Genomic DNA, 72,089 nt, shown 5'->3' with positions numbered 1-72,089 from the left:
ATGTGGATTATAATTAACTGACATTTTTTGTTGAGCTTGATTATTTTTTCATTAAGGCAAATCAAGTCTCTAATTTTAAAGTGGAAAATACAAACTTTACTTGTGACTCAAAAAAGAGTGACTTGGTCCCACCTCGGGCTTGAACCCTAATGCCCTCCCTCTTGTTTGCCAGGCAACTCCTTCCCCTGTAATATTTCCCTTCAGACCTGCCCAGGTGATTCATTCTGCCCTACCTCTGCCTCGCTGCACCATCTGAAAAAACACTGTTGCCTAGTAATACCACCATAATGGCTCCAAGATTCTTCTTAAATGGGTCCATGACTCACAGTGAGCTGAATAGCTATCGCTGCATGAGTTTAGAGAGAGCAAGAGCATGGCAAAACAACAACAGTTACACAAAGGCAGAGTCAAGACCTAGACCGGGAGGGGACGACAGGTCCGAGACCGAGTCAAGACTGAGACCAGAAAAATGAGAGTCCAATTCAATACCATGATTGTATATTTTGTCAAATCATCACCATAATTACAGTTCAAAATGTCCAGTATTTCTGTGTTCATATTTCAGAACAACATATGGATTCTTTAGACATTCAGAATAGTGAAAAATGAATGCTGGGGGAAAATAGAGCCACACATTATTATTAACCCAAACACAGTGGTGAACAATGAGGGCCTTCTACACCTTCAGAGAAGGGCTAAGGAATTCTAAAATAATATAAATAATAATAATGATATTAATATTTTCAATGATGTTCTGATTTAATCTCTTCAGTTTTTGTTAGAAAGGAAAAAGTTAACACAAGTGAAAAAAAGATCCAATCAGGATTTTTCTTTGGTGGTCTCTGGGAAGATAAATCTACCTAGCTAAGTCAGCCATTGGCTAGGTCATCAGAAGCTTGACAGAAGGCATCTGCCATTCAACTGCATTAGGGCAACATTTTGGAGTGACAGGGGAATCAACCATTCACATTGACCAACAGCTCGAAGGCCAACAGGTCACTGTGCAATAGCGAGCAGTAGTTTTCCCACGGTCTAGCTAGCTAGCTTTTGTTGTAGGCTAGTTTGCAGCTGCTGTAGCAGCAGGTGTTATTGAAGAGGATGTTGTTGCTAATTTGTTAGCTTCTCCCTTTTGAAGACTAACTTTCAACAAGAAGTTACGTTTAAAATTATCATCATCTGGTGAGTGGAACTGTGTTTTTTTTGCAGCTCGCATGCTGTTGTTAGCCATCTCTTTGAAAATAACTTCTGTGTGAAACATTGTTGCATTTAAACTTTAGATCAGCTGTGCTAAACGTGAAATGTTTTTTTTGAAATGGGAAGTAATAGTTGTACATTTTGTTTGGGAAATGCTTAGCCTAATGGTTGTGTTTTTGTATTCTTGTGATTGGGACCTACTGGCTTATTATGTGAATGGACTACTGTCTTTCCATCAGCCCTATGCAGTGGTGTAGCCGGGCCTGGAGAAGTGGGTCCTGTGTGAATAAAGGCGTCCTGTGTGAAAAAACACTATGATTTCCAAGAGATTTTTTAGATTTGAAATATTTTTTATTTAAAAAAATGGCAACAATGCTAAACCACATCAGTAGACATTTTTTTTTTTTTTTTTTTTTTTTGGGGGGGGGTCGTCGCCCTTAATTTTAGCAAAACAAATGCCCTCCCCATTGATACAAATCAGCATTATATCATTCTGTCAGGTAGGCCTACATTGCAGTCAACATTTAATCAGAAGTTTTTTGGTGGAACGCCTTTAGAAATGTTTATGCAAGCAGCGCATGATGACTGAATTGGACATTGCAAATAGCCAACTAACCAAGACCTAAGGACCACACTTTTTCAATACCTGGCTTGCATACTAATTGTTGCCTTAGTTAGTATTTACTGGTAGATATCATCTATTGAAACGTCTTTCCTACTTACCGGCTACCTACGTCATTCGTCTGAGCTGCTTCTTGTGACAACCAGTTGAGAGCTGAGCGCTGTCATGATGTTGGCCTGGGGGATAGGTTTATGACAGTCATAAATACCTCTTCCCCCCTTTTTCCTCTCTCTACCCTACGGAGGTTACATTTGCAAAACCCTTGGTTAACATAGAGATTCTGGGAACATCAGAAAGTGGGGGGAAATGAACTATATTCTGGTAATCCGACCAATGGAACATATGCGGTGGTACTTAATGAATATGTTGTCAGTTCGGTTGTCATCTGAGACATTCTCACCAATGATAAGATGACATAAACTCTACAGTGGAAAGTCTACACATCAGAGTTATCGGATTCACATGGAATTGTTGTTCAATTTAAATGATTGAATATTAAATTATTCTTGATGGGATGAAATGTAATTTTAGCTTCTAAAATGTGAGATTTGGGTTTTCATAAGACAGGGCTCTGCTCAATCAGTGGCCCGCCCCTGTGAAGGGACATGGGCTATAAAACCTTTCAAACACGCCCTCCTCTCCCTTCCTATATAATCCCTTGATGACAATATAACCTCCTGTTCCGAGGATGTAGGACAACGGTCCTATGTCAGAATGGTTCAGATAATAAATACAGAACGAAGCCAACATTAGCGTGAGCTTTGGTTGCGAATGGTATGAACTTTGAACTCTTATTCACTACAGGTGTGATACCTCCTAGCCATTGAGTTAGCAACAGCAGATGCAACGAGGGTTAGGAAGGAGCAGACAGAGTACCCCGTCTATCACCCAACGACGTTACTACAACGTATACAATTGACAACCAGAGACATTCTTCGAAGGACTCGTTTTGGCAACACGGCCTTCCATCTACCACCAACCTACCGAAGCGCAGCTCAGAGTAAATATTTATTGCATTTTCCTTTTCCAAATGGGCAGTAATTTAGAATGCATCAGATACTGTATTTACGATAGCACAGCTTCTCCCGGTGTCCCTCAGTCTTCCCTCTCTTTCACTCAAATCCAGCCCTTTTCCTTTGTGTAACAAGCTGTCATATCTGTTCCGCCCGCCAGGGACGTTTTCCATTATGACATAATTTGTAATCAAGTTATGATTTAATTATGTGTATGTGTAATTCTGTGTGATTAGTTAGGTATTTAGAAAAATAAATAATTAAACCCACTATTGTATTGCTGATTCACATTGTTAGCCAGGGTTCGTGCAGATAACCAAGACTTTACAATTTTCAGATGAGACTGAATTAGGATGAGGATTAATATTGACTGCTATTGATGTAAAATATTACTCGGTCTTTATGAGTTTATTCGGAAGATAACAGCTGGATAAATGTTTTTTTCGTGGTGCCCGACTCTCTAGGTAATTACATTTACATGATTAGCTCAATCAGGTGATATTAATTACGAAGAAATTATTTTATAGAATAGCATGTCTTATCACTTAATCCGGCATAGCCAAAGACATGACAGCGCTCTTACTGTCTGCAGATTAAATTCCGCTGAAACTAGGCTACAGGTATGTGTGCTGCACACATGTTAATATATTTTATGTGCTTTGCGATTGTGTAGGATACTTTGTGCATGATTTCTCTATTGTACTACATCATTAATAAATCGTATACCTCCACCATACTACTTTGATACACAACATATGGGATTATAGGCAATGCCCACTGAAAATAAAAGTGGGTATAAGGCTTGCGTATATACCTGCGTATAGCCTCCACTACACCACTGGCCCTTTGTGTTTTACAAAAAGTGCACTCTCCTACATGAGCGCGCTGGTATTGTGGTTGCTGTCCTTTCAGCATCACGAGCCTGTCACACACTGGAGGCCTAGGTCCAATAGGTTCGCCACTGTGCAAACATGTCTATAGATAGATAGATAGATATAAATAGATAGATATAGATAGATATGAAGACTGTTACAATTTCCCCGTTTCACCTTTACTACTAGCGAGCGGGCAACTTTCCAACATTTCCCCTACTCTTCCCTACCAGCGAGTCAAGGAAATTGGGACAAAGAAATTAGGAGTAAAAATGTATCTGGCACCAAGACAAGACCAAGACACTCAATATGTGGTCCCGGTCTGGAGTTCTACAATACTGCTTTATATTTTTCCTTTCGGTTCCTTTTAAACCTTTGAAAGATTTTTTTTTTTTTACATTTAGCTCAACAATAAACCACTTCAACAATCATTGTGGATTGAGGAGCTTGCTATATGGAACAGGCAAGCAATAGTTTGTTTACATGCATTGGACAGACAAGTGTAGGGCGTGAGATGCGACTGAAATTTTGCGGGAGAGAGTGAGAGCGGGTGGAGGCTTGGCTTGAAGTTCTGGGTATCTTGTTATGACATGAGTTAGCTACAGTATCTGAATTTCCCAAAATATTATTTGTTTAGGACAAATCGCTCTGTTTTGTTCATCACGTTTAGCTATGAAAAAAACCTGTATCAAGGAGTGTAATTATCCCGCAAGCTCATTAGCATAACACAACGTTAACTATTCATGAAAATCGCAAATGAAATATAAATATATTAGCTCTCAAGCTTAGCCTTTTGTTAACAACACTGTCATCTCAGATTTTCAAAATATGCTTTTCAACCATAGCAAAACAAGCATTTGTGTAACAGTATTGATAGCTAGCGTAGCATTTAGCGTTAGCATTCAGCGGGCAACATTTTCACAAAAACAAGAAAAGCATTCAAATAAAATCATTTACCTTTGAAGAACTTCGGATGTTTTCAATGAGGAGACTCTCAGTTAGATAGCAAATGTTCAGTTTGTCCTGAAAGATTCTTTGTGTAGGAGAAATCGCTCCGTTTTGTTCATCACGTTTGGCTACCAAAAAAAAAGAAAATTCAGTCATCAAAACGCCAAACTTTTTTCCAAATTAACTCCATAATATCGACTGAAACATGGTAAACGTTGTTTAGAATCAATCCTCAAGGTGTTTTTCACATATCTCTTCGATGATATATCGTTCGTGGAAGTCTCCTCTCTCCTCTGAATCACATGGATGAATGCGTGCAGCTGAAGATTACGCACCAATTTCGACAAAGGACACCGGGCGGACACCTGGTAAATGTAGTCTCTTATGGCCAATCTTCCAATGATATGCCTACAAACACGTCGCAATGCTGCAGACACCTTGGGGAAACGGCAGAACGTGTAGGCTCATCCAGGGCGCATTCACAGCCATATAAGGAGACAATGGAAAACAGCGCCTCAAAACTTTTGCTCATTTCCTGTTTGAAGTTTAATCTTGGTTTCGCCTGTAGCATCAGTTCTGTGGCACTCACAGATAATATCTTTGCAGTTTTGGAAACGTCAGAGTGTTTTCTTTCCAAAGCTGTCAATTATATGCATAGTCGAGCATCTTTTCGTGACAAAATATCTTGTTTAAAACGGGAACGTTTTTTCATCCAAAAATGAAATACTGCCCCTAGTGTTCCAAGAGGTTAATAAATCCAATGTGAAACACAATAACTATAGTATCCTTAACTAACATTGAAAGAGTTAATCCATTCTTCTGTAAATAAAAATCTCTCTCCCTGATTTCTGCATCATCCTTGTAATGCTTGTACCCACACACACTGGCAAAGATTTTCAGCTGGTAGGAAGCCACTGGAATAAGTTTCTGAGTGACAGAGTGAGGGCTTTGTATAGGCGCTTTGTTGCATTTTTTTTGTGGGATGGGAAAAAATGCCCAGAATGTAAAAGAACGTTATTAACCGGTTCCCATGCTTTTAAAATCATGGTTCTGTTCTGGAACAGTATAGATCACTTTCGTTCCCGGTTCTGATGCTGTTCCTTGAACATTTTTGTTATTTTCTGGTTTTCAGTTCTGTTCCCTGAACCGTTTCCAACCCCTGGTTTGAAACCAATTAGTATAAGATTGGCAGGTGCAGATCTTAGGTGAGATCAAATGGAAATGGACTGACGTGGAATGGACTGATGTGGAACTAAAAAACATCCATACAATGAACATAAAAAACCTACAGTTTTCATATAGTAGCTTAGTAATAGTATACTCATAAAGTAATATTCTGTTGATGATTTAAAAAGAGAGGGTAAGAAATGTCAGAGACATTTGTCAAGCAAGCTTTGAGTCTTTGTAACAACTAGAAATCTTCAGTGATTCAATAAAATAAGTGTCTATTTTAAAAGAACGGTATGATTCCAAGCTGTCCAAAAAGCAGAGAAATGTTGGTTCAAATCACGTTGTACCCGAGAATTTCAGTTTGTCATCTAATAACATGCTGAACAACATGCTGAACTCCATTGCTATGCCAGAACAAAGCAATCATTAAATTACTATGTTGTTACAAGATTAATTACAGTGTTACTAGACAGTTAAGCACAACATAATATACAATGCCATTTAGTTTTTACCTTGCTTTCAAATGTTGTCTGTAGGCTAACATTGTTTGTCAAATTTTCCAGGTTCTCTGCCAGTGGAGCTATGTTTTCATTACCAGGTGCATCACCTGCTTAACCTATGGTTGAACTGACTCAACTTAGCTCTGGGATGTTTAGATAAGGCAGTGTGTGTTTTCTTAGGTTTTCCATTAGCTGGAACTGTCTGCTGAATGGTGATGGATGAAAACTTCAGAAGGTTTATCTCGAATGAACTTTTGAACTGTTGGGAGAAATAATATTTTATAACCTATGACGTCATATTTTGTATATAAACTGTTGTTCGTGGTTACATGGCACCGCGCTCCGAGAATAAATAATATGATCTATTTTTGATAAGACTGGTCTCTGTCTATTTTATGCAAATAAGAATCTTACAAATTCTCATAAAATAGACTAGTGAATTCAATTAATGAAAACATATTGGAATAATGAAATTGCACTATCAGGCATCTGCTATGGTAGGCCGCATTAGTGGGTTCGTTGCATTGTGCAAACGGGATGATTCTTTCCCTGACTTTCTTAGTTATCACTGCGTAATACATCAGCAAGCTTTGTGCGGGAAGATGTTAAACATGAAAGGGGTGATGGATGTTGCAATGAAGATTGTGTGTTCTATTCGAGCAAGAAGCCTACAGTGGAGGCTATTTCACGCTCACTTAGAAGAGACTGAAGCGGAGCACACAGACCTGCTGCTGCACACAGATGTGCGGTGGCTGAGCCGAGGTACATTTTTAGGGAGATTCAGTGAGTTGTGCAGAATATGCACAGCTAGAGGACACACAGTGGCTCCTGGATTTAGCTTTTCTCACTGACCTAATTTACATGCTTAATGAATTGAATGTAGAGCTGCAAGGAAAAGGCAAACATGTCATCGACAAGATCAGCTCTGTGAACACTTTTAAATGCAAACTACAACTGCTCACAAGAAAGCTGCAATGTGAGGACCTGCACTTCTTTCAACACATGCATTCAGAACTTGAACGTCATGGCAAGGATACAGCACAGCTTGACAGTGCACGTTACATGGTGCAAGTCCAGAGCATCTTATCTGAGTTTGACAGTCGCTTTACTGCCTTTGCATCATTTGAGCCTATTGCCACTTATATGTTCTTTCCATTTGTCACAGACATAAATGTGGAAGTCATTGCCTCCAAAATGGGATCACTTTTTCAGTTGGACGCAACTATAGCAGAAACTGAAATTCTCACCCTTCAAATTGACATTCAGCTGAAATCCAGGGCAGCCACTGAGATGAAGGAAGAGTTCTGGGAGCTACTGCTAGAGGAGAAGTATACCAACATAAGAAGATGTGCTCTCAACTTATCAGCGCTTTGTGTATCAACCTACCTCGAGAGACTGGTAGATCTCATCAGGCTGGCAAAGTAGATCTCACGTCAAAGAAGCTTGAGCATACCTGGTTTAGAAGGAGTGCATATTTCCCTACTGGAAATATGCAAATATATGCTAAAATGAACCAATAGGATCTAGCAAGCTTGTGCTTGGCTCTGCCCAGCTCCTTGCTAGTTCTGCCCACTATCACTGTTGTTCCCAATTGAAACGACGGGCTGTGGTCTATCTTGGTTTAGCTATAAAAATGTTCAATAGTCCTGTGTCCGTGAGAATCAAGGCTACAGCTCAGTGCAAGGCATTACGATTTATGGTGTCCATAGATCGATTTATAAGCGAAAATGTCGGCCGGAACCGGTACCAGAACCACGCAGGTCCCCAAAACGTGAATTTACATCCAAGAGGTCTTCATCCTGCGGTAATAAAACAGCACAACACGTTACACACTTCCTGTTCCTCTGCATTCAACTTGAGACTAAAAAAAGATCTGAACATCAGGCAGGTGAAGGATTTAGTTTGAAGACAGAAAGTAAAACATTTGAGAGGCCGGTCATGTGCGGAGAGTGAATATTACCTATAAAAATACAATGTGATTCTTTCAAAGGCACAGTGTCAAATGCTAAGTTTTTCATTGAGTTTGTCCTGTGATGTGGAAATGGATAACCTTGGGCCTAAGGGCACTATCTAATCTGAAAAGAAAGTATGTTCCTCTACTCTGCATCCTTCTTGTTTGGACCCCAGGATAACCCTAGGAAGAGTAGCTGCTGCCTTGGCAACAGCTAATGGAAATCCTAATAAAATACTAAATAGTCTAGAGAGAGTGCTCAAAGAGCTGTATTCCAGATATTAACAAAGCTTTGTGATGTTGCGGACTGAACAACCTTTCCATCATCAACAGAGTTTGATTGCACTGCACTTAAATCATTTGCCTTGAAGAAATTACTTTGCCAGCATACTATACAATGCTTGTTGTGCCCCTTGACATTTCTATTCATTCATGTTATTGAAAGGACCTGAAGAACCTTACTTTTAGAAATGTGTTATTCCTTTTCAGCCAATACAATGACACTGCTTCCATCTGACAGGCTGGGAGGGAGATGTGTTGAACCATCCTGAATTCCAGTCATTTACTAACTTGGACACTTTCCTCCAATCTGAAATAATTAAAAGCATTTAGAAACTCAATATTTAATATTAAAAAAAAAAATGTTATGAATTTGAATTGAGAACTGTTGCTATTACATTTGACAATTCAAAGTAACATTCCATCCATTTAAAGGTCAATTGATTTATAAAAAATGAACCACCTTGAGTGATATCCTCTGTGATTTGCTTTCAACCTTTTAGCATGCTTAACATCTACCTCCTCAACAGACAGGGATATATACACAGCACACAATATCTGGGGATGTTACTGTGTCTACTGGTATTAGTCACAGTGACATACATGTAAGCTACACGTGGTGGTGTTTTAATGTCCCAGATGGTGGGTAATACTTTCTTTTCTTTTTCTGTCCCAGCCAGAGACTGTGGTCCGCTTTCGCAGCAGCTTCCTGTGTGAATGGGATTACCTGGCAGGCCATTACTCCAGGTGCGGCCGAGCATGGCCCGTATCCCAACGATGTGGACATCACAGAAATACATTTGTTATCCAGTTGTCCAATTTATTGAGCTGTCACAGGCAAGCGAGGATAGAAGGCCACAAATAGGGCCTGTAAGAGGGAGAGATGGAGAGGAGGCTCTGCGGGCCTCTGTCTCCTTCTCAGAGCGCATCCAAAGACAGGCAGTGAATTTCAATCAGAGCCAGACATGATAGATCAATGATGTGGCACAGGTGGCTCCTGGTGCACAGAGCCTGGTGTCTCTGTTGTTAATGATGTTATTATCGTAACAAATTCAGGTGTTTTTGTCCTACATAAATGCAGACTGTATCGATCTGACTTGTTAGAACAATGTTGGTGTGTCAAATCGATCCTCCACAAAATATGTTCTATTGAGAATCACACCTTTATGGCAATCATTTTGCTTTGACATCAGCCATTTAAATAATGGTTAGGGACGTTAATAAAATCACGCTTGATTAGAGCCACATGAACAAAGGGAAAAGAATGTCCAGACATGTTGATCAAGCCAGACACCATTGAGTGGGATCCAAGCAAAACCATAATACTGTCTGGAATGGTACTTTTAATCATTTTATTATCCTTCGCTCGCTGAATGCAGGAAAATGTCAGATCTCAAATTGCATTTGTATATCTAATTCCTGGTGGTTCAAAGCGCCTCAGAGGGAGAGCTGATATTAGTTTCCTTAAATCCAAAAGGTGATGACACAGCCTTGTAATTACCATCTGGCCATGGTAGGGAGGCGATAATAGATAGGAGAGCAGAGGGAGGGGTGACTCTGAAGGGCCCAACTTCATGGTCAATAACATGCTGAGGCCCCTATGATTGACCGGTGCCAGCATGCTGCTAGACTCCTCTCACAGTAATACTGTAGTGCTCTCAGTCAACCTTGATTTCTTCACTGAAATACAACCCTCAACAACAACATCAACGCACTTTGAATGTCTCTATCTTATATTCTTGTGAAGTTAACACTGAATGCTAGAGATTAAATTTAGTAGTTTAAACTAAAGCAAAGTGAAAACCCAGCCACTGTTTTGGTAAAAAGCTGAGAGATGGGGCTGGAGACATGTAATCCCTCTCAAATTCATAGACAGAGGTATGGATGTAAGGACTGACCATCCAGGATATCAAAATTATAGTTCTAACCATGTTTTGAGCCTATACAGTGTTTTCTTTACATTACATTTGAGATAAACACGTTTATATTTTGGGTTCTGATGGGATACGACAGTTAACCTAACTCATGAGGCATTTTCAAGTTATATTCTTCAAGAATCAATGGGTACATATCATTCATTTATGAGTCAAAAAATTGATGTAGCAACTGCTGATTGCCCCTTTAAAATTAAAAAAAAAATTCAGCAAAGAAAGGCTGTGCAGTTGAAAAGGACATTGTCTCTATTGTGTGCCGCCAACGGTAGCACTGACCACCACTGAGCCTCCTTAGAGAGAGGCACATTGAACGGCCCTATGACAGGAGGCCAGCTGCTTCCTTCCTGTGTGTGAAGACTTCCCCTGAAACCAAGCTGTCGTGTCCTTGTACCAAATCAAAGGGCATTAGTGCAATAAGAAGAAGACGAGGAAAGCAAGACACTCGAGCAGACACCTCTCTGCTGCATACTGAGAGATCAATCTAGTGAGCCCCAGTCAGTTATCTTCCACCCCCCAACCAGAGAGGTAGCATTCAGCTGATTATGGGTGCGTTCATAAAATCCCTCTGGTTATCTACTCTGATTTCAGAGCACTCTGTTTGTGTGACAGAGCGGAGAATAACTGATGAATTTACAAACGCTCAAAACCCCTTGAATATGGCTGGTGTCAGTAAATGTATGCAAAGAAGCGTAATTAAATTGTTGCCAGCAGCACAGTTACAGTCACCAACACTCTGGATAACATGAAAACAGCCTAACCCTCTCTCAGTAGCTAGCAAGCATTAGCCAGATAGCTTGGATGCTTCACGGCCGTTGTGAGGCCAGAATACTCGATTAACCCTACTCCTCGGCCAGATCGTCCAGTCTCTCCGAAAGAGAAAAACGCTTTGAATTTAAGAACTGACAATCTGACAATGGTCTGAATTTACAAACGCACAGAGCTCACTCTGAGCGCACTCTGGCACGCCAGAGTGAATTTACGAACACACCCTAGGTAACAGTGGAAAAACAGGGCAACACAGGGATCTGTGCACATAAAGTGTATGGACTGGTGTTCTGTCCTGTCCACACTGATGTATAAAATAGTGTATAATCTGATGTTGTTGACTGACACATTGATAACATGTGTTAAATAATGGTGCAACATTAGCATCCCAGGGAGGTAATACAGTACTATATCTGAATGTAAAAGCTTGGCCAATTAATATGGAGGGCCCTTCGTTATTGTTTTTTTGTTTTCTTGGGAAGTCGTCGAGGGAGAAGCAGATTAATGATAGTGAAGGAGATGCATCCTGTTTTCCTCAGTGTGTTCTGGGTAATCCCAGACCCAGGCAGGCATCCTCAGGTGTGCTCCAATTAGGACAGACAAGATGAAACAAGATAAAATGAGCTGTGTGCTTTTTGATAACAGTTAGGAGGCATTTACAGGTAAAATTAATGGATCTCGCAAAATCAGGTCCCAGACTAATTCTTGTTCATGATTTAGAATTATGTTTTTTAATAATTGGAATTGTGTTAAGATTCTTTGCCATCGCCAAGTAGCTAAAACATTTATCTGCTGTACCTTGAGAGACTTGTTGATTCAGTATCCGAGAAGTGTCCTCTCCCTAGAGGCTAATTCAGTCATTATGACTGTTAACACAACGGCTTTAAGTGAGCCTTAATATCTGATAAGCTATTCTAGGGGGCTGCAGCTGGGTGAGAGTGAGTAGGGAAGGGGAGATAGAGCATTTATCGTGGCATCTCTGCTTTCTCCGCATTAATCTGTTCAATTACTCAGCCTCATGGGTCCTGCTCATTCAGACTCTTCATATTTAAACAATCCCTTTCATTCTATTATCTGAATGGAATATATAGTGTATTTAATGACAAATGCATTTGCCCTGTGCATTTTTGTCACCTCTGAACATATTCAATGACACAGTCTGGAATTACTATTTTTATTCTGCACTTTTTGTCAAAACCTAGGAAAATGCATGAAAATGATACATGAAAAGTATGTACATATAGAATGACATGCCACCCACACATCCTGTGCTATTTATGTATGATCATAAATCCTAAAATATATTTATAATATTGTACTCCCCAAAAGGCACAGCTGGAAATATTAACAGGCACAGATTATCTGGAGTTGTGGGAGTCAACACAATAACTCAAGCACAGCCTGCAGACTCGCTGCTAGGATTAAGTTTAGTCTGAGAGCTCGTCTATTTCTGGAGGAATGCAGCTCTGAAATAGCAGCCAACGGCTGCAAGCAATCCACTGGAAAACCAGATAAGGGGACACATGGAGAGCGCAATTTTTATCAAGCACTGTGCAACTTTCCCCTTAGTCATATATCTACAAGGTGGAATAACCTAAACAAGCTATATCTGCTGAGATAAGAACTCTTGTTAATGAGTAGTCTGTATGCTATTTAATATGCTGCTGTGCTGACATGGTCTGAGATGTGGTGATTATTATATTACCATGCTGCGGTTGTGAGAAATTAATCTGACCTAATTCAGCATCCTGGGATCAGGTTATTATGTTTGCTTACTTAACAGAATCTGCTGAATCACATTAACCTGATTAAGGTCTTATCGGCATTGGAGGAGACAGAGGCTGCATCATAAACACACTGGCTCATTGCTATGGAGAGCGTGCGTTAGCAGTAATTAAAGCAGGATGGTGGTGAGAAGCGGAGACACTGAGGCGATACATCAGATGTCCCTAAGGACACACCACTCAGTCTGAGCTTTGGAAAAGAAGATCCAGATCCTCTGGATTGGAGTTCAGTGGCGTGTAGGCACATTCATGGATGCAAAGGGAAGTCAGGCTTCCCCAAATATTTGACCAATACATGTTTTTAAACGATAAAATCCTTTCTCATTCGTCTCTCTCTCTCTCTGTGTTTTCCTAATTTTCAGGAAATTCGCAAGTGGCTGAATCTCAACGGAGAAATCATTTGAGTGAGGGAAACAGCGCCCTTCTGTCTCAGTATGCGTCGCCCATGTATCTGATGTTGTCTGGACCAAAATAGCATGACATGTTGCCGCCGTAGCATTTGATTGATTGATGCCACCAAGCATTTGTCCTCCCTTGATAAATGTTTTTATAAGATAATTAGCTAATCAGCGTTGAGCTGAGCTCAACTGTTCTCAGGTGCCAATGTGCAGAGGTGAGGACGGAGTCAGGAGCAGGACACAGAACTGAGTAAAATAACGTACTTTACTCTAAAAATAAACAACCATAAATTCCATGCAGGGAAAACACACCATAACACAGAAGACTAACACTAAACAAGAAACAATCACGCACAAAACATCATGGGAACCAGAGGGTAAATAGGGAAAATAATTATAACGTAATGGGAACCAGGTGTCTACAATCAAGACAAAACAAATGGAAAAAGCAACGTAGATTGGTGGCAGCTAGAAAGCCGATGACGACGACCGCCAAAGGCCGCCCGAACAAGGAGAGGCACCAACTTTGGCGGAAGTCGTGACAACTGTGGTTTGTCCTGGTGCAGCAAAACGCACTCCAAAGGATGCCAGTTTGGATTTGGCTTCAGGCCAATCAAATCACTTCCTTAGAAAAGCATCATTTTCAGAAAGAGGTGTCTGTTTCTTGGTCTGCTTGTGTTGATGTCCTGCAGTAGCTAGCTAAATTGATAAATCGGCCCTTTCCTAAGCCATGGATGGAGATGGGGATTTGGACTTGTGGTTTTGACTTAGTTCTCTGTACAGGCCAATAATTATGATGGCAACTCTATTCTAACCATAAATGAATATGTTGTGCCACTGGCCTGAGACGATTGAAGATCAATATGTAGCCTAGATATAGCCTAGTAGGTGCACATTAACTAGCTAGCTAACTCAGCTGGTTCTGTGGTTCATTGTTGCCCATGCGAGGAAGTTAGTCTTGCAAGCATTTAAGCTAGGTAGCCTATGACAACAACAAAAAACTAAAAGTGTGACAGTATGACAGAGCCATAGACCGTTTTGCCAACATGAAAGACATGTGGATGGCATTCGCTTTCAACTAGTCTACAAGTAGGGTGAGTTTAAAAAAAACAAGTTTTATGCACACACACATACACACATACAGAAATTAGTACCATGGACAGCCACATGATATTTAGCAATATTGATTGGACTAAATTGTTTTTGGTATCTTTAATTTATTTTTTCAGTGTATTATGGTGCTGGAATAGCGGAGACAGTGCTCCTGTGACTTGCGGTAACTCTGTGGTTCTAAATCAGTTGTCGTTGTTTAGTAAACTGTAGAAAACATTAACTTGCTTGATCATGCTGCAGGTGATATAACTGTTTGTTACATGCAATATTTGCTTTGTGGACTTCACCCGACAGATGTTGCTCTTCGGTTTTGTGATTAGACAAACGCATGTGTAGTTGAATGTATTCTGCCACTGTATGACTGTTGTCTTTTTGTTGTCACGGCCTTATTGTATATCACAGTGGAGTATGAACACATGGGTTATAGAGCAAACAACTCAAATATCACAACATAGGTTGTAATATGGCTTTTTTTACTGGCTTGGCTTCCTCAGTGATTTTACAACGCAACTTGGGATCGGTTATTGAGTGTTGACAGGGGGGAAATGTATCCTTGAAATCAAGGGGGTTGAATGTAGAATGACTATCTCATGGCATTATTAAAACATTTATTGAGGTTTTTGCTAAGACTAGATTATTACATACCTGTTCTACAATGATATAATACTGTATATAACCAGCTCTTACTGTCAGAAAATTACATCAGTCACTGCATGAGTTTCAGTCCTATTTGTGTTACATTGCCTCTGATCAAATCAATCTGAATGGGAATCGTACATGTAATGGTGAGATAATGGAGCTGTCTCATCAGAGACGTGCTGTGGGTTTTGATGAAGAGACATGATGACAGTAAGGAAGTGCTGCTTCTCTCACCTGCACTATCTGGGTCTGGGGTTGCTCCTGCTGTTTTTTATTTGAGCAATTAAAACCTAATTAAAATTATCAGAAGGCATGGAGGAGATGGCTGCTTTCTATAATTCAAGAGAAGTTGTGTTAATGTGTTAGGTACATGTTATACTGCTGGTGGTTGGCTAAATCAGTGGGCTCATTTTTGGGAGGGTCCATCCCCATCCTCTCCTCCAAATCTCCTCTTCCAGGAGCCTGGCTCCTGCGCTCTCACAGGTCAATTCAGTTGAACCTGAAACAATCAACTTAAAAGGTATTTCTGAGGGGAACATGAATAATGTTTTTGGAACAACATCATCAAATGAATCAAATGGTGATTCTGCAACTACGGGCACTTCCATGTCCTCGGGTCAATTTTGGGGATTTTATAAAAAATTAAACAAATACTTGTATGTTAAGTTCACACTGGAATCACCCCATACTTTTTTAAACACCACTCTATCAAGTATTTTAGCTACTTTTCAGATGCATTTTATATCTCAATTTCTATATTTTGCACTTGACCCTGACCCTGACCCAGACTTTTAAGCTTTTACTATGTTCTTCTATGAGAAAACATTAATAATGACACATTATATAATGTTGTGTACTACAGAAAGAGGCAATTAAATCAAATCTATATCAATATTTATTGTGAGTATGCCCTTTATATTGTTTTTTTACACAAAATATACCTGTCCTTTGGGAGTGGTTGTCATTTCCACCACTGAGGACAAATTCCTCATTAATAAAGTTTTTTCACGAGAATGTAAATTTAGTTACCATGGAAACATATTGTGACACTGAAGCACTGTGGACAATTGTTCCAGATGTGATGTCCAGAAGTTGAAGAAATATCGAGGTAAATATTGCTCGTGTAGAGAATATTTAAATTGTCAGTCATTTCCAAACAGGCTATACTTTCTTTAATTTGTGGAAGAACTTTATATATATTTTTTTATATTTTATGTATTTAGTGTAAATGATATGCTAGCTGTAAAACTAATCAAAGCATGCTAAGCAGTCAGTCAATTTTCTCCAGAAACTGTAGAAATGTAATTTCCATCACAGTCATTTCCATTACAAACTTAAGTGTGGGGGAAATTACAGAAAGTGGTGGAAATGACACAAATCCATTATCTTATTTGTTTTTTATCTTTACTTAAAAAAAAACCGTTATGCTTATTTAGTCAGCTTTTAAATTAATTTAATCTAGAAAATGCTACAAGGTGTGCACAAGTTATGCCACATAAAACAGCACAGAGGTCAGAGACATATAGAAACAAAATAAAAAAAGTTTCCTATACGATACCAGGAACATCTGCAAAAAGACGGGGTGAGATACTGGAAGAAAAAAGAGAGGGGAGAAGTGAAATCTATCTCTGAGCTTACAAAGTGAGAACAAAGAAACAAGAGAAAGGCAATGGAAATGGAACCAATGGAATTGAAGACAGACTTTAAAAAGAACAGTTGAAATGGAAACCTACCTATCAGGCAACACAACACCTTAGTCACCAGATGACTTGCAGCCAGAACATTAGGCCAACATACCTGCCCCTAACATACCTGCCCCTGATGCACACCCTGGTACCCCTTCCTTCATCGTCTGCAACAGGAATGAGAAGTCGAATACTTGCTGGAAGGAAAAAGGTTGGAAGAGGTCGCTCAAAAGCATACAGAGATCTTAGTATGACAAATGTCAAACTTGATAATGCTTTAAGGAAAGCTGAGAAATACAAAAAAAGGTATGATTGACTGATGAACAAAATGAAGAGACAAGATTCCCCAAAGACAAAGACAAAACAGCAAATGAAGGGAACTCGGAAGAACTTGAGAAGGATTTTATTGTTTGAAAATGCCATCACTGCAGAGTTAAAACAAAAGTATAAAACAATATGCAGTGCCAAGGACAAACAAGTGGCTTAAAAAATGCTCAGAGGCAACATCCTGAGAAAGTATGGCCTGGTCAAAGCCGCAAACAGAGAATTTGGATTTTCAGCAAAAGCAATGAGGGCAAATGAAAACAGGCCATCAAGTCTTCATTACTCCAGGAAAAATCAGTGTAACAGAATTAGCACTGCACTAGAAGAGAAAATCACTAGATTCTAAGAACGTGATGACAACAGCAGAGCAACAACAGGGGAAAAGGACACACTAACGAGGAACAAGAAGAAAAAGCAAAAGCGCTTCTTGAATGGCACAATTCAGAACCTTTATCAGAAGTTTAGGAGGGAATATTCAGAAATTCAAATTTCCCACTGTGAATTCTGCAAAAGACGTCCTTTTTGGGTTGTCAAGCCAACAGTCCTGGATAGGGACACATGTCTCTGCAAAACCCACACCAACCTCCAGTTCATGGCGGACAAACTACAGTATCACAAAGTGATCAGCTGCAGCAACATTGAGAAAGATATTGAGTCTTTGTGCTGTGAGAACCTGAAGAAATAGTGCATGTACACAGAGTGCTCCCTTTGCCAAGCCAAAGAGCTTAAAACATCTGACTTTGATGCTGGTGAGCAGACATGGTGGTTTGAGTGGAAAAACAAAGCTGAAGAGAGAGAGAGAGAGAGAGAGAGAGATGAAAAACAAAGAGGGAAACATGGAGATGTTCTCTGTACATTTGACAGTAAAAGAGAAGGTGGACCAAGATGGAAAATTCAACTCATCTCAAAGCACCGTCCAGCACATTGAAGATCTAAGTGAAGCATTGATCGGAAAGTGGTGTGGAGTATGATCAGGACATTTACCCTGGTATCGTGCAAGACGTTCAAGCAGAGAGTGGTGCTTTTGTGAAAACCATGAGTGCGTTGGCCCCAACCATTATTTTTGGCCAATGAGAGACGACATCATATAGTACAGACCACAGCATGTGCTTGGACTTGTCCCTGAGCCCCATCCAGTGACTAAAAGGCACATGGAGCTGGATGCCTTGGTCTGGGAGGAACTTAGCTCTGTTTCTAAGCCTTAGATACACTTGGAAACTCACTATACAGTACATACAAAGCAGGGCATAAAATCATCCATTAAATAAAACATGTGTAGCTCTCAATTAATTCTTCCCTCTATATATGTGCTAAAATTTCTACTTGTAGCATCTGTAACACATTGTTCTCATGTTGTTCCAGTGTTTTGGAATCTTACATTGTCTTATATTAATCAAATGTTTAACAATGGTTGTTGTTCAAAATGTTTGCAATAAAATATTGTTTTCATAAGTGTTTTTCTTTTTTACATAGATGTCATTTCCACCACACCTTGCCATTTCCACCACACCTTGTCATTTCCACCACACCTTGTCATTTCCACCACACCTTGTCATTTCCACCACACCTTGTCATTTTCACCACACCTTGTCATTTTCACCACACCTTGTAATTTCCACCACACCTTGTCATTTCCACCACACCTTGTCATTTTCACCACACCTTGTCATTTCCACCACACCTTGTCATTTCCACCACACCTTGTCATTTTCACCACACCTTGTAATTTCCACCACACCTTGTCATTTCCACCACACCTTGTCATTTTCACCACACCTTGTCATTTTCACCACACCTTGTCATTTCCACCACACCTTGTCATTTCCACCACACCTTGTCATTTTCACCACACCTTGTCATTTTCACCACACCTTGTCATTTTCACCACACCTTGTGATTTCCATCACAACCCATATTTTTGAGGTAAATGAGTATATTATGTATAGTTGACATACATTTATTTATTTTAGATATGGAAATCATATGGTTATCATCTCACAAAAAGGTTGGGTGGAAACATCTTATTTTTCATGATAAAAAAGGTTTTCAGCAGTCAGCAAGGCAAGTTTATACATTCAGGCGTCGTGTGGAATTACTAATATTAGTAAAACCTTAAAAATCATCACTTAAAATAATATTTTAAAAAAATAACAGTGATATACAAAACAGTTGGTTGCAAAACACTTCAAAAGGACAAAGAGAGCATGAAAAAAACATTATCCTCAATACTATACTATCAAGGTTGCTATGTTCAGAAACCTCTCTCCTGACACGTGGACAGGACATGGTTATTATTAGTATAACAGCATGGAGCAGGTTAAGTGGAAAAATAATAGATGTCCTACAAACAGAGTTCTTGTCACTGATTACAGAGATCAAAGTGATCAAAGGCAGCGAGAGCCAGGTTTCCTGGAACGGGGAGTAGAGGGGAGTCGCTACACTATGTAAACAATACCTCCATTTATTGGCACTGTATTAAGCAGTGTTCAAGTGGTAGGGCGGTGTTTTAGTGGTAGGGCAGTGTTTTAGTGGTAGGGCGGTGTTTTAGTGGTAGGGCGGTGTTTTAGTGGTAGGGCAGTGTTTTAGTGGTAGGGCAGTGTTTTAGTGGTAGTACGGTGTTTTAGTGGTAGGGCAGTGTTTTAGTGGTAGGGCAGTGTTTTTGTGGTAGGGTGTTTTTTTCGTAGTAGGGCGGTATTTTAGTGGTAGGGCGGTGTTTTAGTGTTCGGGCGGTGTTTTAGTGGTAGTGCAGTGTTTTAGTGGTAGGGCGGTGTTTTAGTGGTAAGGGCGGTGTTTTAGTGGTAGGGCAGTGTTTTAGTGGTAGGGCGGTGTTTTAGTGGTAGGGCAGTGTTTTAGTGGTAGGGCGGTGTTTTAGTGGTAGGGCGGTGTTTTAGTGGTAGGGCGGTGTTTTAGTGGTAGGGCAGTGTTTTAGTGGTAGTACGGTGTTTTAGTGGTAGGGCAGTGTTTTAGTGGTAGGGCAGTGTTTTAGTGGTAGTACGGTGTTTTAGTGGTAGGGCAGTGTTTTAGTGGTAGGGCAGTGTTTTAGTGGTAGGGCAGTGTTTTTGTGGTAGGGTGTTTTTTTAGTAGTAGGGCGGTATTTTAGTGGTAGGGCGGTGTTTTAGTGTTCGGGCGGTGTTTTAGTGCTAGGGCAGTGTTTTAGTGGTAGGGCAGTGTTTTAGTGGTAGGGCGGTGTTTTTGTGGTAGGGCGGTTTTTACTGGTAGGGCGGTATTTTAGTGGTAGGGCGGTGTTTTAGTGGTAGGGCGGTGTTTTAGTGGTAGGGCAGTGTTTTAGTGGTAGGGCAGTGTTTTAGTGGTAGGGTGGTGTTTTTGTGGTAGGGCGTTTTTTTAGTGGTAGGGCGGTAATTTTAGTGGTAGGGCGGTGTTTTAGTGGTAGGGCGGTGTTTTAGTGGTAGGGCGGTGTTTTTGTGGTAGGGCGGTGTTTTAGTGGTAGGGCGTGTTTTAGTGGTAGTACGGTGTTTTAGTGGTAGGGCAGTGTTTTAGTGGTGTTTTAGTGGTAGGGCGGTGATTTAGTGGTAGGCAGTGTTTTAGTGGTAAGGCGGTATTTAGGTGGTAGGGCGGTGTTTTAGTGGTAGGCTGTGTTTTAGTGGTAAAGCGGTATTTAGGTGGTAGGGCTGTGTTTTAGTGGTGTTTTAGTGGTAGGGCGGTGATTTAGTGGTAGGCGGTGTTTTAGTGGTAAGGCGGTATTTAGGTGGTAGGGCGGTGTTTTAGTGGTATGGCGGTATTTAGGTGGTAGGGCGGTGTTTTAGTGGTGTTTTAGTGGTAGGGCGGTGATTTAGTGGTAGGCGGTGTTTTAGTGGTAGGGCGTGTTTTTAGTGGTGTTTTAGTGGTAGGGCGGTTTTAGTGTGGCAGTGTTTTAGGGCGGTGTTTTAGTGGTAGGGCGGTGTTTCAGTGGTAGGGCGGTGTTTTAGTGGTAGTACGGTGTTTTAGTGGTAGGGCAGTGTTTTAGTGGTAGGGCGGTGTTTTAGTGGTAGGGCGGTGTTTTAGTGGTAGGGCAGTGTTTTAGTGGTAGGGCAGTGTTTTAGTGGTAGGATGGTGTTTTTGTGGTAGGGTGGTTTTTTAGTGGTAGGGCAGTAATTTTTGTGGTAGGGCGGTGTTTTAGTGGTAGGGCGGTGTTTTAGTGGTAGGGCAGTGTTTTAGTGGTAGGGCAGTGTTTTAGTGGTAGGGCGGTGTTTTTGTGGTAGGGCGGTGTTTTAGTGGTAGGGCGGTGTTTTAGTGGTAGGGCGGTGTTTTAGTGGTAGGGCTGTGCTTTAGTGATAGGGCAGTATTTTAGTGGTAGGGCGGTGTTTTAGTGGTAGGGCGGTGTTTTAGTGGTAGGGCAGTGTTTTAGTGGTAGGGCGGTGTTTTTGGGGTAGGGCGGTGTTTTAGTGGTAGGGCGTGTTTTTGTGGTAGTACGGTGTTTTAGTGGTAGGGCAGTGTTTTAGTGGTGTTTTAGTGGTAGGGCGGTGATTTAGTGGTAGGCGGTGTTTTAGTGGTAAGGCGGTATTTAGGTGGTAGGGCGGTGTTTTAGTGGTAGGCAGTGTTTTAGTGGTAAGGCGGTATTTAGGTAGTAGGGCTGTGTTTTAGTGGTGTTTTAGTGGTAGGGCGGTGATTTAGTGGTAGGCGGTGTTTTAGTGGTAAGGCGGTATTTAGGTGGTAGGGCGGTGTTTTAGTGGTAGGGCGGTATTTAGGTGGTAGGGCGGTGTTTTAGTGGTAGCGCGGAATAGAAACACCCATTCCGTCTTAAAAAGCAAATGTTCTGTCTATTAATAAATCAGTGCTTCTAACCGGACTTATACTCTATTCTCCTCTGAAACCTTTGGGAAGAGAAGATGGATATGTATGAGTCATTATATGATACACTATAACTTTCATAACATGCAGCATTGGCTGACCTTTAGCAATAAAGGACATAAATGGAGACTCCAAGCTCTCTATTTTCATCCATGTGAGAGAGTCTGGTAAAGTTAATTCGAGTTGCCGTGTTAAAGAATGGTAGCCTGGGAAAAAACAAGAGACTGATTTAAGCACCTCTTTTGCAGCCACTTTTACCTGGCACACATGAAAAACACTGGTCATGTTTTTCTCCTTGAGTAATTATTCAGTTGAAATAGCATATATTTTCTTCTGGCGGAGGCAGGTTATTCTGAATGGAGGTTGCAGCAGCACAATGGTCCTCAGATGGCTGTTTCCCTGGCAACGTGGGGAGGGCGTGTCGAGAGAGAGGTATAAAATGCCAGCAGCTCCTCACTGAGGCTCACTCTGAGGTAAATACACACACTGTCAACACAAACAGGGTCAGGATTCACTATCTCTTCCTATCTCAGAACACAGTCTGAGGCTCATTTACTGTTAAGTATGATGAGACCTAAGGATCTGCGCCAGGGCTCTGGCACAAAGACCTTCCTGGATGCCATGCATGGTGGCAAAGTGCACCTAGCACGCTTTGTCCTGGACGCGCTGGACAACCGCATCATCAACTCCAAGACAGAGAACGGCCGCACCCCTCTGATGTTCGCCGTTTGCCTGCAGGACCCCATGGCCAGGGCCACGTTTACCCGTCTACTGCTGGAGAAAGAGGCTGACGTGAACTGCCAGGACGATTACGGGCGCACGTCCTTGAGCTTGGCCTGTGAGCTGGGCCAACTGGACGTGGTCAAACTTCTGGTGCAGTTCAACGCAAACCCTGATGTGTCTGACACCTGGGGGAACAGCGCACTGATGTACGCAGCCTACACCGGCCACAGCCACGTGCTGGAGTTCCTGGTCAGGTCTTTCAAAAGAATGGGCATGAGGCTGGACCGTACCAACCACGCTGGCCACTCTGCCATCCAGGTGGCCAACTTCTTTGGGCACGACCAGTGTGTCCAGGCCCTAAACTCTGGGAGGAGGGGGTTGGTGTCAGATGACCAACTAGGTGAGGTCGGGATCGGGAAAGAGGCAGGGACCGAGCGGAGGCAACCAAACAAACTCCCCAGGCAGGTTCTGGAGAGGTTCTCTAAACCGTTCCACAGCACGGATGAAGCCCAGCTACCTAAGGTGTTCCAGAGACAGCTGAGGGTCGGGGACAGCCACGAGCTGTGGGCGCGCATCAAATGCCAGAATAAGTCCCTTGAGAGAAAAGGCAATTGCCTAGAGAGGGGCCAGTCAGAAGAAGAACAGGATGACATATTCCCAGCCAAACAGATACAGTCACAGAACTGTAAGTTAAGGCACATAAGGGGGGTTAAAACAATGAACCATTGCCCAGAGCCAAGCCAGAAAGATGTCAGCAGAAATGGACGAATGAAACAGGAGGAGCCAGATAGTATTTCAGTCTGGGGCAAAGCAAAGTCATTTAACCTGGACCTGCTGAGCAGCAGAAAGCAGTCCTATCATGGGGATGTGCGTGACATGAGTCTATCAGCCAGGAAATTAAAGAGAGCCTCACTGCAGGATGAAAGATCCCTGATAGTCAAGACTGAATGTCAAGAGAGCAACTGTGAGATGACAAACGATGCTGACAAAACTGTGACTGCGCAAAAAGCACTTTTAAACGGCAAAAGTCAATCTCCGAGAGCGCCTGAGGATTCCACCAGGGCGCCAAAAGATGAAAATAATGACATCGCTCAATCAAGCAGGAGGGGGAGTCAGAAGTGCGGCGGCCTCCCTCCGAACGGACGACTCAACAAACTCCTCTTTTACAGAGAAGAGATGGAGCCGGAGAAGATTCCTGTCCGTCCACCGGGGTTCACCGGGTTGGGAACCAGATTACTTCGGAGATTCACCGCCCCTGAGTTCATGAGACTGGTAATTAACTCTTCCTCCGATTCCTCACAGGGCAGAGGGAGGATGTCCCGGTCTGAGACTTTCCCCTTTTCTCACACTCACCAGAGAGTTAACAGTCAGCCAAGTGTGGACAGCATTAGCGGGGTGAAGTGTGAATTTGAGAGCAGTTCCTGCAGTGTCTCCTTCGAGTAAAATGGAAATCAACTGTTCAATTTGGAGAATTAGTGGCAGTTGATTTAATAAAGCATTTTTACATTCCTTTATTCTTAGATTGGCAATGAAAAATGATCATATAGCTAAGCTAAGCTTGTGTTTCTTGAGTGTAACGAGTACAGACCATTGCTCTGTCTGTAGATTCACTTTTATTTGACACAATATTATATTACACTACTAATTAAATGTGTAGCGTATATTCTATTTATCATGTATAATTTTTTATAATGAATCGCGCACAGGCCATGCTATATGAATTGTAATATATTTCTTAAAATGTTTTCAAATGTGACAGTATTCTAATTTCTGCATTTGATACAATGTATGTGTGAGAGAGGGGGACGAGAGAAAGAAAGAGAGAGATGGATCTGTGTGAAAGGGGACGATAAACATCAAACTGAATAGGAACAAAATAGTGGCTAGTTTGTAAAGATCAAGAGTCAATATGCCTTTTTTTTTTACAAAAAGATTATAATGTATCATTTTTTTTTTTTAAACCTAGAAATACTAATATATTAAATATATTGTATCACTGATAAGAATACAAATACAATGTGCAATGTGTTCTCAGCTGGTGCACACATTTTCTGTAGCAACACACACATCCTTTAGTTTAAAAAGTCGGTCGCAACAGAGTGGAAGGGATGGTTGAGGCAAACACTTTATGCATCCAGGCATAAACACACACACTTAATTAAGTTAAATTCATACCATATAAGTACAGTGGCTCTGCAATTAAGTCATATAATCTTACAAGTAAGTCCTGTACTTACATGATTTGTTCATCTGCTACATTTCAAGTTGATCATCTAAGGTTAAAACGTATTTGCAATTTCACATTGCAAACCGTTCACAAAACTTTTCGGGAAAAAGAAAAATAGAATAAATATTAAAAGGAACATGATTCCTTGAGCACAATGAAAACAAACAGCCATCCCCTCATCTACAAATTTGTCATGGTGATACTGGCGGCAGGTCTCTCATAGTAGCATGTTTTAAACATTCTGATCAGGCCAGGTCTGCCTTCATTTGGCCATGCAAATTGTTTACTGACAAGGTGAACTTCAGTCCCATATGGTTGTAGATGTATGTAACATCAAGCTTCTCTCCAAATCATGAGCTGTACATGATAAAATTGTTTTTAATTTCAGCACTTTTCAGGAGGAATGAACCATTATTTCAATGAGCTGTAAGGGTACCAACAAATTTGAGCACGTCTGTAAGTGGTACTCACTCAGATGTTCTTAACACTTAATGTTTTTGAGTACTGTTAACAAAACAAATATTAGGTTATAGAGTAAATCTAACTTTATTTGTCTTTGTTCTGCTGATCTAAATGAATGAGTTTTTACAAGTTATGATTGTTTAATATTTGACTGTCAATCTAACATTTATTAAATCGGTTGTTCTTGCTTGATTGTATTGTTTTACATCTTTACATTGATATCTGAGTAAAAAACACTTGATTTATCTGTGTTGTGATGATATCAAATTATTATGTTTTTTTCTAGTTATGAATACTTAGTAGTGCCACGTGGCTCTGTTTTTAGAGTATTGCGGGTAATTCAAAATGTTTAGACTTTATGATACTTTTACACAATGTTGTATGCATGTTCGAAGAAAGAAAAGTATATTTCTACAATAGTATTAAGCAGTTTGCTGTGCTATGAGGTGTAATTGATCATGGTGAACGGGTATCAAAACCGTCAAGCAAATTGATGTTCAATAATGAGACAAGCCATTCCCACCAACAACAAAGTCATTAGCACCACTCTTAATGACAGAGGCTAATGCAGCATCCTGTAATGCTTATAGCTTACTGGAATGAGCACTGTGCTAAAGAGTATCTGCTAAGGTGGATTCAAATGACAAATCGTCAAATACGTAAAACAAAGTTAAACATTTAGACATGGCCATTGAAAACTATTTACACTTGACACAAATGAGTAATGAAGGTAAATAAATGAAGTAGAAGGGACACTAAATGTTTATGTTCACTGACAAAAATATTCATGTTCAAGTAACTTCAGTCTTTATAGTTCACAATACATCATTCCTATTTCGAACTTAAAAAGATAACTATATGGGTGGTGATGTTATTACTTTAAGTATTAAACACAGCATTCTTTGAGTTGGGTGTCTCGAATGGTTTTAAGCAGTGGGATTCAACAGAAAGATATGTAGTTAGCAGAACTAATTACTTTTTTACAGTAAATACATTAATTTTTCATTATTTATTATGATAACCTAAAACAGTATTAAAATCTTTTTTCTTGTATTTAAGGAAGGGGAAGAGTGGACCCGAAGGTCCCTAGTTTGAATCCAGCAGCGGCCAGAAATACCATTTCTAAACTACAGTCTCCAAAAGTGTTATTATATTTCACATTGGTGAATTTAAGATCACCTGAGTTAATGGAACAATTATGGTACTAAGGCACGACATCTCAGTGTTTGAGGCGTCACTACAGACACCCTGGTTCAATTCCAAGCTGTATCACAACTGGCCAGTGTAGGCCGTCATTGTAAATAAGAATTTGTTCTTAACTGACTTGCCTAGTTAAATAAAGTGTTGAATTTAACATTTCAATAACATAATCATAACATATAGCAAATCAGTTGTAATGAGGTTGGTTTGTTGTACACTGAGTGTACAAAATATTAGAACACCTTCCTAATGAGTTGCACCCTCTTTTGCCCTCAGAACAGCCTCAATTCGTCGTGGCATGGACACCAACGTGTCAAAAACATTCCACAGGGATGCTGGCTCATGTCGACTCCAATGCTCCCACAGCTGTCAAGTTGGCTGGATGTCCATTGGGTCCTTTGGGACCGTTCATAATACACACAGGAAACTGTAGAGGGTGAAAAACCCAGCAGCGTTGCAGTTCTTGACACACTCAAACCAGTGTGCCTGGCACCTACTACCATACCCTGTTCAAAAGCACTTAAATCTTATGTCTTACCCATTCACCCTCTGAGACCCATGTCTCAATTGTCTCAAGGCTTAAAATAATGATTTAACCTGTCTCCTCCCTTTCATCTACACTGATTGACAGATTTAGCAGGTAACGTCGATAATGGATCATAGCTTTCACCTGGATTCACATGGTCAGTCTATGTCATGGAAAGAGCAGTTCCTAATGTTTTGTAAACTCGGTGTATATCATATTAACCAAGCAGGCTTCCTAGGCAGATTATGCTGTAACCGAACAGGCTTCCTAGGCACATTATGATGAAATGATAAAGGAAATAAAGAAAATAATGTAGGCGAATACTGACAATAGGGTCACGTGATGCTTAAAACATGACACACAAATGTAGTTTGCTGAAGTTCAATCAGGAAGTATGGTCTGAATGCTCATTTAACTTTAATCAAGTAAGTATAAGCTGACAAGGTACAAATCTGTCGTTCTGCCCCTGAACAAGGCAGTTAACCCACTGTTCCTAGGCCGTCATTGAAAATAAGAATTTGTTCTTAACTGACTTGCCTAGTTAAATAAAGGTTAAATAAAATAATAATAATAACATAATTCACTTTGTTTCCTATTATACGGGCATAGTGGGAATGAATACAAATGTATCATCCTCATCAGCATAGTGTCCTCATAGCTTCTTCTCTTCCTTCCTATTAGCCACGTGCGGAACTCCATTCATCTATTTACCTTATAGGTTATAAGCATCGCACAATAATGCACATTCCTCATGCTTGCTGTTCAACCTATGGGCTGAATTATCACCTTCATCTCTCTAAACCAATGGGTGTAAATCTTGGGATGTATTTATACTTCAATTTACCGATGTTCTCTCGCTGTTTTTCAGCAACAGTTGTTGAACAACGGTGTCTGCCTTTTGTGTTGTTTAAATGATGTCACATGCCAAAAGCTCCCCTGGGAAAAGGATACTTACCCTTTTTTTGTTGTTGATTTTTTGTTGTTGTTGATTGAACCTTTATTTAACTACACATTAAAGAAAAGGGGTGTAAAAATAACAGTTTTTACTTATTTTAATCCAGGATGAGTAATTTCTACACTATGAGGAGTCAATGAGCACTAGAGTCGGAATTAAATCGGAGTGTAAAATTATGCAGTCATTGCAGTGTAAATTCAACTCAATTCAGTGAAATTTTATCACCATTTTGGTAAATTTAGGGTAAATTTAACACTATATAGACCAGGACCAAATGTTATCTGAAACAGTGTTGAATTCAAATCTATAGGAGTTAAATTAACACTTTTATTTTTACTGTGTAGGAAAGTCAGTTAAGAACAAATTCTTATATACAGTGACGGCCTACTCTGACCAAACCCCGACAACGCTGGGCCAATTGTGCGCCACCCTATGGGACTCCCAATCACAGACAGATGTGATACAGCCTGGATTTCCAGCTACCGATCTATACCCACTCCCAGGCGATTCCTCGGGACTAGGATTTCCCCGAGAATAAGTTAGAGAATGAACAGCAATTATGTAAGTGTGCCATGAAAAATATGGGTTGTTTATGAATTCTAAGGACCAATAAAAAGGGATAAAAAAATTAGGTGCTAGATTTTAGGTCGTTAGTAACCACCACGGGGTGTCCGTTCAGAACACGAGGAAGCAGTAGTTCCAGTTCAAGGGATTGATGAAGATTCTCACACACATACAACACCACTCTCTCTGATACTAATTGTGGTTCTGTAAAGAAAAGAGAACTTAGACTATAGCACAGTATTGCAAAAAAATATGCCTATTTGCATGTCAACAACTAAACAGGCTATGTGGACCCAAACACATGCTAGATGCACAAAGAATAATAGACTAATGTAGAAATAGCTACACATTATAAAACATAATAAGCATGAGCGATCTACAACCGAAAATAGGCTAGCAGCACAGACAAATGCTAACAAACTGGCAGGTCGGGTATTATTATTATTAATGCTGCTGATTGGCTAATAAACGTATGATGATTGGCGTGACCTTATTCCAATAGGAAAACCAAAATAAAGTTGGGGTCTTGGAAATGAGATGAGCTGGCTGTTTTAACAGGCCCATTTTTCAAGACGCTAGCATATGGGTTTGCCCAACCAGGCTGGTCCTCCCTCCACTCCCTTTGCCGCGCTGTGGCCACCTTCACCGCCACCACCTGGCCCCTCTCGCTGTTGCGGTGACCAAGACCCGGTGCTGTCGGCTATCCAGCTGTCTTTAAACCTCTGAACTCAGGCTACAGCGTGTATTTCAGACATCAGATCTGGTCGGATTTATCGTAAATGTTCTTTAAAAAAAGCGTATAGTCTCTCGAGGCTATTCATGGGGAACACTCAACCATATGATATTTATTTCCATCCGGGATTCTCATTCACAATCATGAATGTAATGTTTAGCTGGTAAAATAATCACAATAGATTATTACTCAGAACTTTATTAAAACTGATGAAGAATACATGTGCTTCCCGTACACTTATATACCAAGATGGCATAGCAGTCAGACATCCTTTGTCCTCGTCTTGTCGTGTCCCGTGTATATATATATTTACATCTTTCTTCACATATCTTTTATATATTTTCTTTTCCAAAAACTCAACTTCAAAACACTCTCCTCTAACCTGCCTCACCAATTTAAAAAAGTATTATTTACCTCAAATCTGAAATCCACAATAGAAGCTAGCCAGAAGCTAACCAGAATCTAGCCAGAAGCTAACCAGAAGCTAGCCAGAAGCTAGCCAGAAGCTAACCAGAAGCTAGCCAGAAGCTAACCAGAAGCTAACCAGAAGCTAGCCAGTTTACTGGCTAACGTTAGTATTCAGCTAACCACGGTTTGTGATCATCAGCTATCCTTTAGCTAGAAAAGCTATCGCTAGTTTTGTACAATGCGACTCAGACCAGAATATACCGGACCTATTTTTCTCTCCATATCCCCGGATTTCAACCGCAAGCTCTGGACATTTACACCTGGATCTCGCAGCTAGCTATCTGCTATCCGTGTGACTATTGGCTTACGTCGATCCCGGAAGCAAACATAAATTATTCCGGAGCTAGTCAGTTGAAGAGTTCAATCAGCCACTCCTGGGCTGCAATCACCTATCCGGACCCGTTTTACTGCCGATGCGGAGACCCACCGGGCCTTCACGACTGGACTACCAACGTTATCTGCCCGAAGGAGTTATCCAACTGGCCCCTCTGTTGCGACGTTACCTGAACGCCCATCAGCGGCCCGCTAATCGTTAGCTGTCTTATCGGCTGATATCTGAAAAGGTCTATCAGACGATTTTTCTTGGGTCACTATAACTATATCTATTTTGCCAATTGGATTGATCCCCTCTACCACACTGAACCCCACTAATCTACCGACGGAAACGCACGAGGGGGCTAAAAACAGACCTCCATCCTATGCTACCGATGGCCCGGCTAGCTGTCTGAATTGCCGTTAGCCCAATCAACCTCACTGTTCACTGGACCCTTATGATCACTCGACTAAGCATGCCTCTCCTTAATGTCAATATGCCTTGTCCATTGCTATTCTGGTTAGTGTTTATTGGCTTATTTCACTGTTGAGCCTCTAGCCCTGCTCATTATACCTTATCCAACCTTTCAGTTCCACCACCCACACATGGGATGACATCACCTGGTTTCAATGATGTTTCTAGAGACAATATCTCTCTCATCATCAATACCTAGATTTACCTCCACTGTATTCACATCCTACCATACCTTTGTCTGTACATTATACATTGAAGCTATTTTATCGCCCCCAGAAACCTCCTTTTACTCTCTGTTCCGAACGTTCTAGACGGCCAATTCTCATAGCTTTTAGCCGTACCCTTATCCTACTCCTCCTCTGTTCCTCTGGTGATGTAGAGGGGAATCCAGGCCCTGCAGTGCTTAGCTCCACTCCTATTCCCCAGACGCTCTCTTTTGATGACTTCTGTAAGCGTAATAGCCTTGGTTTCATGCATGTTACATTTACATTTACATTTAAGTCATTTAGCAGACGCTCTTATCCAGAGCGACTTACAAATTGGTGCATACACCTTATGACATCCAGTGGAACAGCCACTTGCATCTAAATCTTTTTAGGGGGGGGGGGGGGGGGAGAGAGAAGGATTACTTACCCTTACTTACCCTATCCTAGGTATTCCTTGAAGAGGTGGGGTTTCAGGTGTCTCCGGAAGGTGGTGATTGACTCCGCTGTCCTGGCGTCGTGAGGGAGTTTGTTCCACCATTGGGGGGCCAGAGCAGCGAACAGTTTTGACTGGGCTGAGCGGGAACTGTACTTCCTCAGTGGTAGGGAGGCGAGCAGGCCAGAGGTGGATGAACGCAGTGCCCTTGTTTGGGTGTAGGGCCTGATCATAGCCTGGAGGTACTGAGGTGCCGTTCCCCTCACAGCTCCGTAGGCAAGCACCATGGTCTTGTAGCGGATGCGAGCTTCAACTGGAAGCCAGTGGAGAGAGCGGAGGAGCGGGGTGACGTGAGAGAACTTGGGAAGGTTGAACACCAGACGGGCTGCAGCGTTCTGGATGAGTTGTAGGGGTTTAATGGCACAGGCAGGGAGCCCAGCCAACAGCGAGTTGCAGTAATCAAGACGGGAGATGACAAGTGCCTGGATTAGGACCTGCGCCGCTTCCTGTGTGAGGCAGGGTCGTACTCTGCGGATGTTGTAGAGCATGAACCTACAGGAACGGGACACCGCCTTGATGTTAGTTGAGAACGACAGGGTGTTGTCCAGGATCACGCCAAGGTTCTTAGCGCTCTGGGAGGAGGACACAATGGAGTTGTCAACCGTGATGGCGAGATCATGGAACGGGCAGTCCTTCCCCGGGAGGAAGAGGAGCTCCGTCTTGCTGAGGTTCAGCTTGAGGTGGTGATCCGTCATCCACACTGATATGTCTGCCAGACATGCAGAGATGCGATTCGCCACCTGGTCATCAGAAGGGGGAAAGGAGAAGATTAATTGTGTGTCGTCTGCATAGCAATTATAGGAGAGACCATGTGAGGTTATGACAGAGCCAAGTGACTTGGTGTATAGCGAGAATAAGAGAGGGCCTAGAACAGAGCCCTGGGGGACACCAGTGGTGAGAGCGCGTGGTGAGGAGACAGATTCTCGCCACGCCACCTGGTAGGAGCGACCTGTCAGGTAGGACGCAATCCAAGCGTGGGCCGCGCCGGAGATGCCCAACTCGGAGAGGGTGGAGAGGAGGATCTGATGGTTCACAGTATCGAAGGCAGCCGATAGGTCTAGAAGGATGAGAGCAGAGGAGAGAGAGTTAGCTTTAGCAGTGCGGAGCGCCTCCGTGATACAGAGAAGAGCAGTCTCAGTTGAATGACTAGTCTTGAAACCTGACTGATGACATTAGAAGCTTCCTCCCTAAGTTTGTTTTATTCACTGCTTTAGCACACTCTGCCAACCCGGATGTTCTAGTCGTGTCTGAATGCTGGCATAGGAAGACCACCAAAAATTCTGAAATCTCCATCCCTAACTACAACATTTTCAGACAAGATAGAATGGCCAAAGGGGGCAGTGTTGCAATCTACTGCAAAGATAGCCTGCAGAGTTCTATCCTACTATCCAGGTCTGTACCCAAACAATTTGAACTTCTACTTTTAAAAATCCACCTCCCTAAAAACAAGTCTCTCAACGTTGCCGCCTGCTATAGACCACCCTCTGCCCCCAGCTGTGCTCTGGACACCATATGTGAACTGATTGCCCCCCATCTATCTTCAGCGCTCGTGCTGCTAGGTAACCTAAACTGGAACATGCTTAGCACCCCAGCCATCCTACAATCTAAGCTTGATGCCCTCAATCTCACACAAATTATGAATGAACCTACCAGGTATCACCCCAAAGCCTTAAACATGGGCACCCACATAGATATCATCCTAACCAACTTGCCCTCTAAATACAAACAACTACCTCTCCCCCTACTATATTTATTTATTTTGCTCCTTTGCACCCCATTATTTATCTTTACTTTGCGCATTCTTCCACTGCAAATCTACTATTCCAGTGTTTTACTTGCTATATTGTATTTACTTCGCCACCATGGCCTTTTTTTGCCTTTACCTCCCTTATCTCACCTCATTTGCTCACATTGTATATAGACTTATATTTCTACTGTATTATTGACTGTATGTTTGTTTTACTCCATGTGTAACTCTGTGTTGTTGTATGTGTCGAACTGCTTTGCTTTATCTTGGCCAGGTCGCAATTGTAAATGAGAACTTGTTTTCAACTTGCCTACCTGGTTAAATTAAGGTGAAATAAAAAATTAAAAATAAATAAACACTCAATGCCTGAAGTAAATGCCATTATCAGTGTGCCCTCTGCTGTGAAGCAGACAAAACTAACATTACAATTAATATTTGATTATGGCATGTTGCCTTTGGTCATATTCTTTCTTCCGCAGGAAGTGCAAGAGGTATTTCCAAATATAGCTATCCTCTGCAGGGACAAGGGCGCATATATGCTGCTGGTAGTGTCTCACACATATAATTCATGATGGACCTATTTAACTGACGATCATCGTCACTCATTGTCACTTCATCAAGTTCTGCACGCAATGCATATGCATAGTCATTATAATATGTCCTTCATTGTAGTGCCTATCGTGCCTGTGTAACAGTACTCTTCTTGCGTTGTGTACAATCAATCATCGTTATGAACTCCAGCTTTTAGCACCAGTCATGGAGATGTATTCTGATAGAAACAACACAAAATTTCACGTCATGCAATGCACGTCTCACCATCCAACTCTGCACTCACGCATGCTGGTTTGGTGCTTGTTCACTGGGCAACGTAGCTACCAAAATAATACAATAATTACTATAAAACATAATATTAACAATGTACTTGATAGAAACAGCACACAATTGCCCGTCGTGCAATGCATGGCTCACTATCAACTCTGCACTCACACACTGTACAAAATATACCGTAACGACCCTGGGTTTGTACGCGCGGATGTCGCTTGAGCATGATTTTGGGGCGGATGTCGCTTGAGCATGATTTCGGGGCACAGTCGATAGCGCGCTGACTTCAGGCTAGAAGGTCGAGGGTTTGAGGCATGCTCCCTGCTTGTTTCATTACAATATGAATGTAATGAAACAGACACAACAAGTTGCTAGCTAGCTTTAGATGAAATTCTCGACAACAACTATGTACAAAAAAACTGCATCTTGTGTATGATGTTCTAATAACATTTACAAAATTGTACGTTCAAACCATCACTTGGGAGTATAAAAATCACTTTTGAGGTACAGTGCTAACTGAAACATCCTCCCTCGTAAGTAAGCCACGCAAACCAGCCAATAAGATGCCATGTTGAGTTGGTGAAGGCAAGACAAAACTAAAACCAAAAACCCATAGGCTTAACAATAACGTGGCAACATAACCCTCTAACACTTGCACAAATCAATATAATAACATGTTATTATCATTTGTACAGGATAAACGTGGTGTAGGCTTCACAGTTCAATTAAATTCTTAGGCAATTTTATTCACTCATCGGGCTATGTCAATTTTATCATGTCATGGTGATCTACGCTCTCCCATAGGATAACCCTTTGGTTCCAGGTAGAACCCTCTGTGGAAAGGGTTCTACTTGGAACTTAAAGGGCTCTATCTGGAACCAAAAATATTTCTTCAAAGGGTTCTTCTATGGGGCCAGCCGAAGAACAATTTTAGGTTAATCTAGATGGCACTTGATCTAGTCTAGTGCATGTGATGTAAGGCATTGTGCAATGACAGTCACGACAGATTTCTCTCCATGTTTTAATTATAGCTATATCCCCACCAAACCGTTTGACCTTATATAAATACATGAGCAAAAAATACAAAAATTGTAGAAATGAATAAGATATACGACCTCATCAGTTCTACCAGCTAATGTGAGATTTTTAGATGACAACATTTGAGGACACAATTTAACCTCTTGAAACTAGGGGGCACTATTTTTTGGGGGGGAAAAATAACGTTCCCAAAGTAAACCGCCTATTTCTCAGGACCATATGCTAGAATATGCATATAATTGACAGCTTAGGATAGACAACACTCTAAAGTTTCCAAAACTGTAAAAAAATTGTCTGTGAGTATAACAGAACTGATATTGCAGGCGAAATCCTGAGAAAAATCCAATCGGGAAGTGACTCTTATTTTGAAACCCCTGTCTTTCTATGTATCCCTATTGCCCATTGAAAGGGATATCAACCAGATTCCTTTTTCTGTGGCTTCCCTAATGTGTCTACAGCCTTTAGACGTAGTTTCAGGCCTTTATTTTGAAGAATGAGTGCAAACGACTACATTGCGTAAGTGGCCAGCTGAGGGCTCTCAGAGTGATTCTTACGTAAAAGACAGGTAGTCATTTTTCCTCTCGCTCCTACTGAAAAGCCAATTGTCCCGGTTGATATATTATCGAATAGATATTTGAAAAACACCTTGAGGATTGATTATTAAAAACGTTTGCCATGTTTCTGTCGATATTATGGACATAATTTTGAATTTTGTTTCGGCGTTGTCATGACCGGATTTCTCAACATAAGGTGACCAACAAAAGGAGGTATTTTGGGTATAAAAATAATCTTTATGGAACAAAAGGAACATTTGCTGTCTAACTGGGAGTCTCGTCAGTGAAAACATCCGAAGATCATCAAAGGTAAACGGTTAATTTGATTGCTTTTCTGATTTTCTTGACCAAGCTTCCTGCTGCTAGCTGGACATAATGCTATGCTAGGCTATCGATAAACTTACACAAATGCTTGTCTTGCTTTGGCTGTAAATCATAATTTCAAAATCTGAGATGACAGGGTGATTAACAAAAGGCTAAGCTGTGTTTCACTATATTTCACTTGTGATTTCATGAATATGAATATTTTCTAGTATTTTTTTTTTACCGTTGCGCTATGCTAATTAGTGTAGTTGATGACAATTCTCCCAGATCCGGGATGGATAGTTCCAAGTTAAGGGCCTATGTATTTTTTTTTTTACAATATTCACCTACAATCTAACCACAAAGCTGGCCATCTTTTCCCCTTTATTTCTGGCTGCCCTGGCATTTCACATTGACATTTTAGTAATTTAGTAGACGCTCTTATCCAGTGACTTACAGTTAGCGCATTAATCTTAAAATCGCTAGCTGGGACAACTACATATCAGTCATAGTAAGTGCATTTTCCTCAAAGTAGCTATCAGCAGTCAGTGACAGTAAGGTGGATAAAAAAAGTTAAAGTTTGTTTATGTCATGTACACATTTTTTTAATTATTTTTTAAATTTTTTATTTCACCTTTATTTAACCAGGTAGGCTAGTTGAGAACAAGTTCTCATTTACAACTGCGACCTGGCCACGATAAAACATAGCAGTGTGAGCAGACAACAACACAGAGTTACACATGGAGTAAACAATAAACAAGTCAATAGCACAGTAGCAAAATAAAAAAAGAGTTTATATACATTGTGTGCAAAAGGCATGAGGAGGTTGGCAAATAATTACAATTTAGCAGATTAACACCGGAGTGAAATGATCAAATGGTCATGTGCAGGTAGAGATACCGGTGTGCAAAAGAGCAGAAAAGTAAATAAATATAAACAGTATGGGGATGAGGTAGGTAAATTGGGTGGGCTATTTACCGATGGACTATGTACAGCTGCAGCGATCGGTTAGCTGCTCAGATAGCAGATGTTTAAAGTTGGCGAGGGAGATAAAAGTCTCCAACTTCAGCGATTTTTGCAATTTGTTCCAGTCACAGGCAGCAGAGAACTGGAAGGAAAGGCGGCCAAATTAGGTGTTGGCTTTCGGGATGGTCAGTGAGATACACCTGCTGGAGCGCGTGCTACGGGTGGGTGTTGCCATTGTGACCAGTGAACTGAGATAAGGCGGAGCTTTACCTAGCATGGACTTGTAGATGACCTGGAGCCAGTGGGTCTGGCGACGAATATGTAGTGAGGACCAGCCAACTAGAGCATACAGGTCGCAGTGGTGGGTGGTATAAGGTGCTTTAGTAACAAAACGGATGGCACTGTGATAAACTGCATCCAGTTTGCTGAGTAGAGTATTGGAAGTTATTTTGTAGATGACATCGCCGATGTCGCCGAGGATCGGTAGGATAGTCAGTTTTACTAGGGTAAGTTTGGCGGCGTGAGTGAAGGAGGCTTTGTTGCGGAATAGAAAGCCGACTCTCGATTTGATTTTAGATTGGAGATGTTTGATATGTTTGATATGAGTCTGGAAGGAGAGTTTACAGTCTAGCCAGACACCTAGCTACTTATAGATGTCCACATATTCGAGGTCGGCACCATCCAGGGTGGTGATGCTAGTCGGGCGTGCGGGTGCAGGCAGCGAAAGGTTGAAAAGCATGCATTTGGTTTTACTAACGTTTAAGAGCAGTTGGAGGCCACGGAAGGAGTGTTGTATGGCATTGAAGCTCGTTTGGAGGTTAGATAGCACAGTGTCCAAGGAAGGGCCAGAAGTATACAGAATGGTGTCGTCTGCGTAGAGGTGGATCAGGGAATCGCCCGCAGCAAGAGCAACATCATTGATATATACAGAGAAAAGAGTCGACCCGGGAATTGAACCCTGTGGCACCACCATGGAGACTGCCAGAGGACCGGACAACATGCCCTCCAATTTGACACACTGAACTCTGTCTGCAAAGTAGTAGGTGAACCAGGCAAGGCAGTCTGAGCGTGGCTCAGGTGCACCCGTGACCAGCTCGGAAACCAGATTGCACAGCGGAGAAGGTACGGTGGGATTCGAGATGGTCAATGATCTGTTTGTTGACTAGGCTTTCGAAGACCTTAGATAGGCATGGCAGGATGGATATACAGTGCCTTGCGAAAGTATTCGGCCCCCTTGAACTTTGCGACCTTTTGCCACATTTCAGGCTTCAAACATAAAGATATAAAACTGTATTTTTTTGTGAAGAATCAACAAGTGGGACACAATCATGAAGTGGAATGACATTTATTGGATATTTCAAACTTTTTTACCAAATCAAAAACTGAAAAATTGGGCGTGCAAAATTATTCAGCCCCTTTACTTTCAATGCAGCAAACTCTCTCCAGAAGTTCAGTGAGGATCTCTGAATGATCCAATGTTGACCTAAATGACTAATGATGATAAATACAATCCACCTGTGTGTAATCAAGTCTCCGTATAAATGCACCTGCACTGTGATAGTCTCAGAGGTCTGTTAAAAGCGCAGAGAGCATCATGAAGAACAAGGAACACGCCAGGCAGGTCCGAGATACTGTTGTGAAGAAGTTTAAAGCCGGATTTGGATACAAAAAGATTTCCCAAGCTTTAAACATCCCAAGGAGCACTGTGCAAGTGATAATATTGAAATGGAAGGAGTATCAGACCACTGCAAATCTACCAAGACCTGGCCGTCCCTCTAAACTTTCAGCTCATACAAGGAGAAGACTGATCAGAGATGCAGCCAAGAGGCCCATGATCACTCTGGATGAACTGCAGAGATCTACAGCTGAGGTGGGAGACTCTCTCCATAGGACAACAATCAGTCGTATATTGCACAAATCTGGCCTTTATGGAAGAGTGGCAAGAAGAAAGCCATTTCTTAAAGATATCCATAAAAAGTGTTGATTAAAGTTTGCCACAAGCCACCTGGGAGACACACCAAACATGTGGAAGAAGGTGCTCTGGTCAGATGAAACCAAAATTGAACTTTTTGGCAAAAATGCAAAACGTTATGTTTGGCGTAAAAGCAACACAGTTCATCACCTTGAACACACCATCCCCACTGTCAAACATGGTGGTGGCAGCATCATGGTTTGGGCCTGCTTTTCTTCAGCAGGGACAGGGAAGATGGTTAAAATTGATGGGAAGATGGATGGAGCCAAATACAGGACCATTCTGGAAGAAAACCTGATGGAGTCTGCAAAAGACCTGAGACTGGGACGGAGATTTGTCTTCCAACAAGACAATGATCCAAAACATTAAGAAAAATCTACAATGGAATGGTTAAAAAATAAACATATCCAGGTGTTAGAATGGCCAAGTCAAAGTCCAGACCTGAATCCAATCGAGAATCTGTGGAAAGAACTGAAAACTGCTGTTCACAAATGCTCTCCATCCAACCTCACTGAGCTCGAGCTGTTTTGCAAGGAGGAATGGGAAAAAAATTCAGTCTCTCGATGTGCAAAACTGATAGAGACATACCCCAAGCGACGTACAGCTGTAATCGCAGCAAAAGGTGGCGCTACAAAGTATTAACTTAAGGGGGCTGAATAATTTTGCACACCCAATTTTTCAGTTTTCCATTTGTTAAAAAAGTTTGAAATATCCAATAAATGTCTTTCCACTTCATGATTGTGTCTCACTTGTTGTTTCTTCACAAAAAATACAGTTTTATATCTTTATGTTTGAAGCCTGAAATGTGGCAAAAGGTCGCAAAGTTCAAGGGGGCCGAAGACTTTCGCAAGGCACTGTAGGTCTGTAGCAGTTTGGGTCCAGGGTGTCTCCCCCTTTGAAGAGGGGGATGCCCGCGGCAGCTTTGCAATCCTTGGGGATCTCAGACGATATGAAAGAGAGGTTGAACAGGCTGGTAATAGGGGTTGCGAATGGCGGCGGATAGTTTCAGAAATAGAGGGTCCAGATTGTCAAGACCAGCTGATTTGTACAGGTCCAGGTTTTGCAGCTCTTTCAGAACTTCTGCTATCTGGATTTGGGTAAAGGAGAAGCTGGGGAGGCTTGGGCGAGTAGCTGCGGGAGGGGGGGTGGAGCTGTTGGTGAGGTAGGAGGAGCCAGGAGGAAGGCATGACCAGCCATTGAGAAATGCTTGTTGAAGTTATCGATTATCATGGATTTATCAGTGGTGACCGTGTTACCTAGCCTCAGTGCAGTGGGCAGCTGGGAGGAGGTGCTCTTGTTCTCCATGGACTTTACAGTGTCTCAGAACTTTTTTGAGTTAGAGCTACAGGATGCAAATTTCTGCTTGAAAAAGCTGGCCTTTGCTTTCCTGACTGGCTGGCTGCGTGTATTGGTTCCTGTTTTCCCTGAACAGTTGCATATCGCAGGGACTATTCGACGCTATTGCAGTCCGCCATGGAGTAAATGGAGTAAACAGTGCAATGAAATACTAACTTGCAGGTTATCCTCTTGACAGCGCAACAACGATAGAAAAACTAAGTAGGTAAGTGAATAAATACAGCCCAATGAAATAAATTCACTTTTATTTTTTTAACAAATAGTTACATAGTCTATATGGAAATAACAGACATGAGCCAAGCATGTTAACCTGTAGAACGGAATAGGTTATAATAAGTCTACGATTAATTTCATTTGGTCAGTTCTACCACCTCAACATTGCTCATTTTAAACAGGGTTAAATATAATATTGTAAAGTTCAGCTTCCGTCCAAAACGGGACACTGCGTTACTGTCAAAAGATGTGGTTCAGTCAGAAAAACAATTTCTTTCTGGAACAAATAGCCCCGGAAATCTAGGCCTAAAGGTGCCACTCATAATTCCATTTTTAAATCTTTCCTCTGTCACGTTTGTGTGGTTGTTCTTTAGTATTGCTAGCAATAGTGGATCATATTATGCTGACGTATTATATGTTGTGCAATAATTAAGGGCATGTAGCCTATTTGAATCGTTATGGAACGCAGACCATACCTAGCAGTATAAAACCTGGAGTCTGGCGCACGGTTCACGACTACTGGACTGTTGTCATCTGTAATTAGTGACGATTATTAGGGTAGATTTATAGGACTCCTTGTTCAACCCCTGTTGTACACTTTTCTCACCTTCCAATATTTAATGGACTGACCAATTGAATATGTCAACTTTCAGGATGAATCAAACCACCGTATTTTTGATTCACCAATATAATTCTCTGATTTTTTTATTCATAAATTCTTTCCGAACCCGAAATAATATACAAGATCAGAGTATTTTTTAATTAGTGCTGAAGTGAGACGAATGTGTGTATTTAAATTACTTTCTTTCATTGATCTCTAAAATTCTGAACATTCTCTCCATATATTCTAGTGAGCCTGTTGAGAAAAATCGACATGCTTTTCAGCAAATTTAAAGGGATGTCTTTAGAAATAAATGTACTGAAAACTTATTTGAATGAAACTCCACCGGAAAATTTGTTTGCCAGGAAGTATGAGGGTTTGCAGTGGTTGAATTACATTTCTTCAGCATGTGCAAGGGAACCACACCTGCAAAGCACATTGTATAATGTATTGCAAACAGATGCATGCACATCCACTCAGAAGAACAATTATGCATGTGACAAAATAATTTTTCAAACATACTTTCAAAATAGAGGTCTATTGTATAATGGAAACATGTTTTTTTAGTTGTCACCATACCCAGCCCTTTGACACACCAAACACAGAACAGGTGTTTGGTGTGTCAAAGGGCTGGGTATGGTGACAACTAAAAAAACATGTTTCCATTATACAATAGACCTCTATTTTGAAAGTATGTTTGAAAAATTATTTTGTCACATGCATAATTGTTCTTCTGAGTGGATGTGCATGCATCTGTTTGCAATACATGTTGAGTGGGTATATACCAGTATGTGTTTTGGCAACACCAAAAGGGGGTTTACATATGCACTCATAAATAACACCATTATGAAATCATTCAAATCAAAATCAAATCAAGTGTTATTTGTCACATGCACCAAATACAACAGGTGTGGGTAGACCTTACAGTAAAATGCTTACTTACAAGCCCTTAAAAAATAAATCTAAGAAGTTTTTAACCAAGAAAACAGTGTTGAGAAAATATTTACTGTAAACTCAGACCCTGAGGAAGGCACAATGATGCCGAAATGTTGGTAAATACCCATTAAATTGCTGGGGGTTTATACATGGAGAGTGCAACTTTATTTTGATAGTTTATTCGTCATTAGTCAGCACCTCCACACAAACTATTACTCTGCACATGCTCATGTTTTTTTATCGAGAAAATATTTGCTAAAATAAACTCAAATCTGAAATAAAAATGATATTTTGAGCTTTATTTTAACTAGGCAAGTCAGTTAAGAACAAATTCTTATTTTCAATGACGGCCTAGGAACAGTGGTTTAACTGCCTGTTCAGGGGCAGAACGACAGATTTGTACCTTGTCAGCTTGGGGGTTTGAACTTGCAATCTTCCAATGAGAAAATGACTTAAATGTAAATGTAAATAATTAAGGAGCAACAAAAAAAAACATTCATAACATCAACAGTTTATGTAAAGGGCCCTCTTCTCATCCTCCCTCTTTACTCTCCTCCCTCCTTTTTAGACGTCCTGATTCTTGAGAACAGCCATCCCGCCGCTCCACCAACTGCTGTTTTAACACGACCCACAGCTGCTGTAGCCTCTCCTGAAAGCCCTGCAGCACCTAGATGAAGACCACACACATCGCGGTTCCACATTCGAGATACAAATATCCTTACATTACCAATTAAAATTATAAATGACTCCTCACACACCTTCTGCAGCTGCTGTAGTCGTTCCTGAAAGCTCTCTCTCCTCGACTCCTCCCTCCCCTTCAGACGCTCCAAACTCTACTGCTCTAACACCTCCCACAGCCTTTGTAGCCTCTCCTGAGGCACCTAGAGGAAGACCTAGAGGAAGACCACACACATTGCTGTTCCACATACGAGATACAAACATCCTCACTGCTCTTATCCCAATTACCTTCTGGCCACGCCCCCTCCCTGCAACTCACCACACCTGATCAAGCCTTTACCTTACCTACTAAAAGTACCTTGTCTTTTCATGTATGCAATAAAGTGACAAATATTTCTTGCACTTTGACTACTGCCCCATAGTGGTAGCTTACCTACATGAACCAGCCTTAGCCTATACAGTCCTTAGCTCTAGAGGCCAAATATTAATTTGACTTACAAGACCAATTTATCAATGATAAATTAATCTGATAAACCTCCTGCAGCAGCTGCTGTAGTTGCTTCTGTCTCTTTTCCTTCCTCCTTTTCAGGTGTCCAAGTCCTTGAAGCCAGCCATCCTGCTGTTCCCCCAACTGCTGCTCCAACACCTCCCGCGGCTGCTGTAGCCGTTGCAGAGAGCCCTGCAGCACCTAGAGAAGACCACACACGTCACTATCCCATATATGAGAAACAAACTTGCTTACATTACACTGCCACTCACACACCTGCCGTAGCTGCTGTAGTAGCTGCTGCCGCTCCTGAGAGCCCTGCTCCTGCGGCCACCCATCCCAAGGCTCCAGTAATCGCAGCTCCAGCACCTCCCACCGCCGCTGTAGCCGCTCCTGAAAGCCCTGCAGCACCTAGGTTGACCACATACACATCTGTCACTGTCCCACATAAAAATAAATCCAAACAGCAATGATAAACGACATCAAGTCATGTGATTTAGTAATTTATGACATCACAAGAACCACCATTGTCCATCTTTATTTCATTCGAAAGACTGTAGCTTTCTTCGTATTTACCTGCTGACTGTAGAGCAGCAACAAGACCCCCTGCTGCTACCCCACCTCCATTTACCACGGCCGCTGCAGACATCATGCTTGCTGCATATGATCCAGCAGCAATCCCACCAGCAGTGAATCCTATCGCTCCTAGGACAACTGGTGCCATTGCCACTGCCGCAACTATGAAGGCCCAGCAGAAACACTTGAGCAAGCAACCAAAAACCATACCTGGCCTCATGTTATAGGAGGTTGACAATAGTACCACTGTCATGTGAATGTTTGGCCTAAACAACAAAACAAAGTAGCAATACTGTACATCTATACAACTTATTTGAAGCTGGTAATTGATCATTTGAATTCATGCTGACTAAATAAATAATCTTACCTGCTCCCACTGTTGCTGTTGCTGCTGCAGCAATTGTACCCGTTCCTAAATGGTAAAGAAAATATTGCTTATTTTATGATAAAAGTAGGTTATGGCACCTCAACTTGTAATTCACCCAATCCATCACAGTAACCTCGGTTGTTGATTGTAAACTAGGTGCTCACCATTTTGGATTCAAAAGGTTAAAAGGACTTTTACTCAAGAAAAATGTTCTAGCCCGTCAGTCCACCCTTCATATTGTCCCAAAATGTAATTATATACACTGCATACGAAAGCCTCATAGCTGTCCTAATAGAAAGCCTCATAGCTGTCCTAATAGAAAGCCTCATAGCTGTCCTAATAGAAAGCCTCATAGCTGTCCTAATAGAAAGCCTCATAGCTGTCCTAATAGAAAGCCTCATAGCTGTCCTAATAGAAAGCCTCATAGCTATCCTAATAGAAAGCCTCATAGCTATCCTAATAGAAAGCCTCATAGCTATCCTAATAGAAAGCCTCATAGCTGTCCTAATAGTAAGCCTCATAGCTGTCCTAATAGAAAGCCTCATAGCTATCCTAATAGAAAGCCTCATAGCTATCCTAATAGAAAGCCTCATAGCTATCCTAATAGAAAGCCTCATAGCTATCCTAATAGAAAGCCTCATAGCTATCCTAATAGAAAGCCTCATAGCTGTCCTAATAGTAAGCCTCATAGCTGTCCTAATAGAAAGCCTCATAGCTATCCTAATAGAAAGCCTCATAGCTGTCCTAATAGAAAGCCTCATAGCTGTCCTAATAGAAAGCCTGCATTTACTTCCTGGGAAAACATCTATAATTATGCTTTTTGACACAAAACACATTATCATAGATATTTTCCAGGACTTCTGGTCATGCTGAATACCACTTGAAACCTATGAGTGTCATGGAGGTGACTTTGGGACTTTAGTGGGTTTTGGCTCAGTGGGGTAATAGTTTCAAAGAACATGGGTTACCCAAAATGGATACACACAGGATACACATCCTTACATTATAAGAGCAAAGAAGAAAACGACTAAGTCAATCATCAATGATAAATTCTACTCAATAAGTCATATGATCTAAACAGTATAATCACAAACACTACCATTGGCTTCCTTTATTCCATCATGCCATTAAAGCTTTGATTTTACCTATTGCGGCGCCCCCTGCAGTTGCTCCAGCAGCAACCCCAACAGTAGTCAAACCTGCCACTCCCAGGGCTACTGGTGCCCCCACCACTGCTGCAGCTGTGAAGGCCCAGTAGACAAGAGCATGCAATGAGCAAACAACCAAAAACATACATGGCTCCCTGTTATAGGAGGTTTGACAATGGTATCACTATAATGTGAATGACTTAGGCCTAAATGACAAAAGACAGTCGGAACACAACTGTGAAATTATTTGAAGGTAACACCTAGAAAGGGCTTAACCAATAATGTTCAGAGCATAGACTAGAGATTCCTTATCTTATACTGACAATCATTGTGCCATTTATATTGTGTTTCTTATTCTGGCAATTATTGTTCCATTTACATTGTTTGAACTTATGTCTACAATGGATTTTGACCACAGTGGGGTTTTTTTAATAGCAAAAATCAACAAATATAATACAGATCAATCAGATTAGTAGAGTTATTGGATCAAATATAATATTCATGCTGACTAAATACATTATCTTACTTGCTCCCACGGTTGCTGCTGCTCCTGTAATGATCATCCTTTTTCCTAAATAGAAAAAAAATATTGCTCTTTTATGATATGCTGCTTGTTGACAAAGCAGGTATTTGTTAGCCAGCAAGTCACCTCGTAATTCACCTAATCCACAACAGTAGCCTAACCTATTGTATTGTGTTGAAAGTAAACTAGCTATTCACTATTTGGGATTTGAAAGGTTAAAAGGGTGCATTTTACTCAAAAACCATCCTCTAACCCACGGGGGGCAAAGTATGTATATTTCGTGGTATCCAATTGGTAGTATTGAGAATTTTCCAGAACATGTGTGGCCATTATACATTTCAGTCCACACAGCTATCCTACATTTTACTACCTTTAAAATATCCATGACACAAAACACATCATCATGGATATTTTCCAGGATTGCTAGTCATACTTAATATCACTTGACAACAGGAAACCTTGGAGTGTCATTGAGTTGGCTTTGTGAGTTTGGTGGGCTTTAGCTCAGTGGGCTAATACTTAAGAGGAATACAGATGACCCAAGATGGATGCAGACATGTGACCTGTATTGCTGTGACCTGGAATCAACACATTATGTTCTGTTATTAAATATATGTTTGTTTTGGTAAATTCTAAACGTGTTTTGTACTTAACACTCTCTGGCCAACTATTAAATGTTTTCATAAGTATTTATGAACATTAAACATTATGGGTGCATGTTGCTATTTGTACAAATGTTGAATATGGTGCTCCCATTTTGATGATCAGAATTGTGATAGTTTTGGGATGTTCTGTTCGACTCACTGTTCTGTTTGATTCTTTGTGAATCATCTGGGTCCTGAGGCTCCTGACAGTCCTGAGGCTCCTGACAGTCCCGAGGATCCTGACAGTCCCGAGGATCCTGACAGTCCCGAGGATCCTGACAGTCCCGAGGATCCTGACAGTCCCGAGGATCCTGAGCATTGCTGAAGTAAACAGTGAGGGCATCAATCATTGCTGCACATGTTTCAGTCATTGTCAGGGTATTTAAGATGCACAGTCCCTCATTGCCAAGGCAAGCGCATAACAATGTTATCTTCTCTTCGTCTGGCAAGCCTATTATGTCTGCCCTGTGTAATGTACAGTTCAAAATATTCTATCCAGTCATTCCAAGGCTCCTGCAGCTCACCGGGTACCGGCAGAGATATGGTCGGTGCACTACACAAAATATTGTGTCCCTTTTACTTTAAGAAAATGTAGGTAACTATTTGCATCAGCTTTTTAAGTAAATCGAACAAGGAGGATATTTTAAGTATAATATGCTTCACTTTTAGTGTATTACAAACTCAAATATATTAAGTGCAAACAACTGGATCTCAAAATTTCCTTTCATCCAACTTCATTTTATCAGGTTCAGTTAGCCTGCTTAAGTCCTTCAAGTCCCAGAACTAATGTTATAAGTTATATATACTTAATTTAATTAGTTACCAAACTACTATTGTAAGATTAATTTGCTGAATTTTCTCAGTATCGTAATTGATATTCTATGTTTAATCTACAAATGTAGTAACTTATTGTATTCAGGTTAGTAAAATGTATTTAAATTGGGTTCCTACTACTCAAATATATACTCACAACTATACTTAAAAAGCTGATGTAAATAGTTGCCTCAACATACTTTAATAATAATAATTTACTAAAAATGGTTATTTCTATACAAGGGAATAAGCAAAAAGAAACAGTGTTCAACTTCAACATCTTTATTTTTATAAAATAAATGTTATAATTTCTTCAAACTCAAATTGCCCCTTAAACCCTACTCCTTAGGCATTTGTGGAGAGCTCATTATTTTGTCATCTGTAAGCATTCTGGGTATAACTACACCTTGCCTCCTTAGGTAAAGTTACCTGTACATCCAGAAAGCTTGCACCTGACTACAAATTATTTCAGATGTTCACAACTGCATAAGGTTTAGGCAAAGCACAATATGAACTTTAGCTCAAATACCTCATTCAAACCGTTTTAGAGTAATTAAAACATGGTTTTTCAAAACATACATTGCACATATTGTTACAAAATACAGTGGCAAGAAAAAGTATGTGAACCCTTTGGAATTTCCTGGATTTCTGCATCAATTAGTCATAACATTTGTTCTGATCTTCATCTTAGTCACAACAATAGACAAACACAATGTGCTTAAACTAATAACACACACGATTGTGTTTTTCTATATTGAATACATAATTTAAACATTCACAGTGTAGGTTGGAAAAAGTATGTGAACCCCTATAGGTTAATGGCTTTTCCAAAAGCTAATTGTAGTCAGGAGTCAGCTAACCTGGAGTCCAATCAATGAGACGAGATAGGAGATGATTGTTAGAGCTGCCCTGCCCTATAAAAAACAGTTACAGAATTTGAGTTTGCTATTCACAAGAAGCATTGCCTGATGTGAACCATGCCTCGAACAAAAGAGATCTCAGAAGACCTACATTAAGATTCATTGTTGACTTGCATAAAGCTGGAAAGGGTCTCTAAAAGCCTTGATGTTCATCAGTCCACGGTCAGAGAAATTGCCTAAAATGGAGAAAGTTCAGCACTGTTGCCACTCTCCCTAGGAGTGGCTGTCCTGCAAAGATGACAGCAAGAGCACAGTGCAGAATGCTCAATGAGGTTAAGGTGAATCCTTGAGTGTCAGCTAAAGACTTACAGAAATCTCTGGAAGATGCTAACATCTCTGTTGACGAGTCTACGATACATAAAACACTAAACAAGAAGCCACTGCTGTCCAAAAAAAAACATTGCTGCAATTCTGAAGTTCACAAAAGAGCACCTGGAGGTTCCACAGCGCTTCTTGCAAAATATTCTGTGGACAGATTAAACTAAAGTTGAGTTGTTCCTGGAGAAAAAAAGGCACAGCACACCAACATCAAAACCTCATCACAACTGTAAATTATGGTAGAGAGAGCATCAGGATTTGGGGCTGCTTTGCTGCCTCAGGGCCTGGACAGCTTGCTATCATCGACGGAAAAATGAATTCCCATGTTTATCAAGACATCTTGCAGGAGAATGTAAGGCTATCTGTCCGCCAACTGAAGCTCAACAGAAGTTGGGTGATGCAACAGGATAATGACCCAAATCATCAGAACTAAATAAACTACAGACTGGCTTCAACAGAAGAAAATACACCTTCTGTAGTGGTCCAGTCAGAGTCCTGACCTCAATCCGATTTAAAATGTTGAGGCATGACCTCGCGAGCGGTTCACACCATACACCCTAAGAATATTGCTGAACTGAAACAGTTTTGTAAAGAGGAAGGGTCAAATTCCTCCTGGCCGTCGTGCAGGTCTGATCCGCAACTACAGAAACCCTTTGGTTGAGTTGCTGCCAAAGGAGGGTCAACCAGTTATTAAATCCAAGGGTTCACATACTTTTCCCACCCTACACTGTGAATGTTTACACAGTGTGTTCAATAAAGACATGAAAATGTGTAATTGTTTGTGTGTTATTAGTTTAAGCAGACTGTCTATCAAATTTTATGACCAATTTATGCAGAAATCCAGGGGGGGGGGGATCTTCTGAACAGATAAGGACAAAAGATGATCTGAGAGCCATAATGCTATTGGGAAACCCCTCCCAAAGCATGTGCAGAGTGAGAATGTTCAGACCAATCTTGACTAATCTTTAATGCATATTTCATTGTAGATTAGAATATTAGGTCAAGACGAAAAAATATTTTGATCAATATACATTTTCTACCTACATTGACTATTTTCATTCAGCTGTATGTTGTACCCGAGTGAGCTCAAACAGGGCTGGGCATCTTTCTTCTAAGTCTTTCAAAGGAAGGGCCTGAATGACATTTTGGCACTCACAATGTTGTAGTTGTCACATATTTGTACTTCTCCCAGTAGCTCCACTCACTCCCTCTCCAGGGTCTCATCTGTTTCTCCAGCAGGGTGGGGTGGGAGGTAATTTACCTATGTGTGTTGAGGGTCAGCGAATTGTGTTGAGGGTCAGCGAATGTGTGTTGAGGGTCAGCGAATTGGAGATGCTGTTTCCTACCTTCACCAACTGGGGGCAGCCCGTCAAAGTCCAGGACCCAATTGTACAGGGTGGGGTTGAGACCCAGGTCCTCCAGCTTGATGATGAGCTTGGAGGGTACTATGGTGTTGAATGCTGAGCTGTAGTCAATGAACAGCATTCTTACATAGGTATTTATTTTGTCCAGATGGGATAGGGCAGTGTGGTGGCGATTGCATCGTCTGTGGACCTGTTGGGGCGGTATGTAAACTGAAGTGGGTCTAGGGTGGCCGGTAAGGTGGAGGTGATATGATCCTTGACTAGTCTCTCAAAGCACTTTATGATGACAGAAGTGAGTGCTATGGGGCGGTAGTCATTTAGTTCAATTGTCTTTTCCTTTTGGGTACAGGAACAATGCTAGCCATCTTGAAGCATGTGGGGACAACAGACTGGGATAGGGAGCGACTGAATATGTCCGTAAACACACCAGCCAGCTGGTCTGCGCATGCTTTGAGGACGCGGCTAGGAATGCCGTCTGGGCCAGCAGCCTTGCGAGGGTTACCACGTTTAAATCTTTTACTCATGTCAGCCAAGGAGAAGGAGGGGGGGGGGGGCACAGTCCTTGTTAGTGGGCTGCTACGGTGGTACTGTATTATCCTCAAAGCGGGCAACGGTGTTTGTCTGGAAGTGTGACGTTGGTGTCCGTGACATGGCTGGATTTCATTTTGTAGTCTGTGATTTCATGTAGACCCTGCCACATACGTCTCGTGTCTGAGCTGTTGAATTGTGACTCCACATTGTCCCTATACTGGCATTTCGCTTTTTTGATTGCCTTACGGAGGGAATAGTTACACTGTTTATATTCAGACATATTCCCAGACCTCTTTCCATGGTTAAATGCGGTGGGTCGCGCTTTCAGTTTTGTGCGAATGCCGCCATCCATCCACGGTTTCTGGTTAGTGTTAGGGTTGCGTCAATTCGAATCTGGTATCAGGATAAATATGACATTGAGTCACCGATTGTATACTGTCTTTTTTATTAGCTAAGCATTAAGTGGTACATGCAATTTTCATATACAGGGGCTCTCTGTCCCACCTCGCAGGGCAAACAGAGAACTGACTTGTTCCTGACAAAGATATTATAATATACTCTTGACAGAAGTAGTTCCTGCTTCCGAGCCGGCCTGTCAGAGTAGAGACTGGGCATGGTTTAAACTCACTCAGCCTTATCGTTGATTGTTGGCGCACAGGCTGGTCTCAGCCTCCTAAGCGCTTCAGCGGTCAGTCGTTGTAGTTGTGTAGAATATCTATGCGCTCACACACTCAATACAGTTATCTCACACCTGGCTCCTGTTATCTAACAAAAGACCGTTTGTTCCCGCAACACTACGTTCTGAATGTGCCCTCACAACTCATTGCACAGTGCCTGTCTTCATGTTATTCTGTATTTTTCCATCACGAGAAAGGCCCATGGCTCTGAAACTGTTAACAATGTCTCAAGTCAGCTGTGTTGCATAACACATATACCCACACAAGCCAACAGCAAATAATATTCCATCACATATGACATGGTAAGGGCTATAGTGTATAACACAGAACCTCACATTAGGGTTGCTTTTAATAGTCAACATGGTTGATTCAAATAACCAACTCATCGTCAATCTTTCATTATTTGAATCAGCTGTGTAGTGCTATTGGCAAATACTCACATCAAAAATGGTGGTGTCCGTGGCACACACTCGATGAACAGTTGAGGAAGGGGCCGACATGCGCGCAATCTCATTGGTCCATGTACAGCCCACATAGGTTACGATAATGATAAGCCTTACACGGTTTACAAACCTGTGATAATGTTAACCATCAAGCTTACAACAAGCACCAAGCCTTCTATAATGTGTTTTATACTTTCACTTTCGAGCTTCAGGAACGAGATCTCCGCCCAGTTTCCATTTCAGGGAAGTGAGTGTAGGTTTACAGCCAGAGTCGCATATGTGAAGCGAGAGACACAACTCTGCACTTTGTCCTGGGTGAAATGAGACGCAATGCAGACAACGCGGTTAGTGTAGTTTTTTGACTGGAAGGCAATGGGATTGTGTCGCATTTGGTCAAGAAAAACATGTATTGTTCATTGATAACGTTGGACATAACTAAGAGACCTCAGTGTCGTACTTGCGAACATTAGCAACAATTTAGTTAAATGGATTCTCCAGTTAAAAATGCATATCAGCCAATGAAAAGCGTCGATTTACTTGCATGTGGCAGAAAGCTAAATTGTAGTTGGCTGAGTTCAATACTTTTGTACGTTCTGGGACATTCAATTGATAGGAAACAGTGCTGTACTGAACGACTGGAAAACGGGGAGAGGTTGGATTATGTATGGAGCCAGATAGCTGCCAAAAGGTTGAACGTATGTATCGTTAGGATCGTAAGAAAACCCATACTTAAATTGTTAGGATTGTAAGAATAGCCATGTGTGAAACATGAAACATAAACATGAAATTTAATCTGTGAACATACAATTACGGACTAACATTTAAGGCTTGAGTAAATCTTGTGTTGCAATTCTGATGTACCTTTAAGAGTTTTGGCAGTTTTATCTCCCCCCCCCCAGAAAACGTACCCCAAACATCCTGTGAGGAGTGCTACGCAAACAAGCATAACACAGTATAAAAAACGGAAGTCAGGGAAACCAAAAGAGGTATCCTGCACATTTTCTAGTCTAGTCTCCATCCTTTAATACTCATCAGTTGAGTTTACTTCACAGTTAGGTCGCTAATGTAATGGATTTTCCAGTGCAAGTCAAGATAGCACTAGCTGTATTACGCTGACAAGAGTGAAGTTGCAGTCCGCTAGGTGTCTCTACAGCATGGGCATGTAACTGGGTGACGTGGACATCCCCATGCATGCACCTTCTCAAAATACGACTAATTCAATATTGCACCATAGACATTTATTTCATCACTCAAAATCTTGCCAAAGCATATTCTGTTTGAGGGGTTAATATGAATATAAAATGATTTGACATGATTTATATGAATCATAGCACCCTTACCTGCTGATCAATAAATTACATCTCCGTAATTTAGCATGGGTAGGATGTTCATCTGAATCAGGTTTAGTTTGGCAGCTGGGGTGAAAGAGGAGCGATTACGATAGAGAAAATCGGAAGTCTAGATTTTAACCTGCAGCTTTGATATGTGTTGTGGGAAGGACAGTGTACCGTCTAGCCATACTCCCAAGTACTTGTATGAGCTTGTATCAAGCTCTAAACCCTCAGAGCAGGTAATCACACCGGTGGGGAGAGGGGCATTTTTCTTACCAAACCACATGACCTTTGTTTTGGAGGTGTTCAGAACAAGGTTAAGGGCAGAGAAAGATTGTTGGACACTAATAAAGCTTTGTTGTAAAGCATTTAACACAAAATCCGGGGATGGGCCAGCTTAGTATAAGACATCGGCATATAAATAGATGAGAGAGCTATTTTGTTGATGTAAATTGAGAAGAGCGTGGGGCCTAAGATCGAGCCTTGGGGTACTCCCTTGGTGACAGGCAGTGGCTTAGACAGCAGATGTTCTGACTTTATACATTGCACTCTTTGAGAGAGGTAGTTAGCAAACCAGGCCAAAGACTCCTCAGATACACCAATACTCCTTAGCCGGCCCACAAGAATGGAATGGTCTACCATATCAAAAGCTTTGGCCAAGTCAATAAAAGTAGCAGCACAGCATTGCGTAGAATCAAGGGCAATAGTGATATAATTTAGGACCTTTAAGGTTGCGGTGACACATCCATAACCAGAACGGAAACCAGATTGCATACCAGAGAGAATACTGTAGACTTCAAGAGAGCCAGCCAGTAGATTATTGATAAGTTTTTCCCACACTTTTGATAAACAGGGCAAAATAGAAATTGGCCTGTAACAGTTAGGATCAGCTTGATCTCCACCTTTAAATAAAGGATGCACCGTGGTTGCCTTCCAAGCAATGGGAACCTCTCCAGAGAGGAGAGACAGGTTAAAAAGGTCAGAGACGGGCTTGGAGATAATAGGGGCTCTCACCTTAACTTCTTAAGGTATAGGGGGCAACATTTTCACTTTTGGATAAATAGCATGCCCAATTTCAACTTTTTTTGTTTACTGTTGTGCTATCATCAGATAATAGCTTCTTATGCTTTCGCCGAAAAGCCTTTTAAAAATCCGACATGTTGGCTGGATTCACAACGAGCGTAGATTTAATTTATAATAATAATAAATAATATATGCCATTTAGCAGACGCTTTTATCCAAAGCGACTTACAGTCATGTGTGCATACATTCTACGTATGGGTGGTCCCGGGAGTCGAACCCACTACCCTGGCGTTACAAGCGCCATGCTCTACCAACTGAGCTACAGAAGGACCACAATTTAGTATCTTACATGTGTGATTTAGTGAAAGTTTGATTTTTATATAATTTGCCGCGGTGCATTTCCCTGGCTTTTGGCCAAGTGGGTGAGCAGGAAGGTTTATTCTCCAGGTCTTTAACCATTTTCCAGAACTTCTTGGGGTTAGACCCACAGAGAGAGAACTGCTCCTTAAAGTAACTAACTTCTGCCTTCCGGATAGCCGGAGTGCACTTATTTCTCATTTGCCTGAACGAGAGTTAGTCAGCCTGAGTATGTGTATGCTGAGCCTTTCGCCAAATGGAATTCTTGAGGTGAAGTAACTTTGACAGATCACAGTTCAACCAGGGTCTGAACCTGTTTTTAATTCTCATTTTCTTTATGGGGGTGTGTTTTTTGACAATATCACTGAAAATATTAAAAAAGAAGTTCCAAGCGTCTCATACAGAGGGGATCAAGCTGATTCTATACCAAGTTACAGAGGCTAGTTCATGAAGGAAGGCTTGCTCAGTAAAGTTTTTTAGCAAACGTCTATGACAAATCAGGACAGGTCGTTTCACTGTGCAGCCATTACAAACAAAGGCTGTAAAACAGTGATCACTCAGGTCATTAAAGAAAACACCAGACTGATACCTATCAGGATTATTTGTGAGGATAACATCAAGGAGAGTAGCCTTTTGTGTGTGTTTGGAGTCATACCTTGTTGGATTGGTAATAATCTGAGAAAGATTTAGGGAGTCCCATTGCTTTAGGACTTGGTCAGGTGGTTTAAGTATGTCCCAGTTTAGGTCATCTAGCTTGACAAATTCAGACTTAATGTAAGGGACCAGGAGAGAGCTTAGGGCAGGTAGGGTACAGGCCGGTGCTGATGGAGGACAATAACACCCAGCAACAGTCAACAAAGAGCTATTTGAAAGTTTAATGCTTTAAACCAGCAAATCAAATTGTTTGGGGACAGACTTGGTGGAGACAACCGAGCACTGATGATGTTCCTTGGTAAAGATTGCCACTCCACCACCACCTTGGGAAGATCTGTCTTGCCAAAAAACGTTATAAACTAAAAGGTTAATATCAGTGTTCAACATACTCTTTCTTAACCACGTCTCAGTAATGAACAACACATCTGGATTGGAGCTGTGAACCCACACTTTCAATTGATCATTTTTAGGTAATAATTTGAGTAAAGCCAGAAGATGCCCTTCTGAAGGCATGCAATCATATATACTCAAATGTAGGCCTATTTGACTACTAGCCAAATAAAGTGCAGAGCATGCATGATGCGTGCAACTCATCAACCTATTTTAACATTTAATTCATCCTTCATTCAGTTCAGTCAGTCAGTATGTCATCCATTCTGTCATTTGTCTGAGTTGCAATAGGAACTAAATCAAAAGAGAATAGAACAGTCTTATCCATTTGTTTATTGAAATCCAAGTGTGTATTCAAAATAATCTAAATTCTCCAAAGTTCTTAAGCCTATTACTTGAATAATTCAATGTTTAATTTAGGCCTATCCAAATAAACAAATAGGCCTTCAACTTGTAGGCATTGCAATTTAGGCTATCATTTTTAGTACTGGTGTCTTGCGGAATCCTAATGATACCTACAGTATGTTCAACCATTTGGCAGCTATCTGGTATGGAGACAGATACAGTAGCTGCCAAAAGCTTGAACGTATGTATCGTTACGATCGTAGGACTCTATGGCTGCATGCTTATGCCAGACTTAGCCTACATTTAACCTCTCCCTTGTTCATTTCAAAGTCCATATGTTCATGACCTGATTCATACAAAACATGTCAAATTATTTTAAATTCATATTAATCCCTAAAACAGAATATGCTTTGTGCAGGGGGGCTGCCTAAATCAACATCCACGTCTTCCGCGTCCGGGGAACTGGGTTAACTACCTTTCTCACGGGCAGAACGACTTCTTTTTACCTTGTCAGCTTGGGGATTCGTTCCAGCAACCGCTCGGTTACTGGCCCAACGCTCTAACCACATGTTGAGTGGATATATATGTATGTTTGGCAACACCAAAGGGGGTATACACATGCACTCATAACACCATTATGAAATCATTCAAAACACTTTCATGAATGTTGCAGTATCAATATGTTATTTTTTCTTCCGGGATCTCTTCTCTTCCTCTCTTCCCTCTTTACTCTCCTCCCTCCTTTTTAGACGTCAGCCAGAACAGCCATTCTGCCGCTCCACCAACTGCTGCTCTAACACCTCCCACAGCCTCTGTAGCCTCTCCTGAAAGCCCTGCAGCACCTAGATGAAGACCACACAAATCGCTGTTCCACATACAAGACACAAATATCCTTACATTACCAGTTAAAATGATAAATGACTCCCCACACACCTTCTGTAGCTGCTGTAGTCGTTCCTGAAAGCTCTCTCTCCTCGACTCCTCCCTCCCCTTCAGACGCTCCAACAACTGCTGCTCTAACACCTCCCACAGCCTCTGTAGACTCTCCTGAAAGCCCTGCAGCACCTAGAGGAAGACCACACACATTGCTGTCCCACATACGATACAAACATACTTACTGTTGTGAAGGATCATGGCTCTTATCCCAATTACCTTCAGGCCACGCCCCCTCCCTGCAACTCACCACACCTGATCAAGCATTTACCTTACCTACCAAAAGTACCTTGTCCTTTCATGTATGCAATAAAGTGACAACTACTGCTTGCACTTTGACTACTGCCCCATAGTGGTAGCTTACCTACAAGAACCAGCCTTAGCCTATACAGTCCTTGGCACTAGAGGACAAACATTAATTTGACTTACAAGACCAATTAATCAATGATAAATGAATCTGACAAACCTCCTGCTGTAGCTGCTCCTGTATCTTTTCCTTCCTCCTTTTCAGGTGTCCAAGTCCTTGAAGCCAGCCATCCTGCTGTTCCCCCAACTGCTGCTCCAACACCTCCTGCGGCTGCTGTAGCCGTTGCAGAGAGCCCTGCAGCACCTAGAGAAGACCACACACGTCACTATCCCATATATGAGAAACAAACTTGCTTACATTACACTGCCACTCACACACCTGCCGTAGCTGCTGTAGTAGCTGCTGCCGCTCCTGACAACCCTGCTCCTGCGGCCACCCATCCCAAGGCTCCACTAATCGCAGCTCCAGCACCTCCCACCGCCGCTGTAGCCACTCCTGAAAGCCCTGCAGCACCTAGGTTGACCACATACACATCTGTCACTGTCCCACATAAAAAGAAATCCAAACAGCAATGATAAACGACATCAAGTCATGTGATTTAGTAATTTATGACATCACAAACACCAACATTGGCTATCTTTATTTCATCGAAAGATTGTAGGATTCTTCGTATTTACCTGCCGTCTGTAGAGCAGCAACAAGACCCCCTGCTGCTACCCCACCTCCATTTACCACGGCCGCTGCAGACATCATGCTTGCTGCATATGATCCAGCAGCAATCCCACCAGCAGTGAATCCTATCGCTCCTAGGACAACTGGTGCCATTGCCACTGCCGCAACTATGAAGGCCCAGCAGAAACACTTGAGCAAGCAACCAGAAACATACCTGGCCTCATGTTATAGGAGGTTGACAATAGTACCACTGTCATGTGAATGTTTGGCCTAAACAACAAAACAAAGTAGCAATACTGTACATCTATACAAATTATTTGAAGCTGGTAATTGATCATTTGAATTCATGCTGACTAAATAAATAATCTTACCTGCTCCCACTGTTGCTGTTGCTGCTGCAGCAATTGTACCTGTTCCTGAATGGTAAAGAAAATATTGCTTATTTTACGATAACTTCCTTTTATGGCAACTCAACTTGTAATTCACCCAATCCATCAGAGAAACCTTGGTTGTTGATTGTAAATTAGGTACTCACCATTTTGGATTCAAAAGGTTAAAGGGCTTTATGCTGTAATTGTCTGTTTGTCAGGGGGCTTTGATCAGTCTGTTACAGTTTATCTGAAGTATTTATCCTGTCTTATCCCGGTGTCCTGTGTAATTTTAAGTATGCTCCCTCTAACTCTTTTTCTTATCTCTGAGGACCTGAGCCCTAGGACCATGCCTCAGGACTACCTGCCCTGATGATTCCTTGCTGTCCCCAGTCTACCTGCTGCTTCTCTTTTCAATTGTTCTGCCTGCGGCAATGGAACCCTGACCTGCTCACTGGAAGGGCTACCTTGTCCCAGACCTGCTGTTTTTAACTCTCTCTCTCTACTTCTGAATGATCAGCTATGAAAAGCCAACTGACATTTACTCCTGAGGTGCCGACCTGTTGCACCCTCCACAACCACTGTGATTATTATTATTTGCCCCTGCTGATCATCTATGAACATTTGAACATCTTGGCCATGTTCTGTTATAATCTCCACCCGGCACAGCCAGAAGAGGACTGGCCACCCCTCAGAGCCTGGTTCCTCTAGGTTTCTTCCTAGGTTCCTGCCTTTCTAGGGAGTTTTTCCTAGCCACCGTGCTTCTAAATTGGCATTGCTTGCAGTTTGGGGTTTTAGGCTGGGTTTCTGTATTGCACTATGTGACATCGGCTGATGTAAAAAGGGCTTTATAAATCAATTTGATTGAAAAATAAATGTGATTTTAAAAAAGAAAAGTGTTCTAGCCCGTCAGCCCACCCTTCATATAGTCCCAAAATATAATTATATACACTGCATATGAAAGCCTCATAGCTGTCCTAATAGAAATACTATATTTACTTCCTGGGAAAAATCTATGATTATGCTTTTTGATGCATCATCATAGATATGTTGAAGGACTTCTGGTCATGTGGAATACCACTTAAACCTATGAATGTCATGGAGGTGGCTTTGTGACTTTAGTGGGCTTTAGCTCAGTGAGCTAAAGAACATGGGTTACCCAAAATGGATACACACAGGATACACATCAATTACATTATAAGAGCAAAGAAGAAAACGACTGAGTCAATCATCAATGATAAATTCTACTCAATAAGTCATATGATCTAAACAGTATAATCACAAACACTACCATTGGCTTCCTTTATTCCATCATGCCATTAAAGTTTTCTTTGATTTTACCTATTGCGGCGCCCCCTGCAGTTGCTCCAGCAGCAACCCCAACAGTAGTCAAACCTGCCACTCCCAGGGCTACTGGTGCCCCCACCACTGCTGCAGCTGTGAAGGCCCAGCAGACAAGAGCATGCAATGAGCAAACAACCAAAAACATACATGGCTCCCTGTTATACGAGGTTTGACAATGGTATCACTATAATGTGAATGACTTAGGCCTAAATGACAAAAGAAAGTAGGAACACAACTGTGAAATTATTTGAAGGTAACACCTAGAAAGGGCTTAACCAATAATGTTCAGAGCATAGACTAGAGATTCCTTATCTTATACTGACAATCATTGTGCCATTTATATTGTGTTTCTTATTCTGGCAATTATTGTTCCATTTACATTGTTTGAACTTATCAAAAGTATGTTTAAAATGTTTTTTTTTGCAAAAATCAACAAATATAATACAGATCAATCATATATAGGTGGAGTTATTGGATCAAATAGAAATACTAAAATAGAAAGACTAAATAGATTATCTTACCTGCACCCATTGTTGCTGCTGCTCCTGTAATGATCATCCTTTTTCCTAATTAGAAAATAAAATATTGGTCTTTTATGATATCCGGCTTGTTGATAAAGATACTGTAATGTGTTAGCCAGTAAGTCAACTTGTTATTCACAACAGTAACCTGTAATTTGTTGATAGTGTCACTAGTTTCTTTATTTCTATGTTTTCTGTTTCTATGATTTGGCCGGGTATGGTTCTCAATCAGGGACAGCTGTCTATCGTTGTCTCTGATTGGAAATCATACTTAGGCAGCCTGTTTCTCCACCTTAGTTGTGGGTAGTTGACTTTGTTAGTGGCCCATATAGCCCTAGTAAGCGTCACAGTCGTTTTTGGTGTTTCTTGTTTTGTTGGTGACATTCTCAATAAAGGAAAATGTACGCTCACCACGCTGCACCTTGGTCCGGTCATTTCCCTGACGACGTCCGTGACAGAACTGCCCACCACAAATGGAACAAGCGGCGTGGCCGAGAGGAGCAGCGTTTTCTGGAGGAATGGACATGGGAGGACATCCTGAATGGGAAAGGATCCTGGACGTGGGAGGAGATCCTGGCGGGAAAGGATCGCCTGCCGTGGGAGCAGGTGGAAGCAGCGAGGAAGGCGGAGGCAGCGAGTAAAAGGGCCCAGGATTACACAGGGTCACGGCTGGCACGAAACACCGGGAGGCCTCCCCCAATGTTTTGGGGGACACACACGAGGAGATTGGCTGAGTCAGGTTGGAGACCTGAGCCAACTCCTTGTGCTTACTGTAGGGAGAGTGGTACTGGTCAGGCACCGTGTTATGGGGTGGAGCGCAAGGTGTCTCCAATGCGCGTTCACAGCCCGGTGCGCTACATTCCAGCTCCCCGCAATGGATGGGCTAGAGTGGGCATCTAGCCAGGATGGATGGTGCCGGCTCAGCGCGCCTGGCCTCCAGTACATCTCTTCGGCCCAGTATATCCTGCGCCGGCTCTGCGCGCTGTGTCTCCGGTGCGTCTGCACAGCCCAGTGTGTCCTGTGCCAGTGCCCCGCATTTGCCGAGTGAAGGTGAGCATCCAGCCAGGATGTGTTGTGCAGGCTCTCGAGACCTCCAGTGCGCCTCCACCGCCCAGTGTATCCGGTGCCTACTCCAAGAACCAAGCCTCCAGTATGTCTCCCCAGCCTGGTGAGTCCTGTGCCTGCTCGCAAACCAGGCCTCCAGTATGTCTCCCCAGCCTGGTAAGCCCTGTGGCAGCTCCACACACCAGGCTGCCTATACGTCTCCTCACTCCAGTGATGATCCATGGCACGAAGCCTCCAGTGATGATCCATGGCACGAAGCCTCCAGTGATGATCCATGGCACGAAGCCTCCAGTGATGATCCATGGCACGACGCCTCCAGTGATGATCCATGGCACGACGCCTCCAGTGATGATCCATGGCACGACGCCTCCAGTGATGATCCATGGCACGAAGCCTCCAGTGATGATTCATGGCACGAAGCCTCCAGTGATGATTCATGGCACAAAGCCTCCAGTGATGATTCATGGCACAAAGCCTCCAGTGATGATTCATGGCACAAAGCCTCCAGTGATGATTCATGGCACAAAGCCTCCAGTGATGATTCATGGCACAAAGCCTCCAGTGATGATCCATGGCCCGGAGCCTGCAGTGAGGATCCATGGCACGGAGCCTCCAGCATAGATCCGCAGTCTGGAGCCTCCAGCGAGGGTCCCCCGTCCGGGGCCTGCAGCAAGGGTCCCTAGTTCAGAGGTGCCACCAAAGTGGGGGGATCCGGAGGTGGAGCGGGGTCTGCGTCCCGCACCGGAGCCACCATCGAAGTAGATGCCCACCTGGACCCTCCCCTATAGAGTCAGGTTTTGGTTCTCTATTTTGGTTCTCTATTTTGGTTAGGCCAGGGTGTGACATGGGTGGGCATTCTAGTTTATTTCTTTCTATGTTTTCTGTTTCTATGTTTTAGCCGGGTATGGTTCTCAATCAGGGACAGCTGTCTATTGTTGTCTCTGACTGGGAATCATACTTAGGCAGCCTGTTTTTCCACCTTAGTTGTGGGTAGTTTACTTTGTTAGTGGCCCATATAGCCCTAGTAAGCTTCACGGTCGTGTTTATTCTTGCTTTTTTTGGCAACATTCTTAATAAAAATAAATGTACGCTCGCCACGCTGCACCTTGGTCCGGTCATTTCCCTGACAACGATCGTGACAGATAGTAAACTAGCTACTCACTATTTGGGATTTGAAAGGTTAAAAGGGTGCATTTTACTCATAAACCATCTAATCCAAGGGGGGAAAAGTATGGCTCGCAAAACATGTACATTTTTTCTAGCCCTTTTTTCTCCCCAATTTCGTGGAATACAATTGGAAGTATTGAGAATTTTTCAGAACATGTGTGGCCATTATACATTTCAGGATAGTCAGCAAAACTAGTGCTCTATGTCATTAGACACCATTAGACATGCACCTGTCTGGGGAGTGGACAAGACTGGTTATTTCTTTAACTGTGTTATGGCCTAATATGTACTGTTGCTATGGTTACACCTCTTGGTTTTTTTTTCCAGATCATGGGTGTCCCTTTCAGAGGAGTTGGCAGGATGACATGTCTGCCTATTTCTGTAAAGTGCCAAGGACTGTTGCTGTGGTCCTACATGCATGCACCTGTCTTAAGGTGACATATTTTTGAACTATAGGTGTGGCTCTACAGTTTCCATGCCCTAATATGAAACCAAACTAAAATGAATAAGGCGATAAGCTAATGGTGGCTAAACGCCAGAGGGGATGAGTCATTAAGAGGAGTTACTATGAGTGTGACTTAAGGAGGAAAAATGTATAAGAAGTATGTACCAAGAGTGAAAGTGACTTGATTTCATGAACCAGCTCAGCTTTTATTATGTTGTAATAAATGTCCATTTGAACTCGCAGGCTCCGGTATTTGAGAAATATGATTGACTGAATATTTCCACGACAGTAGTTAGTCTTGTCCCATCACTGCAACTCCCGGATGGACTCTGGAAAAGTGAAGGTGGAGAGCCGTGCGTCCGTCGAAACGCGACCCGCACTGCTTCTTGACACAATGCCCGCTTAACCAGGAGGCCAGCCGCACCAATGTGTCGGAGAAAACAGCGTACACCTGGTGACCATGTCAGCGTGCATGCACCCGGCTCGCCACAGGATTGCTGGAGCGCGATGGGACAAGAAAATCTTGACCTGCCAAACTCTCTCCTAACCCGGATGACGCTGGGACAATTGTGCACCGCCTCATGGGTCTCCCAGTCACGGCCAGCTGTGACACAGCCTGGGATCAAACCCCGGTCTGTAGTGACACCTCAAGAACAGTGATGCAGTGCCTTAGACCGCTGCGCCACTCGGGAAGCCCCCACAAATTGATTTTAACAAACAATTGGTCCCCCCAAAAATGTGGCACTCCGTTGAATTTCAAAATCCCGATGTGGCCCTCGAGCCAATAAAGTTTGCCCACCCCTCCTCCAGTCCACCCTTCATATATTACCAAGATATCATTACATTGTGCACTAGAGCCTCACAGCTATCCTAATAGAAGCCCTATATTTACTACCTGGAAAATATCCATGACACAAAACACATTATTATGGATATTTTCCAGGATTGCTAGTCATACTTAATACTACTGAATACCACCTATGAGTGTCATGGAGTTGGCTTTGTGAGTTTGGTGGGCTTTATCTCAGTGAGATAATACTTGGATGGATACAGACATGTTGCTGTGACCTGGATTCAACACATTATGTTCTGTTTTGGTAAATTCCAAAGTGTTTTGTACTTAACACTCCCTGGCCAACTATTAAATGTTTTCATAAGTATTTATGAACTTTAAACATTATGGGTGCATGTTGCTATTAGTACAAATGTTGAATATGGTGATCAGAATTGTGATAGTTTTGGGAAGTTCTGTTTGACTCACTGTTCTGTTTGATTCTTTGTGAATCATCCAGGTCCTGAGGCTCCTGACAGTCCTGAGGCTCCTGACAGTCCCGAGGCTCCTGAGCATTGCTGAAGTAAGCATTGAGGGCATCAATCATTGCTGCATATGTTTCAATAGTTGTCAAAGTATTTAAGATGCGCAGTCCCTCCTTCCCAAGGTAAATGTTTAACAGTGCTATCTTCTCTTCCTCTGGCGAGCCTCTTATGTACAACTCAAAATATTCTATCCAGTCATTCCAAGGCTCCTGCGGCTCACCGGGTACCAGCAGAAATTTGGTTGGTGGAGACGAGTTTATTTTTGGTGCCATCTTCGTTTGCTTTGGGGTTTAACCGCTTTGGGCTTCAGTCAAATTCTCAGTCAGGGTTGGTGGAACTTCAGGTGAAATTTAGATGCAAACTGCAAACAGTGGGAGAAAAGTTACAGCATTTGACTCTCTCATTACACACACATTTCAAAATGCGGGGCAAAGTGCACTCTAACTCTATAGAGTTAAAGGAAAGTACTGTATTTGGAACATTATTGTGCCACAATTCAAATGTAAAATGATGACAACAAATCTTGAATGCGAAACACATCTAATAACAAAAGGTCACATGGAACGTTGAAACATAACGCGTCTACTGTAAAAGCAAATCACTACGCATCGAAAAACGAATGCCCACATCGGATCTTGAAACAACATCTATAACAGATGATGTAGTTGAATATTGAAAGCACACCCCTAAATTACAAATGACTAACTTTAATATTGAAAACACTACGTAAACACAAGTAAGCTCACACATACATTACCTTAAGTCAGTGGTATTCAAACTTTTTCTGTTTTTTAATTCGTCGTCACCCCTTTGAGAAAGTTATAATAATAGTCTGTACTCAACATTATTTTGCCGACCACCCTACATGCGTGCCATCCGATTGGTCGAGGTAACAGCACACATCGGTTATAATGATGATAGTAATTTTACAAACGTGATAATGTTAACCTTCCAGCTACAAGCAGCAACACGCATTCTAAATGGTTTTCTCAGTTTCACTTTCCAGCTTCAGGAACAAGATCTCCGCCCAGTACTCATTTCTGGGAAGTGAGTGTTGGCTTACAGCCAGAGTTACATGTGTGAAGCGGTTAGTGTGTTTTTTTGACTGGAAGGCAATGTGATTGTGTCGCTTTTGGTCAAGAAAAACATGTGTTGCTAATTAATAACGTTGGATATAACTAAGAGATCTGAAAGCCGTACTTGCAAACATAAGCAACAATTTAAAGTTAAACGTCACTCATTGCTTCAGGCCACACCCACCAAACGCGTAAAATGTACCTCAAACTGTTCTAAATGTTTCGCGGAAACGTGTCATTCATGGCACAAGTTAGCCCTATGTTAACCTCCAAAAGGTGGTAGCCTACTAAATATATCTTGACACAACTTCTCCATCAGCCTGTGAAAGAATTTAGACGTTAAATCCACCAACCAACAGCATTTCTTAAAATAGGTCAACGCTGGCCACGAGAGGGACATTTTAAACCTACAAATTCAAGTTGTACTTGTTCCTTTGGTCCCTAACAAAATGTTGCGTGCCAATATTGCACTGATACATCCTTGACAAGTGGCGCTTTCATGGCAACTGGGAACTGAAAAAAATCATGACATCAGTGATCTTCAGGTCGGAAAGTCTAAGCTCTAGAAAGATGCCAGAGTTTCCGACTTGGAATGCCTTTCAACAACAACAAAAATCCCAGTGAAGCAAATTTTTCCCGAGTTCCCAGTAGAGTGGTGAGGAGGAGCTCTGTGGACCCTTTCTTTGATTCCACGAGTAATTTAGCCATTCATTTAAAAAAACATTTATTTAACTAGGCAAGTCAGTTAGGAACAAGTTCTTATTCACAATCACGGCATACCTTGGCCAAACCCTAACAATGCTGGGCCAATTGTGCGCTGCCCTATGAGACTCCCAACCACTCCCGGTTGTGATGCATCCTGGAATCGAACCGGGGTCTGTAGTGACGCCTCTAGCACTGAGATGCAGTGCCTTAGACCGCTGAGCAACTCGGGAGCCCTCAATGTAGTCATTGCGCTTTGTAGAGTTACTATTTTCTCTAGTTTTCATGTGTCAATAACGTGTGACATTCCTGGATTCCTCATATGAATGAAGTCTGATTTAATCAACAAATGCAATAGTCAGTTTAAAAAATGTTAAGGGTACAAAAATGTGTACATACCTGTCTGTGTTGCCAAAATCACTACATATCCCATCGAGCCAAGCGGGGATAGGCTGCCCGTTGTCACAGTTCCAATGGTGCATTCTAGACAACTGAGAACTCATAAAAAAATCTAGTCAAATAGTGACATCCGTGATCTTTAGGTTAGAAAGTCTAAGCTCGAGTAAGATGCCTGAATTTCCCATTTGGAATTATTAGTTGCAAGTTCCCAGTTGCCTTGAACGCTGGACAAGAATAGTCAGAAATGTCCAGCTAACCCTACGCCAATGACACTGGTCGATTTCAAAACTGAATTTGGATCCGCGTTAAGTAGCAATGATATCCTTCGTCACGGTAGTCTTAGGACAGATATCTTGAACCAGTCATAACTATTCAACAAAACAAGCTAATTTCTTAGTTGCCTGATTGTATAACTAGAAAATGAGTTTTGAAGTTGCAGTATTTATGAAGTTTGGCAATGGACAAAACCTAGCATAGTTAGTTAGCCAGCTATTTTTGCCAATGAAAACCGGGGAAAATAAACTTGGGCCTAGTGACATGCTAGTTCAGTAGACAGATTGTAATTTTTAAGCCCTGAGCTAGTGGCAAACAATTTGAATAAACAATTCAAGATTGAAATGAATGAATGAGATGATTTATATTTAAAAAGAGCACATCGATATAGAATCCCAAGCACCCACCTATTTCAGCCCCGACCTATTTAGCTAAACATTTAAAAAGTAGTACTTTTCTTGTTTTGCATGAATGTTTTTTAAAGTTTAACTTGGCAAGTCAGTTAAGAACAAATACTTATTTACAATGACGGCCTACCCAGATGATGCTGGGCCAATTGTGCACTGTCCAATGGGACTCCAAATCTCAGCCAGATGTGATGCAGCCTGGATTTGAACCAGGGACTGGAGTGAGACCTCTTGCACTGAGATGCAGCATCTTAGACCACTGCGCCGCTCGTGTCACTCATGTCACAAATCAGTTTGCAAACAATGTAAAAAACAATTATTGGGTTAATAAAGCAGCATACAGACTATCTCTTTTTTGCCTTTCTGATTAAGGCAGTTTCAAAATGCAGGTGTTTCAGTTTAGCACAGTGCTTTCTGTGATGGAGGGGCAGCCAGCAGAAAATATAGAGCGCAGGGGTTGGCAAGCTTCTTTAGTTGCACCATGATTGGCTCAGTGTTCTGTCACATGGGGACACTACATCACAGCAAAATCTACAGGGAGAGCTAGAAAGTTGAAGCCCACTTGGGTGCTGCCCTAGATTTACATTAAAAGTGCCCATCCAAGAAAGCTCAAGGTCCTTGGCCACAGATTAAATGACATCAAATCACATTATATCTACCGTAGTTTTGATTGGACTGATCATGTCAACCTCATAGTTTCAAAATCTTAGCTAGCAAGCTAGACAAGCAGTCATCATCATGAATCAAGTTGACAATCTACTGGCAAATCCTTTTCAATCCTTGTCATATGAAGATAAATTATATATATATATAACATATTGGTGCTCATTGGCCATTTGGACAATAACATTAGACAACAAGCGGAAATCGCAAATTCAAGAGTGTTTTGGAAGGAATCAGTGGCTAACTGCAAGGGTTTGCCAAGCCATCACTATTTTGCTTCCCCTGCCTTCAATTCGATGGAGAGGGTGTGGTCTAAGTCTGGGTTTTTTCCAAGCTTAAGAGGATAAACATTCACACGCAACATCATGGGCCAGAAAAGGTTGAATACATTGGTCATGCTGTCAATCCAGCATTACTTCTGCTTCGTTCAAAACAACTGGGTACTCTCAGACTTCAGTGAGTTCAAGACAACTGGGAAATTGGGAAAAATGATCTCTGACTGTGTGACTACCTTTTGAACCGTCAACCAACTCAGAATTCCATGTCGGGAACTCGGGCCTCTTTCCAGAGTTCCGACCTGAAGATCACTGACGTCATGATTCAACCTTGTTTTTTTCCAGAGTTCCCAGTTGTCTTGAAAGAACCTTAAATCTAGAAAATGCCAGACTTTGATGGGGGTGCTGCAGCACCCCAGGGTTGTTGAGTAACAGATTACATGTAATCCCTTACAATAACATGATGTTATTGTAATGGACCAAAAATTTGATTTTCTTTCAAAAACATGAACATTTCTAAGTGGCCCCAAACTTTTGAACGGTAGTGTATATCCATTGATTCTTGAAGAATTGAACTTATAAATGCCTCATGAGCTTAGTTCAGTTGTCACACTCCATGAGAACCCAAAATATAAGCTTGTCCATTTTGTTATTGTTTCATCTGTGGATTTGCCCTTTAAACAGCTGCATATTATCAAGATATCAAAGTGTCACCATTTTTCACATGTAAATAGTACTTTTCAGTAGTGCTCAAAGCATGCCATTCCATGAGCGCAGCATTTATTTTTCAACTCAAATCAATGAGCCCAATCAGTCCTCCATGACAACAAATCATTAACAACAGAGTAGGGCTGGCTAATAAATCCTTAGTCCTATTCTTAAAGATCATGGTGTATAACATTTATTGGAGTGACTGGAATTCTGATAGACTTTGGTTTTTAATGTAAAGATATAATTTAATTGTATTATTATATGTAGTAAAAAGTGATGGGTTTAGAAGAAGCCTACATAACCAACCCATAAAGTAAAATAAGTAACAGAATGTACTCAGATTACGTTACTGAGTTTGTGGTAATCAAACGTTTTGGACAGGTAACTAGTAACTGTAACAGATTACATTTAGAAGGTAACCTACCCAACTCTGAGCACCCCATACTTCCCACAGTTATGCTTTAATTGGAAAAATATAAATGAGAGCCTTAGAATATGTAAGTTTATCAACAATGAAGGCTATCATTGCAGTCATGAAGGCTATCATTGTCGTCATCGCTTCTCTGTGGCAGATGTTGACTCGCAATTGATAGTGTACCTTAACCATAGATTGTAACAGTGGGTTCCAGCCCCCTCCACAGCAAGCTTTTTTTTGTTGAGGAGAAAACTGTTAACTGCTGGTCCTTATGCTCGATTCAAAACACATTACGAAGTAGATGAATATAATAATGCATAGCGGCTAGCCTAGATGTACATGTAGCCTACACAAGACTTGTCGATTTCGAGTCCTGCAGACTCGTGATGAATGTCTTTAATAAGCCTAAGTGTCCCGCTAGCGGTACAACTTCCAGTGAAACTGGAGGGCTCGCAATTCAAGTAAATAATCATAATAATGATGGACATTAAACATTTAGGTACATATAAGTGTCTTATATCGGTTGAAAGCTTAAATTCTTGTAAATCTAACTGCACTGTCCGATTTACAGTAGCTATTACAGCGAAAACATGCCATACGATTGATTGAGGATGGTTTCATAAATTCACAAATAGCGATTAAATATTCACTTACTTTTTGAAAATCTTCCTCTGATTTGTCATCCAAAGGGTCCCAGCTATAACATGTAGTGTTGTTTTGTTAGATAAAATCCTTCTTTATATCCCAAAAAGTCTGTTTAGTTGGCGCCATCGATTTGAGTAATCTACTCGTTCAACATGCAGAGAAAGGAATCCAAAAATCTACCCCTAAACTTTGTTTCAACAAGTCAAAATACATTTCTATCTACTCCTCAGATACCCTAAAATGTAATCAAACTATAATATTTCTTAGGGAAAGAAGTATGTTCAATAGGAAACCGATTTTAGCAGGTGCGTTCTGTATTCATGGCGTGCGCAAACACGAATTTCCAAGACTGTGTCCCTGTACTAAAACTGATATTTCTTATTAGTTTTACAAGCCTGGAACCTTGAACATAGACTGCTGACACCCTGTGGAAGCCATATGAATTGCATCCAGGGAGCTAATTTTCAGTATGCCCTTAAATTTGATGGTCTCTCAAAATAAAACAATTCTGGTGATTTTATCTTTGGATTTTCTCCTACTATATCTATTGTGTTATATTCTCCTACATTATTTTAACATTTCTACAAACTACATAGTGTTTTCTTTCCAATGGTACCAATCATATGCATATCCTGGCTTCAGGGCCTGAGCAACAGGCAGTTTACATTGGGCAAGTCATTCAGGTGCAAATTTAGAAAAGGTAACTGCAAAAAAAAAATACTTCCATCTGTAGGATGATAACGAGAGTGCAAACGACCTACTGTACACGTTGAAATGCTCACCATTTTCTAGTCAAATAACGCATATGAGACAAAGCAGATGATTATTTAAATGCATATTAAACTTGTAGGCCTACATTTAGGTGTATAAGTTCATGTATTACAGCCTATGCAATATGATTAGTGGACAATAGCAGTGTTTGTTAGCAAGGATGAAGAAAGAAGTAGCTCCTTTTTATATTCATTCACAATTTACGTTTTTAAGCTGTTGTCTGTAGGCGTCCCTTTTCAACATATTAACAGTGCTTGATTTGCGCCAAAGCTGGGGAACAATAGTATGTTAAGGATGGGGGAGTAGGAAGAAAGAATGGGAAGGCGGGAGAAGAAAGGGGAGGGGAAAATGAGGAATAAGGGAGAACATTAGGAAAAATGTAGGGTTCTTCTTCATAACATGTCAAAAGTACTTGCGCCTAACTCATTAAAGCAATTAATAGAGGTTACTCAAACATCTCCAACTGCCTGTAGTACTCAAATTATATACAGTTGAAGTCAGAAGTTTGCATACACCTTAGCCAAATACATTTAAACTCAGTTTTCACAATTCCTGACATTTAATCAGATTAAAAATTCCCTGTCTTAGGTCACTTAGGATCACCACTTTATTTTAAGAATGTGAAATGTCAGAATAATAGTAGAGAGAATTATTTATTTCAGCTTTTATTTCTTTCATCACATTCCCAGTGGGTCAGAAGTTTACATACACTCAATTAGTATTTGGTAGCATTGCCTTTATATTATTTAACTTGGGTCAAACGTTTCGGGTAGCCTTCCACAAGCTTCCCACAATAAGTTGGGTGAATTTTGGCACATTACTCCTGGCCCAGCACCCCCGTGCTTCACAGTTGGTATGGTGTTTTCTGGCTTGCAAGCATCCCCCTTTTCCTTCCAAACATAAGAATGGTCATTATGGCCATTGTTATGTTCTGGTATTGATTTGCACTTTGTCTGTGTGTGGAATTGCTTGTTGTAGTGTTTTGTGCATTTCTGGTTGTTTCAACCTGTATTTTGTTGTTCTGGGTGCAGTTCCGGCTTTTACCCATTTCTGCCCTCCTGCGCCTGACTTCCCTGCGGCCAGTTACGCACCGCTTACACAACTGCTTGTTATCTGTAAATACTTTAAAGGGGGTCCATAGCAAGTACACTTAACTTTTCTGTAACAGCCCATTTAAGGGCCAGGAACTCAAGCTTCATGGAAATGTAATTCTCCATGTTCCTCTCAGTGGGTTTGAGCACTCTGATAACAAAGGTGATAGTTCTGCGCCTTCACCCTGACTGGCATCAATCACTAATACAACAAGTAAGTCAGCATAAACTAGAATAGGTGCTGATATGAAAGCTTGTCTGAGCTGGTGGGAACATGCCTCGCATTCTATGGTCCAAGCCCATGTCAGTGGTTTCCTATGGTTATAGCATCGGTTCCAATCCAAGTGCCAACGCCGTTTATCAAACTCCAGATGGTGCTATGGTCAGATTACATGAAAATAGAGCTCTTTGGGCAGGCACATCAGTGGTGGGTTTGACATCGAAAAACGAAAGCATATGCAGAAAAGTATTTAATACCTACGGTAGAATATGCATTTTATATCTTATGAGGTGATTTTGCTTCCACTGGTCCCTGTGGCCCTTGTTAAGACTGCCCTGTGAGTTTGGCCAACTGGACATTATCAAAATTCTGGTGCAGTTCAGGGTCGGTCCCTGATGTGTCTGACGCCTGGGAGAACAGTGCCCTGATGTGCACCGGCCACAGCCAGGAGCTGGATTTCCTGTTAACTTCTTAGTGATTCCTTCGAGCGTCAATCTTTTGACAACACCCAGTGAAATAGCAGCGTGCCAAATTCAAAAACAGAAATACTCATAATAATAATTCATAAATCATACAAGTGTTATACACCAGTTTAAAGATGAACATCTTGTTAATCCAGCCATAGTGTCAGATTTCAAAAAGACTTTACGGCGAAAGCAAACCATGCTATTATCTGAGGACAGCACCCCATAAAACATACACATGAAAATCATAATTCAACCCGCCAGGCACAACACAAAAGTCAGAAATAACATATAATTCATGCCTTACTTTTGAAGATTTTCTTCTGCTGGCACTCCAATATGTCCATTAAACATCACAAATAGTCCTTTTGTTCGATTAATTCTGTCGTTATATCCCCAAAATGTCCATTTATTTGGC

At 41.5% G+C, this 72,089-nt stretch overlaps 1 protein-coding gene and 2 long non-coding RNA genes across 4 annotated transcripts; 1 reads left to right on the top strand and 2 right to left on the bottom strand.

Annotated features, from left to right (window-relative positions):
• Positions 1–39,641: 39,641 nt before the first annotated feature.
• LOC118368377 (uncharacterized) lies at positions 39,642–59,975 on the top strand. Its single transcript, XR_008093087.1, has 3 exons — positions 39,642–40,286; positions 42,400–42,863; positions 56,865–59,975. It is a non-coding gene; the product is annotated as an uncharacterized LOC118368377 (long non-coding RNA).
• Positions 40,310–64,600, bottom strand: LOC118368374 (glycine-rich protein 1-like). Of its 2 annotated transcripts, XM_052496905.1 has the most exons (13): positions 64,317–64,598; positions 63,504–63,920; positions 59,566–59,610; positions 59,042–59,137; positions 57,704–57,748; positions 57,338–57,499; positions 57,039–57,173; positions 56,820–56,963; positions 56,354–56,485; positions 43,273–43,407; positions 43,045–43,197; positions 42,590–42,724; positions 40,310–42,498 (listed from the first exon to the last, which is right to left on the bottom strand). In XM_052496905.1, the coding sequence occupies exons 2-13, from the start codon at positions 63,829–63,831 to the stop codon at positions 42,377–42,379; spliced, it is 1,632 nt and encodes a 543-aa protein (XP_052352865.1). In that variant the 5' UTR covers positions 63,832–63,920; positions 64,317–64,598; the 3' UTR covers positions 40,310–42,376. The 2 variants fall into 2 exon arrangements, with proteins under 2 accessions (XP_052352865.1, XP_052352866.1); XM_052496906.1 differs by lacking the exon at positions 56,354–56,485 and having other exon boundaries at positions 64,317–64,600.
• LOC118368376 (uncharacterized) lies at positions 46,414–51,664 on the bottom strand. The gene is made up of 2 exons (XR_004822318.2): positions 51,318–51,664; positions 46,414–46,575 (listed from the first exon to the last, which is right to left on the bottom strand). It is a non-coding gene; the product is annotated as an uncharacterized LOC118368376 (long non-coding RNA).
• Positions 64,601–72,089: the final 7,489 nt, after the last annotated feature.

The sequence above is a fragment of the Oncorhynchus keta genome, chromosome 35, assembly GCF_023373465.1.
Source record: "Oncorhynchus keta strain PuntledgeMale-10-30-2019 chromosome 35, Oket_V2, whole genome shotgun sequence".
Lineage (NCBI taxonomy): Eukaryota > Metazoa > Chordata > Actinopteri > Salmoniformes > Salmonidae > Oncorhynchus > Oncorhynchus keta.
This window is presented reverse-complemented; position numbering and strand designations above follow the sequence as displayed.

What these genes read in the sequence shown, in the direction of transcription:
- LOC118368374 (XM_052496905.1), bottom strand. Translation starts at nt 63,831, where the DNA reads ATGGCACCAAAAATAAACTCGTCTCCACCAACCAAATTTCTGCTGGTA. An exon ending in ACAAAGAATCAAACAGAACA is followed by an intron (nt 59,611 to 63,503) that starts GTGAGTCAAACA and finishes TTTTCTAATTAG; the next exon opens with GAAAAAGGATGATCATTACA. An exon ending in TGCAGGGGGCGCCGCAATAG is followed by an intron (nt 57,749 to 59,041) that starts GTAAAATCAAAG and finishes TTTACCATTCAG; the next exon opens with GAACAGGTACAATTGCTGCA.